Here is a 72,089-nt window from a genome sequence, read left to right as displayed (position 1 = left end):
CCACCAAGACAGGAAACTTTAACTGGATGAACCACAAAAATCCTGTGACCACAAGAACAAGACTGAGATTGGACTCTTGTAGTGAATGACTCATCTTCTGGCTCCCCAAAGCCTGTCCAATATCACAAAGCAAATGTCAGGAATGTGATGTTATGCTCCCCATTTACCATGATTAGTACAGTTCCATCAGCATATATCCATGCTTGATTAGCAACCATCATCACCTTAAATACTCACTTCCTTCACCACCATCTGCATCCTTAAATGCATGACAGCAACATGTAAAAGCTCTTTCCATGGAACATTCCTAACCAGTGACTTCCACCACTTAAAAGGGCAAGGGCAGCGCAAACACCACCACCCACAAGTTCCACTCCTCGTCGCACGCTATCTTTTATTTCTCTGTTCTTTCATGGTCACTGGGATAAAATCCCAGAATCTTCCAGCCAATAATATTTTGGACTTACTTTCCTCACAGCGATGACAACTGAAGTGCAATTAAGCATAAACGATATGACCAACCTATGATTGTAGAATTGAAAAAAACAGAAGTTGGTGAACTTCCAGATAACAAAATTAATTGACATTTGGAAAATTGTTGGGTCCCACTAACTTGATTAAGGTTTTTTAATGAAATAATGGAGAGCTATTGTGACGGAAATGTAAATTAAGTTTGTTTTATATTGATATTCATAAAGTATTATCAAAATTCAAACTCATGGGAGGGACTATGGAAGCATGGAACAAGGAACACGCATGGACTAAGGAACACATAATGAGTTAAGCAAAAGTATATAAAATAGTGACGATTGATTGCTTTTAATACTGGAGAGACAAGTACCAACAGTGTTACTAGGGTCAGTATTAAAACAACTAGTATCTTTTATATATGTAGTGAAGAGCAGTATTTGGACATACAGGGCGTAATTTACAGACACCACCAGACTTGGGGAACTTGTAAATAATAACGTTATTAGTGACTTATTTCAGGAACACATGGACAATGTAAAAGAACTCTGACTTTGTTATTAAGCCTGCCGTTAAGGGTGGTGCTATGGTTGTCTGGCGTACTGACTTCTACATTGCAGAGGCTCAGCATCAACTCTCTCAGATACGTCTTCCTATCTTCCCCTGGACCATGAACCTACCATGACACATAGGCCATTGTATCAACTACAGTAACTCACTTCATTTCATCCGGTGACCTCCTCCCCACTGCCTCCAAGCTGATAGGCCCCCTGCCCTGCACAGCTCGCTTCTACCTTCTTCCAAAATTCCACAAACAGGACTGTCCAGGCAGATCCATTGTTTCAGCCTGCTCCTGCCCCACAGAACTCAAGTCTTCCTACCTTGTCTCAGTCTTCTCTCCCCTGGTCCAGTCCCTGCCCACTTACATCTATGATTCCTCTGACGCTTTATGCTTGTTTCAAAATTTCCAGTTTGCAGGCTCCAGTCGCCTCCTCTTTACCATGGACGTGCAATCCCTTTACACATCCATCCCGTACCAGGATGTTGTCAGAGCTCTCCGCTTCTTCCTGGAGCAAAGGCCTGAACCGTCCCCACCCAGCACCACCCTCCTCCACTTGGCCGAGCTCGTTCTCACCCTTAACAACTTCTCTTTTAACTCCTTTCATTTTCTTCAGGTCAAAGGGGTGGCCATGGGCATCCGCATGGGCCCCAGTCATGACTGTCTCTTCATGGGTATGTAGAACATTCCTTGTTCCAGTCCTATTCCAGCCCCCACCCACAACTCTTTCCACAATGTATTGATGATATCATTGGCGCTGCTTCCCTTTCTCATCCAGAATTGGAAAAGTTCATCGATTTCGCTTCCAATTTCTACCCTGCCCTCACTTTCATCTGGTCTATCTCTGACTCCTCCCTTCCCTTCCTCAACATCTCTGTTTCTTTTTCTGGGGATAAACTGGCCATTAATATCCACTATAATTCCACGGACTCCACACCTACCCGGACTATACATCCTCGCACTCTGCTTCCTATAAAGACTCCATCCCATTCTCTCAGTTCCTCCGCCTCCATCGCAAATGTTCAGATGAGCCTAACTTCGACAAGGGAGCCTCTGAAATGTCAACCTTCTTCCTCAACTGAAGCTTCCCCAGCACCATTGTCGACAGGGCCCTCAACCAGGTGCAACCCATCTCCAGCACTTCTGCCTTCACCCCTTCTCTTTCCTCCCGCAACAGCGATAGGGTTCCCCTTGTCCTTATCTACCAGCCCACCAGCATGCTTATCTGGAAGATCATCAGACGCCATTTCCACCACCTCCAATGAGATGCCACCACCAGACACATATTCCCCTCCCCTCCCTTGTCCATCTTCCACAGGGACTGTTCCCTCCAGGAATCCCTGGTCCAATCTTCTTTCATCCCCAACAACCCCACACAGTTCCATGGCATCTTCCCCTGCAATTGGTGAAGGTGTAACACCTGCCCATTTACCTCCCCAGTATCCAAGGGCCCAAACATACCTCCCAGAATCTAGACTACTTCATTTGCTGGTGACAGTTTGGTCTCTTCTACATTGGGGAAACAAAACGTAGACTGGGTGACCGCTTCGCAGAATATCTACCTTCTGCTCGCAAAAAAGACTCTAAACTTCCTGTTGTCTGCCACTTTAACACCCTGTTCTCTGGCCAACATCTCTGTCTCAGGCTTGCTGCAGGGTTCCAGCAAAGCTCAGTGCAAGCTGGAAGAACACCTCATTGGGGACTCTGCAGCCCTCTGGACTTAATATCGAGTTCAATAATTTTAGGGCTTGAACTCTCTCATGTCCTAGCTCCCCACCCCACACACCAGGCCTTGTTATCACATAGCGTGCCATTACACACTACCTATTGCTAGTCACTAACAATCCCCACTAACAGCTATTCACCCTCCTAGCCAGATCGTTATCAACTCCTTTGTCTATTGCACTGCTCTTCTCTCTCTTTGGGCTCCATCCTTTATCCTATCATTTACTCCCTACACCAACCCCCTCCATATTTTCTGCATATAAACTAATGTTTTCCTACCTACCATCAGTTCTGAGGAAGGGTCACCAGACCCAAAACATTACCTCTGATTTTTTTCTTCATAGATGGTGCCAGATCTGTTGAGCTTTTCCAGCAACTTCTGTTTTTTGTAAAAGAACACTTTGTTATGTTTGGAATGTGGATCGAAAATGAGAATGAAAGGACATTGCTTTTAACAGGAGGAGATTGTACAAAAAAAAATTTGCATCTTGGGAAAACCAGTGAACCTAATTAATGCATATGAAACAATATTACTTGATGGGGACATTGCTGCCAGACAAATCGGCATTATTAATTATGGGTTTAGAAGAGCTCAGAAAAGCAATACCTCTGATTTTTCAGGTTACAGTTTAACACAGATTCTGTGAGGGGATTGAAGCAAAGAGACTGCCAGAGGTTGGCTGCATAAGTTATTCACTGCCTTTTCTCTGTAGAGTTGCTTTCCAATTTTTTGCTGAACAAACAGAAGAGCGACCTTATAGATGCTGAAAGAATCAATTATAAAACCCAAAGACATCAAGAAGGCAGCCAGTGAACTACAGACTGATCATTACTGTGCATGTAACATTGAGGCATTATTCAAGAATTTAAAGGATTGAGAAAGCAACCACTTAATTTGTGATTTGGACTGGTAATACAGAACAGTGTTAACTATGCTAGAATATGCAAAGTTATTTGTTCATTGTCACTGAAGAATGTGTTGCTGTTTTCTTCCACCCCAGATAACGCCTAGAAATAGGCTAATAGGGATTTATGACAGTGTTATTAATCCTTCTTATTTGTGACAACTCGTGGAATAGTGACACTTGATTCCCAGCACATTACTCCAGAGGGTTGCAACAACAAACACATGAAGTAGGCAGATATCTCACGAGTTCAACTCATCTTCAGTTGGGTGCAATGGTAGTTTATTTAAGATTTGTTCTATAGTTCTATAGTTCCCCTACCTTAAAATCCATCTGTAGTAAATAGACTTTAGTGCTTAGCAAATAACACAATAGGAAACGGAACTACACATCTAATCTAATCAACATGTGCCACACTCAAAACAACAAATGCCGGAGATCACAACAGGTCAGGCAGCATCCATGAGAGAAAACAAGCTAACGTTTCAAGTCTAGATGATTCTTCATCACAGCTGAAGTGAAGTGTGGAGAGGACAGCATTTATGCAATAGTGGTGGGGGGGGGGGGGGGGGGCGCAGTTGGAGTGCTGGGAAAGAAAGGATGTTGATAGCTCAGATTAATTGATTGGAATGTCAGAATGGCAGAATAATGGTGTGTCACACTTAATTCCCTCTAGTTTGGACCATTTAATAATGACGAAGGTCCTGAGTTCTTTGCGCTGAAGTTTTCACCTTCCACACACAATATCTGCTAAATACATTCATTACTTACAAATAGTATTGCTATGTTTCTGAGCAAGTTCGCTCTTTCTTTCAGATACTATATTAAAATCATTGCAAAAAAATGGGAAGTAATATATTTTGGGAGAAAGAAAAAGGAGAAGCAATACAAATTCAATTGGATATAATAAGTCTGTTATCAAACTTTTTATGAAACTCTTTAATGTTAATGTTGATCTCTCTCTGCACCTTCTCGGCAGCTTTAACATTGTATCCTGCAATCTCTTCTGTTACCTGATACAGTTGTATAGAATGGTCTGCCTATAAAGCATGTAAGACAACACTTTTCACTGTACCTCAGTACACGTGAGAATAATAAATCAAATCAAACCAAATCAGAATAGTGTTACAGAGTGCATTCAGGGGGCTGTCAGACTGAACATACCTGGAACCATAGGCCAACAAATCTTTGGATGTTGCAGCAGAGTTTGTGTAAGTATTACAAAAGTAAATAGAATTTTTGGCTTTATTAATGGAGAAGTAGGGTACAAAAGCAAGCAGGTTATGTTAGAGCTTTGTAAAACTTTGGTTATGCCTCAGTTGGAATATTGGCCCAAATCTTCTCAGGCCAGCAATGCCATCAGAATGCTGCTAATGCACTTACTTTCTTACCCTACATCTCCACTCTGCATTTCTGGGCCTGGGTTCCAATAGGGTAGCCTGTAGTATGGGATTGTTGAGGGGAAGCCAAGCCATGGCTTTCTTTTTAAAGCATTATCCAAGAAGGGTTTAAATAAGTTGGTCAGGAAGTAGGTGCCAGATAGATGATGATAGTGTAGAAGAGGGGTGTGAATTCATGTGGCAAGTTCTGGGAGAGGGTTCAAGTTAAGGGCTGTTGTGAACAGTTTTATAATTACGCAGTGTGAGGACTACATATATTTTATTTGAAGATATAAACTGAAAAATAGAGGTGTGGATTATTCGGGTTTTCTTAACAACCAAAGGAGAAGTGAAACTTTAAGGTTTTACAGTAGATTTGTAGCTTGAGTTGTGGATGGTGTAGTTTGTTGGTTTACCAAGCTGGTTCGTTGTTCCGCAGGCATTTCATTACTCTGCTGGATAACATCATCAGTGCAGCCTCCGTTGAAGCGCTGTTGTGTTTTCCCGCCTGTAATTTAAACTCTGGTGTCCATTGAGCTGGATTACCTCACTTCTGGTTTTCCTTCACAATGGAGTGTATACGGGGTCTAGCTCTATGTGTTTATTGATGGCTTTCTTAGTGCAGTACCAGGCTTCTAGGAATTCCTGTGCTTGTCTCTGCTTTGCCTGTCCCAGGATCCTGATGTTGTCCCAATCGAACTGGTGGTTTTCCTTATCCATGTGGATAGAGATGAGTGAGTATTGGTCGTGTCTTTTTGTTGCCAGTTGATGTTCGTGTACCCTTGTGGTTAATTTCCTTCCTGTTTGTCCAACGTAATGTTTGTCGCAGTCTTTGCAGGGAATCTTGCAAAATGATATTGGTCCTGTCCATAGTGGGTAGTGGGTCTTTGGTTTGAGTGAGCAGTCGGCATAGGGTTGATGTGGGTTTGTGTGCTACTCTGATGCCCAGTGGTCATAGGAGTGTTGTGGTCAGTTCAGATGTGTTCCTGATGTAAGGTAGCGTGATGAGTGTGTTGGGACATGTAGTATCTTCCTGATGTCATTCTTGTGATAGACAACTTCTAACCCAGTTTTTCAGATATCCCTTGTCTTTAATACTTGGAAGAGGTATTCTTCTTCTTTTTGGCGAGGTTCTGTGCTGCTGCAGTGTGTTGTTGCTCATTTAAATAATGTTCTCACACAACTTCATTTGTGTGTGTTAGGGTGGTTGCTGTTGAAATTCAGTACTTGGTCAGAGTGCGTGGCTTTCCTGTGTTAGGAATCTTTGTTAGGAATTCCCCACTGGTTCTGCGGTCCACCATGATGTCCCGGAATGGGAGCTGTTTGTTCTTCTCCTCTTCTCTGATGAATTTGATCTCAGTAAGGGTGTTGTTTATTAGTTTGTGTGTCTCCTCTAGTTTGGTCTATTTAATAATGACGAAGGTGTCGAAATGAAACTGTAATGGTGTTTACTTACTGATTACACAACAGCATAAATTTTGGATATGCTGGACTCAACATCTTTACGAGACATGCTGACACCAGGGGCATTTGGGTCTGAAAAGAACTGGGCCAGCAACAGCTTTTGGACTGGTTTTAAAATTGAAGTTTGTCACAAACCTGGGTTGCACTCAGACCTCCAAAAGCCTGTAAGCAATACAAATCTCTCTCTCCCTCTATCAGTGGAAGAAACACAGCACCAAAGGGCTGTGAAAAAAAGAACATAGAAGATACATAGAACATAGAACTGTACAGCACAGGAACGGGCCCTTCAGCGGTATGATGTTGTGCTGAACATGATGCCAAATTAAACTAATCCTTCTGCCTGCCTTTGATCCATATCCCTCCATTCTTTGCATATTCATGTGTTTATCTAGAAGTCCCTTAAATGCCGCTATTGTATCTGCCTCCACCACTATCCCTGGCAGACTCCTACCCCTCACACCTCCTTCTAGCTTTCCTCCTCTCACCTTAAACGCATGCTCCCAAAATTTAGACATTTCAACTCTGGGAAAAAGATTCTGACCAGCAACCCCATCTATGCATCTCATAATTTTATCGACTTCTATCAAGTCTCCCCTCAGCCTCCATCACTTCTGAGAAACAACCCAAGTTTTCTGGCCTCTGCTTATAGCTCAGACCCTGTAATCCAGGCAGCATCAGGGATCCTCTCCAAAGCCTCCACACCCTTCCTGTAATGTGGCAACCAGAATTGAATGCAGTATTCTAAGTGCAGCCTAACCAAAGATTTATGAAGCTGCAACATGACATCCTGACTCTTGTATTCAATTCCCTGACCAATAGATGCAAGCATTCCCATATGCCATCTTCACCACTCTACTTGCACAGCCACTTTCAGTTAGCTATCAACTTGAGCTATTGGTGGCACGGTGGCTCAGTGGTTAGACTGCTGCCTCACAGTGCCAGGGACCCGGGTTCAATTCCACCCTTGGGTGACTGTCTCTGTGGAGTTTGCATGTTTCCTCCAGGTGCTCCGGTTTCCTCCCACAGTCCAAAGACGTACATGTTGGGTGGATTGGCCACGCTAAATTGCCCATAGTGTTCAGGGATGTGTAGATTAGGTGGGTTGTATGGGGGTGAGTCTAGGTGGGATGCCTTGAGGTTTGGTGTGGACTTGTTGGGCTGAAGGGCATGTTTCCACACTGTAGGGATGCTATGAACCCCAAGATCCCTCTGTACATCAATGCTGTTCAGGGTCCTGCCATTAACTGTATATTTTTCCTTAACATTTGATCTCCCAAAGTGCAGCACCTCACACTTAGCTAGATTAAACGCCATCTGTCATTTCTCTGCCTTTATCTGCAACTGATCTATAACCCACTGTATCCTTTGACAACCTTCCACACTATCCAAAACTCCATTGATGATTGTATCATCTCAAACTTACTAACCGACCCATCAACATTTTCATCCAAGTTATTTATATAAATCAGAAACAGCAGAGATCCCAGTATGGGTCCCATTGGAACACCACTAGTCACGGACCTCCAGCCTGAAAACAACCTTCCACCAACACCCTCTCCTCTGTCTTCTATGGACAAACCAATTCTAAATCTACACGACCAAATCACCACTGATCCAATCTTCTGGATGAAGCTCCCATAAGGGATATTGTTGAAAGCCTCACTAAAATCCATGAAAGGAACATCCACTGCTCTACCCTCTTCGATCACCTTCGTCACCTCCTTGAACAATTTAATCAAGTTAGTAAGACATGACCTGCCTTGCATAAAGCCTTGCTGACTGTCCCATGAATTCTCTCCTTATGAAGTTACAACACAAGCTAAATCCCACTGGTTGCTGATTTGAGAAGTGCCACAGTCTAATACAATCTGATTATCATCAAAGACCAAAAGAACTGTACACTTGTGTTTTGGACTCTTGACCCACAGAATTTGTTCGTTTTTGCCTATGTCTTCCATTCACAATAATTGTTCAAAACAGTCTGTCTTGTTTATTCTATTTGTGAATGATTATGCACTTGTTTGGACTTAAAGGGGGATATAGTTTAAGTTTGCACATTAGTAATTAATAGTCTATTTTGTCACTTGTTAACAGATGTTTGGGGAGTACCACAGGGATCATGACTTGCACCCCAGCTATTCTCAAACATATAAATGATTTAGTTGAGGGAACAAAATGTCATATCTCCAAGTTTACAGATGATACAAAGCTGTATGGCAAGGCAAACTGTGAGGAGGATACAGAGATGCTTCAGTGTGATCTGGATATGCTGACAATGAGCAGAAGTATGGCAGATAAAGTACAAACATGGATAAATGTGATAAATGTGAGGTTATCCACTTTGATAGAAAGAACAGGAAGGCAGCTTATTTTCTGAATGGTGATAGATTGGCAACGAGGCCTGGGTATCCTTGTACATGAGTCACTGAAAGTAATGCAGGTGCAGCAGTTAGTGAAGAAGGTGAGTGGTATGTTGGCCTTCATAGTGAAAGGATTTGAACACCGGAGCTGAGATGTCTTGCTGCAATTGTACGCGCCCTTGGTGAGACCACACTTGGAGTATTGCGTGCAGTTTTGATCTCGTTATTTTGAGGAAGGATGTTCTGGCTATGGATGGAGTGCAACAAAGGTTAACCAGATTAATTCCTGGGATGGCAGGACTTAATGTATAAAGAGAGACTGGATTGGTTAGGATTATATTCACTGGCATTTAGAAGAATGAAGGGGGAATCTCACTGACCCTATAAAATTCTGACAGGACTAGACAGGGTAAATGAAAGAAGGATGTTCCTGATGACTGGGGAGTCCAGAACTAGGGATCACAGTTTAAGGATACAGGGTAGACCATTATGAACTGAAACAAAGAGAAATTTCTTCACCCTGTGTAGTAAACCTGTGGAATTCTCTGCCACAGAAAGCAGTTGAGTCCAAAATATTGAATGTTTTCAAGAAGGAGATAGAAATAGTTTTAGGGCTAAAGGAATCAAGGGTATGGGGAGAAAGTGGGAATAGGGTCATGAGTTGTAGGAGACCTACAGTAATTTGTTTACCTTAAATAGTAGTATGTAAATTCACCCTATTTAATGAGATTAAATTGATCATTTACATATTGCAGGACTTGATTTCTAGTGTGCTGTTCCCATCAGGCTCATAACACCAGGTGTTAGAGCAGGATTTAATCTCTCTAACATTTATTGAGTAACTATTCAGGTAAGAATAGTCAGAAATATCAAGAGTCTCTAACTCAGAACTGGAATTTTTTTCAGAGGGTTCCATATGTCAGTATTTATCCATCAGAATTTAAACTTCCCAGGCAATTTCTGCATAGTAGATGTGCCAGGACATTCAAGCAGTCCCATAGCACATCTTTCATGGCACATTGTTGCAATGAGTACCTTCCAATTGGAAGATCTGGACCTCTGGGGGATGTTCAGTTGTGGACAATGTTTTGAACCAATGTCATAGTCTTTGATAGAGTGGAAAAGATTGATACCAGGGATAATGCATTTCAGTTACACTCGAAGACTAGAGATACTGGAGTTATCCTCCTTAGAGCAAAGAGACACAAGGATGGAGTTCAAAAATCATTGTATGTTAACTAAGGAGAAATAGTTTCCAATGACAGGAGGGCCGCCAATCTTAGGACAGTGCTTCACAAAGTGATGTTATTTAAAACGATCACAGATGCAAACAAAACTAACCAACAATAAGGCAGCAAAGTAACATTCAGTATGCAATTCTTAAATCTATATTATAGATTATATATCATATAAGTATGAAACATAATCTTTTTAAAGTACTTCATAAAAAGGCTTTTAATTTATGTATTCATCAGCATTTCATCTGAACTACTGTAGCTCATGGACATTGATGGATTTTGATTTTTATGGATTCTTTAATAAGTAATTGTGAGTAGAGAGAGCTTTACATGATAGCTGGCTCTTGCTAGACCACCATGTGCAAAAGTGTGTGACATTAACTAGGCTTTAATCAAAACACACTTTATTTTATAACACATTAAAATAAAAAGAAAACAAATTGCATAACTTTACTCTATTGAAATACCTAACAAGATAATGTATTAGTTAATCACTAATCATCAACTGTTCCATCATAGACAACATCCCAAAAACACATCCTTTCGCAAAAAGCAAAAAACAGTTGCACAGTTGTTATTCTCATGAGATAACAAGGTGTAGAGCTGGATGAACACAGCAGGCCAAACATCATCAGAGGAGCAGGAAAGCTGACGTTTCGGGCCTAGACCCTTCTTCAGAAATCTTTGTTATCTCAGATTCTCCAGCATCTGCAGTTCCTACTATCTCTGTTATTCTCATGTGCTGCTTTTCTCCTGTCCAGAAGAAAGAAACAATCTGCCCCCTTTGATTTTTAAGAGGAAACCTCTCACCTAAGACTTCACTCTAACAGTTTGAAGCAGGCAGCAGAAACCTTCTCAACTCACTGAAAGCAAAACTAAAAGCCTTCTTGGGTCTGTGGGAGCCCTGATCCCATCTTCCCATGATTCTTTTGTCTAATCGAAAAAAAAACTACCTGAGAGAACTCAAGGGCTGTTTACCAACTACCTGTCTGAAAGAGTGATTTCAGCATCACTGTGACAATACCCCTCTGCACGACAAACAGCACAGAGCACCTCTTAAAGGCACAGTCTTGTCACATGGAAAAGGCACACCAAAAGCTGCAGAGGCTTAATTTGATGATATATAATTAACAATTTCCAATAATAAATTCATAAATACTGCAAGTGCTCCCATTCATTAATTTTAGTGAAAAAGTTTTTTTAAGGGGTATTTTTTAATAACTACCCTATCAGTTACAGTTATTTTCTAGTGCAATGAAATACTGGAATTCTGTTTTCTTAGTTACAAAACGTATGTAAGCGTTCACCTTGACACTGTTATTACCGTCATAGAGAGTTGAGCCTAACTTGTATGGTACTGCAAGGTTACAGGCCAACTTGATCCATTATTGTAATAGAAGTCCAAGCACTACTGTTATAGCAATCAGAAAACCTGGCAGGTAAAATGATTATCATTTTCAAATTCACATTTTTGAGTGCCATTTCATTTAATGGTACAATTGTTACTCTGAAATTTCAAGTCCTCTACTTCAATCATTAAATCTTGTAAAGTACATTGTTAGTTTCATCTCCCTTCACTTATTGGAATAATGCCACTGTAGTGTCTCAGCACCAGCAGTTTGATCAACATAGTGATGTACATTTTATCCAAATGTCATTTGTGAATGTGCGCAATTGGTTATTTTACAAGTAAACAGTGTACTATCATAAGTGATCATTATCTTGTTTCTTGTGTTCCTTAAATAAAGCATTCTGACTAACCAAATGAAAGTTTGACAAAATTAGTGAGTTACAGGGTGATCTGCACAAGAGGGACTGGTGGCACGTAAACTGGAGAGGAACCAATATCCTCGCAGGGAGGTTCGGATTTGCTACTTGGGTGGGTTTAAATTAGAGCAGCAGGTCAGGAAGTAGAAGAATTGAAGGAAAGGTAGATGTTAGGACCAGTAAATCAGAAAGAAAGGACAGGCGGAGACAGGTAAATGAACCCAATGGTACTAATGGGCTGAAGCATGTTTATTTCAAAGCAAGTAGTATTATAGTAAGACAGATGAGGTTAGAGCCTGGATCAATACATGGGACTATGATGTTGTGGCCATTACAGAGACTTGTTTGAGAGAGGGATAGGAGTGGTTGCTCAACATTCCAGGGTTTTGTTGTCTTAGATGAGATAGAGAGGAAGGTAAGAGAGGTGGAGGAGTTGCATCACTAATCAGATGTTACATCTGCACTCAGAGAGGACATACTAGAGACTCATTCACCGAGGCAATATGGGAAGAACTCAAAAATAAGATGGGTGCAATCACCCAGAGGATTATACTGTAGACCCCCAACTGCCACTTGAGGCATTGAGGAACGAATATGTAGGCAAATTATGGAAAAATGCAATAAAAACAGATTTGTCATAGTGGGTGACTTTAATTTCCCCAATATTGTCTGGGACTATCTTAGAGCAAGAGGCTTAGTCAGTGCAGAATTTGTTAGGTGCATCCAAGAGGGTTTCTTGAAAGAGTATGTGGATAGTACAACTAGAGGAGGGACCATACTGGACCTTGCATTGGCTAATGAGCCTGGCCAGGTGACTGATCTTTCAGAGGGAGAGCATTTTGGAAACAGTGATCACAACTACTTAAGTTATAAGATAGCTATGAAAACGATAAGTCAGGACCTTATGGGAAGCTACTAATTGGGGGAAGGCAAATTATGTCTGTATTAGGCAGGAGCGAGGGACTATTAATTGGGAGAAGCTTTATCAGACAAGTCCACATGTGACGTGTGGGAGTTTTTTTTAAAAGACCTGCTGATGAGAACTCAAGACAAGCATGTTCCAGTAAGGAGGAAGGACAAGGATGGCAAGGTAAGCGACCCGTGGATAATGAGGGAGGTTGTGAATTTAGTCAAAAGGAAAAAGGAAGCATATGTAAGGTTTAGGAAGCTAAAATCAGACAGGAAAGCAGGAAAGAATTTAAGCAGGGAGTTAGAAGAGCAAGAAGGGGACCATGAAATGACCTTGGCACCTTAACCTTAACCTAGGGTTAACGAGAATCCCAAGGCATTCTATACATACATTAAAAACATGAGGATAACTAGGGAGAAGTTATGAGGCATATCAAGAGTGAAGGAGGGAACTTGTGCTTGGAGGCAGAGGACGTGGGTGGGATCCTAAATGAGTAGTTTTCATCTGTATTCACCCAGAAGGATATGGTGGATAGTTAGATTTGTGTGGAGATGCTAATATGCTAGGGCATTTTGAAATCAAGAAGGAAGTGGTGTTAGATCTCTTGAAGAGCATTAAGGTGGATATGGCCTAATGGAATCTACCTCAGGTTGTTGAGAGGCAAGAGAGCAGATTGCTGGAGCCTTGACCAAGATCTTCGTATCCTCACTGGAGAGGTCCCAGAGGACTGGCGAGTAGCTAATGTTGTTCTTCTGTTCAAGAAGGAAAAAGGGATAATCCAGGAAACCACAGACCAGTGAGTCTCACATCAGTGGTTGAGAAGCTATTGGAGAGAATTCTTAGGAATAGCAATTATGCACAGCTGAAAATGCAGGACCTAATTAGGGACTGTTAACATGGCTTTGTGCAGGGTGGGTCGTGTCTTACTAACTTGACTGAAATTTTCAAGGAGGTGATGGAAGTGGTCGATGAGGTAGAGCAGTGGATGCTGTTTACATGGATTTGTGACATGAAACGTCACAGCCAGCTGGAATATTGGATCGACTTGAGTGTAGTGTTCAATTGGATATCAATAAGTTGAGTGTGGTTACTTCCAGTCCATAAGAGTGTATAGTACTCAGCCAGAAGCTATACAAGGCCATCACTGACATCCAAAGCAATGGTACTGATGTAAAAACCGAAAGAACTGCAGATACTGTAAATCAGGAACAAAAACAAAGTTGCTGGAAAAGCTCAGCAGGTCTGGCAGCATCTGTAAAAGAAAAAACAGAGTTAATGTTTCGGGTCCAGTGACCCTTCCGCAGAACTGATACTGATGTACCTTGCTTCTATTTGCTAGTTTCTGAAACAGGTTGACCCTTGTCCTCATCTTGAAGGAAATCTTCAGGTAGTTGTGTAAGGATAGTGCGTGATCCAGATTCACTGCTTAATAGGTCAGTGTGGCATCATGGTCTGCAGTATTATTGGAGAAATCCACTTTTAGACTATGCTTCATATTCCTATTGCCAAGAGGGAATGAAGGAGAGTAACACTGGACTGAAAACGGTAACTCTGTTTTTCTCTCCACAGATGCTGCCAGACCTGCTGAGCTTCTCCAGTAATTTCTCTTTTAAATTTATGAAGTAACAACTTGCATACCACAGCCACTTACCTTTCTAGCTGCTTCTTCAATAACAGACCACTTCTCTCCTGTGTTAGTTTTAAAACTCTTACTGAGTATGTGCATTTCTGGCAAAGCCAGCTTTAATAAAATTGAGATGCCTTCTTGAACTGTTGTCATTCAACTCAATCTACCTTAATAAATCTCTTTTGATTTTACTTTCTTAATCCACAGTTGATCATAGAAATGGATTCTAGTCATGCTTTTAGTCTTGGGTCTTGGATCTGACTGCCTATTGGTCAATGAAAAAGCACATCGAAGCTCCCAGAGACTGCTTTCCTTGTTTTTTCCCCAATGGTCAACATCCCATTTGGTTGTGCTGGACCATCTGGAGAGCTCTTTCTCCAGATACCTCCAAATTCATAATCTTATGAACAATGGCACTGATGCATTTTGTAGATATGGCACTGTACGTAATACTGGACTTCACTGCCCAGCCTGCGATCTGTCCTAGTTCCTTTTGAATTGTTTTTCACTGTCTTTATGTAAGTGTGATCCTTATCCAGCATTGATTTCAGAATGAGTCCGTGGGATGAAAAGGCTGGAGAGATTCATTACTTACTCCTGATCCAATGTTGCTAAGTTCTATATATCATAATCACTAAGCCTGGATCATACAGTCTAACTTCAAGGAAATCTCTGCTCCCCATTATTAAATTTCAATTTGACCTCTGAATCCTCTGGCACCTTGCACAAACAAGCATCTGATAATAATTGTTGTTCCTAACTCTTTTCTTGTATGAAACCACATAGCACTAAAATCTGTTGGAGTTCTGCAGAATTCCTACTGCAATTCTGGTGAGAGACCCGAAAAATCTGTGTATAGCTGAAAACAGTCATGTTTCCACGTTTTTGTGCATTCTTCTGGAGGCAACAAGCCAGTAGAAACACCAAAATTTCAAGACCACAATCTTTGACTCCCTGTCAGGACATATTTGTGATCAGACACTACCTTAGACATTAAAAATACGTCTGATGTTTAGTTAATAGCATCCTCTTCACTATGAGATTAAATATAAACTTTAGAGGCTATTTTTAATGATTATATAGTAATTTTCAAGCTAAGAAATTATCTCGATTAGTTTGTCATCATAGTAATCACGGCATAAAAACTGAATAATACACATGCCAAAGAAACAATCCAAACCAATTCCAGGTTAGATATTAGCAATAGGTCAATAGAGTCATTTTCACCGTTGAGTTGGAAAATTCAAATCCAGGCTGCAGACACTTGAGCACTTAGTTCAGGCTGTCAACTTAAGTGTTCAACAGCACAGGTTCAATTTAGGGGCAGCACGGTGGCTCAGTTGTTAGCACTGCTGCCTAACAGCGCCAGGAGCCTGGGCTCGATTCCACCCTCGGGCGACTGTCTGAGTGGAGTTTGCACACTCTCCCAGTGTCTGTGTGGGTTTCCTCTGGGTGCTCCGGTTTCCTTCCACAGTCCAAAGATGTGCAGGCTAGGTGGATTGGCCATGCCCATAGTGTTCAGGGATGAGTAGATTAGATGGATTATAGGGTGGGAAGCTCCGAGGGTTGGTGTGGATTTGTTCGGCCGAAGGGCCTGGTTCCACACTGTGGGGATTCTATGATCCATCTTGGCATCCTCCTAAAGTCACCAGCATCACAGATGCCAGTCTTCAACCAGTTCATTCAATAGTATTGAAGACTTGTGCTCCAGAACAAGCTGCACTCCTAGGCATGCTATTCCAGTACGTCTACAACACTGACATCATTCTAACAATGTGGAAATTGCCCAGAAAAAGCAGGATAAATCCAACCTTGACAATTATCATCCCATCAGTCTACTCTCAATTATCAGTAAACATTGGGAAGGGGTCATTGACAATGCTATCAAATGACAGCCTGCAAATAAATAATCTGGAGGGTTTGAGCTATAAGGAGAGGCTGGGACTTTTTTCATTGGCGTGTGGGAAGTTGAGATGTGACCTTACAGAGAGTTATAAATTAATGAGGAGCATAATGTGAATAGCAAAGGTCTTTTCCTTAGGGTAGGGAAATTCAAAACTAGAGGGCACAATTTTAAGATAAGAGGAGAAAGGGACCTGAGGTGCAATTTCTTCATGACAGAGGGTGGTTTGGATGTGGAATGAACTGCCAGAGGAAGTGATAAATGTAGGTACAGTTACAACATTTAAAAGACATGTGGACAAGAATGGGAAAGAATGGGCCAAACGCAGGCAAATGGGACTAGTTTAGTTTGGGAAACTTGGTCAGCATGGATGAGTTGGGCCAAAGGGTCTGTTTCTGCGCTGTTTGACTCTATGATGCTCATTTCAGGTTCTGGCTGGGCCTTTCAGTTCCTGACATCATTGTAGCTTCAGTTGAAACATGGACAAAAGACATCACCCTTCTAAAATTGAATGAGGTGAGATCTAGACTTGAAGTACAGAAACTTGCAAAAAGGTAGTGAAAGGGTGAGAATTCTAGCTTCTGAGAGAAACAGCAACTTCCTTGCTTTGTGGAATACTTGATTTCTCTCAAATTGAATATGCCACCAATTGGACAACTTTTGAACTGTATGAAGAACTTGGCTAAGAACAACCAAATAAAACAGCTTTGAGAACACCTCCAGAGTTGACTAAGGGCGAACAAAGAGAAAAAGATATACACGCAGAACAACAAGTGCTAACCTGAAAGCATGAAAGTACCAAAACTACAGAACTACTGAAGAAGGAGGAGCTGTGCTCTCCTGTGCAAGAAAACACCAATTATCCAACTACACTAGACATGATAACTGCTGGATCCAACTTCAACTCTGGACCCAAATAAACTGCAACATCAAGGGACTCTTGCACTGACCCCAATGGTTTGCCATAGAAACTTACTGGGACTTCTTTCATCTCATCAGTATTTGCTTCAATGATATCGATAATTTCATTTTAATAATTTTGCTTTAATTGTTAAGGAACTTTCAAGAATAACTTGTAACAAAATATTTTTAAACTGTCTTAAACTTGACTGGCAATTTGTCTTAACTTCAACAATACAAATTAAAAGGGGTCTACATAAGCTCTGACATTGGATACTGACCATGTGGTGGTGATATCCAGTGACTGTGCCACTTTCAGAAAGTAGCTATTTCTCAATCAAAGAAAAAGACTCATGGTGCCTTCCCACTGTCTCAAGATGTTGCCTAAAGTACTTTACAACAATGAAATATGTTTATTGAGGTGCAGGAATCATTGACAGCCAATTAACGTTATAGAGCACTTATCAAACTGGCTCACCTTACATTTTTATGTGAACTTCCACCATATCAACTATGAACTTATTTTCACATTTTCTCAATTGTTTACCCTGTTCTAATGCTCTTGTGTTAAACTGCCTAAATACTTGCTGCCATACTTTCATGGTGGTCCATACTCTGCTGGCCCATAAACGTCCTTTCACAATTCAACTGAGGTCTGCTTTTCAAACGAAACTTTGAACAACACATACTGTTATTTCCAAGCACAATAATATGTGCTTTATTATTGTTGTACAAAGAACAAAGAAAATTACAGCACAGGAACAGGCCCTTCGGCCCTCCAAGCCTGCGCCAATCCAGATCCTCTATCTAAACCTGTCGCCTATTTTCCAAGGATCTGTATCCCTCTGCTCCCTGCCCATTCATGTATCTGTCTAGATACATCTTAAATAATGCTATCGTGCCCGCCTCTACCACCTCCACTGGCAATGCGTTCCAGGCACCCACCACCCTCTGCGTAAAAAACTTTCCACACATATCTCCATTCAACTTTTCCCCTCTCACCTTGAAATCATGACCCCGAGTAATTGAGTCCCCCACTCTGGGAAAAAGCTTCTTGCTATCCACCCTGTCTATACCTCTCATGATTTTGTAGACCTCAATCAGGTCCCCCCTCAACTTCCGTCTTTTTAATGTAAATAATCCTAATCTACTCAACCTCCCTACATAGCTAGCGCCATCCATACCAGGCAACCTCCTGGTGAACCTCCTCTGCACCCTTTCCAAAGCATCCACATCCTTTTGGTAATGTGGCGACTAGAACTGTACACAGTATTCCAAATGTGGTCAAACCAAAGTCCTATACAATTGTAACATGACCTGCCACTCTTGTACTCAATACCCCATCCGATGAATGAAAGCATGCCGTATACCTTCTTGACCACTCTATCCACCTGCGTTGCCACCTTCAGGGTACAATGGACCTGAACACCCAGATCTCTCTGTGCATCAATTTTCCCCAAGGCTTTTCCATTTACCGTATAGTTCGCTCTTGAATTGGATCTTCCAAAATGCATCACCTCGCATTTGCCTGGATTGAACTCCATCTGCCATTTTTCCGCCCAACTCTCCAATCTGTCTATAGTCTGCTGCATTCTCCGACAGTCCCCTTCACTATCTGCTACTCCACCAATCTTAGTGTCATCTGCAAACTTGCTAATCAGACCATCTAAACCTTCCTCCAGATCATTGTGAAAAAGATTCTTTCCTAATGGATCAGTAGAAAATTTCTTCCAAACAAAGCTCATCAACTATCAAAGAATCTTTGAATCAAGATTTATTGAATTAAATTCTGTTCAGATTCAGTTCAAGATTCACTTTGTAAGTTTATACGATAAAAATTAAATATAGTCAGTGATTCAAAAGACATATACAAAACTTTCTTTCAGGAAAGAAACTAGTTCATGATTTGTGGGATCTTTCAAGCATTTTCAGACCAAGTCTTCCAAGCATCAGGAAGCTGTGGGAGGAACAAACAAGAATTATTACTGATTAGGAAAATATGCAAAACTTATTGAAACATGCAATTCAACAAATCTAAAGACATTACAGGGAGATGAGCACCAGCATACAAACATAAATAACAGGGATAAAGTACAGGGATAGTGTACATGAAGTGAGAGGGTCAGACAGTACTGGAGAAGCGAGTAGTGCAATGTTAGGTATAAGCAGCTTAAGAAAGGCTACAAAGAAAAATTAGAGTCCAGATTTGTAAAGGCACTATGACAAATAAAGTTATTGAGGGATAAACTCAATATTGTACAGCAGAAATATGATGGAGTGGCAAGAAAGAAAATGTGTCTTAAAAGTGGTGAGGACCGGCTGTTTGATATAAAGAATATAAAGGATTCAGAAAAAATAGAGAAAGGAAAAATGGAAGTGGAGTAATAGTACTGATTGGTGAAGACAGTATGATTATCAGAAGTGATAATATCCTAGACGGAGTAAGGACAGAATCCATTTGTCTACACTTGAGAAAAAAAAGGCTACGATCATTTTTTTTTAAACTCCATTCATGGGATATGGGTATCAGCTGCTTGGCCAGCATTTATTGCCCATCCCAAATGCACTTGAGAAGATGGTGTTGAGCTACCTTCTTGAACAGCTGCAGTCCAATTCATGTAGATACACTCACAAGGCTGTTGGGGAGGGAGCTTCAGCATTTTGACCCAGCAATACTTAAGGGACAGCAAAATAGTTCCATGTCAGGATGGGTGGCCTGGAGGGGAACGTGCGGGTGACAGAGTTCCATTTTTCTACTGCCTTTGTCATTTTAGATGGTTGTGGTCATGGGGTTGGAAGAAGAAATCTAAGGAGCTTTGGTATATTTCTGCAGGGCATCCTGTAGATGATACATATTAATGCTACTGAGCAGCAGTTGAGGAGGAAGTGAATATTTGTAGATGTAGTGCCAATCAAGTGCTTTGTCCCGTATGATAGAACATAGTACAGTACAGCACAGCACAGGAATGGGCCCTTTGGCCCAAGGTGTTGCACCAAACAAACAGCAGAGGTCCCTGTGGAAAACTACTAGTCGTGCACCTCCAGCCAGAAAAACACCCTTCCACCACCACCTTCTACCTTCTATGGGAAAGACAGTTCTGAATCCAAGCAGCTAAGTCACTGTGGATCCCATGTATTTTAATTTCCTGGATGAGCCTACCATGAAAGACCTTGTCAAAAGCCTTAACGAAATCCATTAGACAACATTCACTGCTCTACCCTCATCGACCACCTTTGTCACCTCCTCAAAAAATTCAATCAAGTTAGAAAGACATGACCTGCCCCGCACAAAGCCATACTGATTGTCCCTAATTAGGCCGTGCTTTCCCAAAGGCTTGTAAATCCAAACCCTAATAATTCTCTCCAGTAGCTTCCCAACCACCGATCTGAGACTCACTGGTCTATAGTTTCCTGGATTAACTCGATTTCCCTTCTTGAACAGAGGAACATTAGCTACTCACCAGTCCTCCGGGACCTCTCCAGTGGCTAGCAAGGATACAAAGATCTTGGTCAAGACCCCAGCAATCTCCTCCCCTGCCTCTCTCAATAACCTGGGGTAGATACCATCAGGCCCTGGGGACTTATTCACCTTAATGCTCTTCGAGAGATCTAATACCACTTCCTTCTTGTTCTCAAAATGCCCTAGCATACTGGCATGCTCCACACTAATTTCACTATCCTCCATATCCTTCTCCTGGGTGAATACTGATGCAAAGTATTCATTTAGGATCTCGCCCACATCCTCTGCCTCCAAGCACAAGTTCCTTCCTTTATCCTTGAATAGTCCTACCTTCTTCTAGTTGTCCTCTTGTTTTTAATGTATGGATAGAATGCCTCAGGATTCTCTTTAACCCTACTTGCCAAGGTCATTTCATGACCCCTTCTTGCTCTCCTAACTCCATGCTCGAGTTCTTTCCGGCTTTATATTCCTCACGGGCCCTATCCAATTTTAGCTTCCTAAACCTTACATTTGCTTCTTCGTTCCTTTTGACTAAATTTACAACCTCCCTTGACATCCTTGCCCTTCCTCCTTACTGAAACTTGCCAGTCCTGAACCCTGATCAGTAGTCTTTAGACAACTCCCACATGTCAGATATAGACTTGCCCAATAACAGCTCCTTGCAATTAACACTCCCTAGCTCCTGCCTAATACTGAAGTAATTTGTCCTCCCCGCAAGGTCCTGGCTTATCCTTATCCATAGCCATCTTAAAACATAAGGAGTTGCGATCACTGTTTACAAAATGCTCTCCTACTGAAAGGTCAGTAACCTGGCCAGACTCATTAGCCAATACAAAGTCCAGTATAACCCCTCGTCTAGTTGGACTACTCACGTACTGTTTCAAGAAACCCTCTTCTTGCTTCTTGCTCTAAGGGAGTCCCAGTCAATATTAAGGAAGTTAAAGTCACCCTCCATTATAACTCTTTCCTTAATCTACCTACATATTTGTTCCTTGATGTCTTGGTGGCTGCTGGAGGTGGGGTGGGGTGGGGGGCACCGAATAGAAGTGATATCAAACTTCAGTGTTGTTAGAGCTGCATTCATCTACCTTCCCATCACGCTCCTGACTTATGCCTTACATATGGTGGACAGGTTTTGGGGAGCTAGTAAGTGAGTTACTCACTGCAATTTTCATAGCCTTTGACCTGCTCCTGCAGACACTACATTTATATGGCTAGTCCATTTCAGTTTCTGGTCAATACTAACCCCCAGGACATTGATAGTGGGGGATTCAGAAACAAAAAATACCACTGAATGTCAAATAAGTCAGTTAGATTCTCGCTTGTTGGAGGTGGTCATTGCCTGGTACTTGTGTGGCACAAATTTTACCCAGATCTGGCTGGATTTGAACAAGGACTCTTTTAGTATCTGAGGAGTTATGGATGGTGTTGAAAATTGAGCAATTATCAGCAAGCATTCCTACTTCTGACCTTATGATGTAGGGAAAGTCATTGATGAAGCAGTTGAAGATGGTTAGACCAAAGATAACTACCCCAGCCAAGGACACTATCCAGAGCCTGATAATCTACAGCCCAGCAAGTGACTTTGGAAATACTGGACAGATTCATGGTCATTTTCCAAACTACTATAAACACTGGTGAAATTCCAACAGACTGGAGGGTTACAAATGTAACCTCATTATTTAAAAAGAGAGGGAGAGAAAAAAAGACAAGTTACAGACCAGTTAGCCTAATATCAATAGTGGGGAAATGCCAAAAGACACTTGGAAAGCATTAAGAGGATTGGACAAAGCCAGCATGGCTTTATGAAAGGCAAATCACACTTAACAAATCTACTTTTTTTTTTAAAAAAGGTGTAATTAGTAGGTAAGGGAGAGCCAGTAGATGTAGTGCATTTGGATTTTAAGAAGGTTTTTGATAAGTTCCCAAATTAGGGGCGGAACGGTGGCTCAGTGGTTAGCACTGCTGCCTCAAGCGCCAGGAGCCTGGGTTCGACTCCACCCTCGGGAGTGAAGTTTGCGCATTCTCCCCATCTCTGCGTGGGTTTCCTCCAGGTGCTCCGGTTTCCTCCCACAGTCCAAAGATGTGTAGGCAAGGTGGATTGGCCATGCTAAATTGTCCATAGGAATCAGGAATGTGTGGAATAGGGGGATGGGTCTGGGTGGGATGCTCTGAAGGTTGGTGTGGACTTGTTGGGCTGAAGGGCCTGTTTCCACATAGTAGGAATTCTATGATTCTAAAGAATGGCACAGAGGATAATATATTTGCATGGATTAAGAATTGGTTGAAGGACAGGTAACAGAGTGGGAATGAATAGATCTTTTTCCGGGAGGCAGGGACTGCTGGGGCACTGCAAGGATCAGTGCTTCACCCGTAGCTCTTCAAAATATATCCATAAATAATCAGCATGAGAGAACCAAATGCGACATTTCTAAGTTTGTTGCAGCCGCAAAACTGGTGGGATTGTGAGCTGTGAAGAGGATGTACCAAGGCTTCAAAGTGGTTTATACAAGTTGAATGAGTAGGCAAACATGTGGCAGATGCAATACAACATGGCTAAATGTGAAGTTATACACTTTGCTGTGAAAATCAGAAAGACAGTATTATTTAAATGGTGATAAATTAGGAAATGAGGATGTACAAAGGGATCTGGGGTCCTTACACATAAGTCAAGTGCAGCAAGTACTTGGGAAGGTAACTGGTATGTTGGTCTTCATTACAAAAAGATTTGAGTTCAGAGGCAGGGATGTTTTAATGGTATTACTCTCTTAGTAGAGGATTGCATATAAAAGTTTTGGTCTTACTACCTAAAAAATGATATACCTGCTATACAGGGAGTGCAACAGAGGTTCACTAAGCTGATACCATGCATGGTACGATTTTTTATTCGGAGAGATTGTTTCACCTAGGCCTGTATTCACTAGAGTTTAGAAGAATGAGGAGGGATCTGATTGAAATGTACAAAATTCTAACACGGTTTGGCAGATTAGATGCAGGAAGGATATTTTCCCTCGTTGAGGAGTCTCAAACTAGGCATCACAGTCTCAGGATCAATACAGTGCCGAGCTGGAGGAACACAGCAGGTCAGCCAGCATCAGAGGAGAAGAAAGTCGACGTTTCAGGTCGGGACCTTCATCCTGACCTGAAACGTCAACTTTCCTGCTCCTCTGATGCAGCATGACCTGCTGTGTTCCTCTGGCTCCACTCTGTATTGACTCTGACTTCCCAGCATCTGCAGTTCTTGCTATCTCCTAATCACAGTCTCAGGATATGGGATAGGCCATTTAAGACCGAGATGAGCAACCTACTGAATTCTCTACCATAGAAGGCTGAGGAGGCCAAAGTACTGAATTCATTCAAGCAAGAGGTAGATAAATTGTTAATTATTAAAGATATCAAGGGATATGGGGAGAAAGCAGGGATGTTATTGAGAATCAGCCATGATCATACTGAATGATGGAGCAGGTGTGAAGGGCTGAATGGCCTCCTCCTGCTCACAGTTTCTGTTAACTCCCGCAGAGATGTTGTGGACCTCAGATGTCTAACCTTCAACAACTATCTTCTATTGTGCCAGACGTGACTTCAACCAACACAGAGAGGTTTCCCTCTTATTACCACGGACTCTAGTTTTGCTAGGGCTCCTCGATGCTACATTCAGTCCGATGTGGCCTTGATGTCAAGGACAGTCACTTTCACTCACTTCTGGAGTTCAGTTCCTTTGTCTATGTATAACAAAGGTGCATTTGAGGTTAGGAGCTGAGTGGTCCTGGCAGAACCCAAACTGAGTGCCACTGAGCAGGTTAACTCCAAACAAGTGGTGCTTGATAGCACGACTGATAGCTTGATAGCCCCTTCACTGATGATCAAAAGCAGCCTGATGAGGCAGTAGTTGGCTAGTTTGGTTTTGTTCTGTGTAGAAGCCATACCTGGACAACATTCAACATTATTGGGTAAATGCCTCTGTTATAGCTGGACTGAAGCAGCTTGGCTAGGCAAAGTTCTGGAGCACAAGTCTTCTGTACTGTTGCCAGAATGTTACTGAGGCCCATAGCCTTTGCAACACCAATGCCTGCAGCCATTTCCTGATATCACATGGACTGTATTGCATTAGTTAGTATCTATGATGCTAAGGACCTCTCCAGAGGAGGCTAAGATGGACAATCTATTCAGTGCCTCTGGCTGAAGATTGTTGAATGTTGCAGCCTTATCTTTTGCACTGACGTGCTATTCTCCACTGTTGTAGGACATAGGGATATTTGTGGATCCTCCTCCTCCAGTGGGTTGTTTTGTTATCCTCTACCACTCACGGCTGAATGTGGCACATCTGCAGAGCTCAAATCTGACTCGCTGGTTGTGAAATCACTTAACCCTATCTATTACTTGCTGCTTATCCTCATGCCTGGTGCTACTCCTGGCATGTCCTCTTGCGCTCTTCATCAAAAAAGGGTGGACGACATCATCTGATCGTAATGGCAGAGTTGGCAGCTATGCCAGGCCAAAGGCCAGCGAGTGTGTTTTAGCAAAATTCTGCTGCTGATGGCACACAGCATTTCATGGATGCCCAGTGTGAACTCCATTTAGCACAATGTAATGGAGGGTATCCATTATGTGAAGACAAGACTTAGAGCAGCACAGTAGCTCAGTGGTTAGCACTACTGCCTCACAGCAACACAGACCCGGATTCGATTCCAACCTCAGGCAACCCTCTGTGTGGAGTTTGCACATTCTTCCCGTGTCTGTATGGGGTTCCTCCTGGTGCTCCAGTTTCCTCCCACAGTCCAAAGACGTGCAGTTTAGATGGGTTAGCCACGTGAAACGCAGGGTCAAGGTGGGATCCTCTTTGAGGATCGGTGTGAACCCAATAGGCCGAGTAACCTGCTTCCACACTGTAGGGATTCTATGACTCTACGATTCATCTCCACAAGATCATCCCTCTTGTTGGTTCCTTCACCACCTTGCCACAGGTATCATGTGCAAAAGCTGCAGTGAGCATCCACAGAGAAGAGACACAATATTGAAACGGGGTACTGCAGTGGGAAGTGAGAATGCAAGACGCCTAGAGGAAATTGGCCCAGATGGGAGGAGGGAGGAGAGAGGGGAAGAGAAAGAGAAGGCAGGATGACGTAGAGGACCTGCAATTGTGCACATGCATGTTTCCAGATCAACACACATGCGCAGTTGCCCACATTTGCCCAGGTCAGCAGAAATTGGCCATTTTTAATAGGAGTATAATTAAGTTGTGGAATATGTAACAAGGAAAGGCCAATAAGAGTTTTACCACAAGACAACGATCAGTCTCTTGAAATAAAAGTGATTCACGTTTATGGTGAGAAGTCACTAAAGTTCATCTGTCTAAAAGGGCAGAATTTTGGAATTATCTATTAATCAAAGATATTTCCGCTAATATTAAAATAAAGTTTTCAGCAATATAAACTTCTTTGTTGGGTATACATGAGGAGCTATATCATTACCTTGCTCCTGCGACTAATCCTGCTGGCATGAATTTTCCTGAATTGTAGAATCTCATTCCCATTATTCCAGTCAGTGCTCCTGAAGCAACTTTAAAGTACAAAGACACAAACATTACTCAGCAGAAAGTTTAACATCAGTGTAGATAAGATTTGAAAAGCAATGATCAGAGGGAAAAAAAAAATCAACAAGTATTTGGAAAGATTTTAGTTAATTAAAGAAGAGCAGCACAGATTTATAAAAGGCACACCATGCTTGATTAATTTAACTGAATTACCTAGACAAAGTTTTACAGGAATAAATTCTTTGAAGAATAGGCAGGAATGTGCAGTTAAAGCCACAATCAAATCAGTCTTGATCTTAACAAATAGTGGAGTAGGCTTGAGGGCCAAATGACCTATTCTTACTCATAATTCTTGTGTGGCATTCTAAAATTAGTTGTGGATGATCAGAGATTGCATTGTATTGCAGCTAATGGTCTCAATCTTATAACTGCAACCTGTTCACACTGCCTGACTGAAACCCCCATTGTTTCCCAGAAGCAAGCTCTCATCATTTCTCATGGGTTTAGTTAATGCACAGCAGTAGTAAATGCTTGCATTGCCAATGTATTATATGCAAGTGTTGCATGCACTATCCCACTTTTGTGCTAAGTTGCATTGAATTAAATCTGAACCTTGAGTCAAGAGGTTTTTGAGCTCATATTCCAGCATATCTTTGGAAAAATAAGATCCATTATTTCATCCAGTGATCCAGTTTGCACATTCTCCCTGTGAATGTGGTTTTCCTCCTGATGCTCAAGTTTCTTGCCACAGTCCAAAGATATGCAGGTAAGGTAGATTAGCCATGCTCAAATTGTCCATAATGTTCCAGCTGAACTAGCCATGGGAAATGCAGGGTTACAGGAATAGGGTGGAGGGTTGTGACAGTCTGAGTGGGATGCTCTTCGGAAGGTTGGTGTGGACTTGATGGGCCAAATGGCCTGCTTCCACACTGTAGAGATTCTATGATTCGAAGTAAGAAGCCTGATGTAGAGAAAGCAATAAGTGTTCTCTATGTGGATTTTAAGATAATATTTGGCAAAGCACCATATGAAACACTGGTTAACAATGGGGACTTATGAAACAGAAGGTCAGTGCCACTTCTGAAGAGTCACTGGATCCAAAATGTTAACTCTGCTTTCTCTCTACAGATGCTGAAATACCTGCTGAATTTTTCCAGCAATTTCTGTTTGTGTTTCTGATTTCCAACATCCTCAGTTCATTGTTTTTTTTTTATGTTCAGTGCCAGGTTGGATAAATAGAGAAGTCTTAAAACCAGAAAACAGCAAGTCATGGTAAACGAAAACCGAAAGAACTGCGGATGCTGTAAATCAGGAACAAAAACAAAGTTGCTGGAAAAGCTCAGCAGGTCTGGCAGCATCTGTGAAGGAAAAAACAGAGTTAACGTTTCGGGTCCAGTGACCCTTCCTCAGAACTGAGGAAAGGTCACCGGACTCGAAATGTTAACTCTGTTTTTTCCTTCACAGATGCTGCCAAGTCATGGTAAATGGTTATTTTTCAGACTGATTGATGGTAAACAATGGTGTTTGTTGCGAAGTTGGATACAGTACTCTGACAAGGGAATCACTGGTTCTCACAGACTCCTCTATGTCTTAGAGAAAGCACCATCTAAATAACCATGCTACCCATGGCACAACTAGTTAACCTTCCTGACAGAAGAATTGATGGAGAAGGCACAGAACATTCCGAAAGACACATAACCTGTTTGTAATTTCAAGGGACTAAATTCTACTTTTTTTTTTTAAGAACGTGGGACTTATATTTATTGAAACATCATACGATTAGAATCTTGTTTTATTTGGGAATAGTTAGTAGTTAGAAGGAATTTATTCTGCTTCTTTATAGTTTAACTAATTTGTTCAGGGTTAGAATTAGACAAATAAATTGTTACTTGTTGATTGTAAAGTGAGAGTCAGGGATTTATTTTATTTAACCACTAGAGGTTGCTGAAAGGCAGGTTATGCCACTTTTCACATTCCTTTTTACAGATAATAGGCCGAGGTGCTCCTCTTTGGATGTTTTGGTTTTGCTTCTCAGAGGAGGGTCAACCTCTGCTTTATAACATGTTCTCAGAAATTTGTGCTAGAATCACTGCTACTTTGACGTATGTGCATAGTTAAAATATTTGTAGTACAGACGTTTAAATTTTTAAAATTTTCCAAAGATATCAGACAGGGAGGTGTATATAGACTTAATGACACAGTTCTATAGATTGTGCATGAATAGAGACCTGGGGTGTATATGCAACATTCTTTGAAGGTGGTAAAGTATATTCAGAGTGGTGAAAAAAGCAGAAGGGCTTAAAGAGTAGATATACTGCATACAAAAAGCAGGGAAGTCCGGCTGAACTTCTATAAAGCTCTGGCTAACCCACAACTAGAGTATTGCATCCAATTCGGTTTTATTCATTAACGGGATGTGGGCATCGCTGGCTAGGCAGCATTTATTGCCCATCCCTAATTGCCCAGAGAGCAGTTCAGAGTCAACCACATTGCTGTGGGTCTGGAGTCACATGTAGGCCAGATCAGGTAAGGATGGCAGTTTCCTTCCCTAAAGGACATTAGTGAACCAGATGGGTTTTTCCTGACAATCGACAACGCATTCATGGTCATCACTGAGTGGCTCAGTGGTTAGCACTGCTGCCTCACAGCACCAGGGACCCGGGTTTGATTCCACCCTCAGGCTGTGTGGAGTTTGCATGTTCTCCCCGTGTCAGCGTGGGTTTGCTCCGGTTTCCTTCCACAGTCCAAAGATGTGCAGGCTAGGTGGATTGGCCATGCTAAATTGCCCACAGTGTTCAGGGATGTGTAGATTAGGTGGGTTATGAGGGATGAGTCTGGGTGGGATGCGCTTGTTGGGCCGAAGGGCCTGTTTCCACACTGTAGGGATTCTATGATTAGATTCTTAATTCCAGATATTTTTATTGAATTCAAATTCCACCATCTGCCATGGTGGGATTCGAGCCCAGGTCCCTGGAACATTATCTGGGTCTCTGGATTAACAGTCCAGTGACAATACCACGAGGCCATTGCCTCCTCGAGGCACAGATTGGATCGGATTGCACAGAACTCTGTACTTAAGCCTCTCTTTTTCAAATTATTCAGTTCAGTTTTTTTATATAATTTTTTGAGAGACATAGATTTTGCTGGCTATAGTCCAGTCTTAATTGCCTTTGAGAATTTCGTGATCAACTATCTTCCTTAACACCAGCACTGCAAATTGCACTGGTACACTGACAGTGATGTCAGGAAAGGAGTTCCAGGGTTTTGATCCAGTGAGAGTGGAGGAACAGTGGTATACTTCCAAATTAGGATGGTTTGTGGTGTTATAAAGTGGAGGTCGACCCCCCACCCCACTTTGATAACTAAAACCGGAACACCCAGAGAGGCCACCTCACCCTATAATCTGTTAAAAGAGTTCCCAATCTGTTATAAAGGAGTGGTTAAATAAAAATAAACCCCTGACACTCTCTTTATAAATCAACAAGTAACAATTTATTTATCTAACTCTAACAATGAACAGACTAACTAAACTATTAAAAAACTGAATAAATCCCTTCTAACTACTAACTATTCCCGAATAAAACACGATTATAATGGTATGCTGTTCCAATAAATATAAGTCCCACTTATATAAAATTAAAAAAATAGAATTTAGTTTCTTGATTACGTCTTCTAGAATGTTCTGTGTCTTCTCTGACGAATTCTCCTGTCAGGAACGCCTTCTCTGTTGAATTCTTTTGTCAGGAACATTAACTATTTGTGCCGTAGGTACCTTTAATACGGATGGAGCTTACTCTAAGGCTTAGAGAATTCTGAGAGAGCTAGTTATTCTTTCTTTTAGAGTCGAGTGTGGCTCTTTTGGCAGATGACAGTTGGCTCTCCCCCGATTTTCCAAACGCTGTCATTTTTTATACCATTGATGACCTATTAATTTCTTACAACAGGATTGGTCCTATGTTGACAAAACCATCAGATTTAAATTTAACTGGTTTTTGGCAGCTAAAGGCCTGGTTTAAATTAATTAGCTAAATTGAAAAACCTGTTGTCTTGGTAAAAATGGCTGCTCTTCCTGCTAACAGCGTAGCCTTTTGATACAGATGTTTCAATTCAGATGCTTTGTGCACCTGAAAACCCACAGACATCCTTTTTGAATCTCTAAGCATAGAAAAAGCACAGCTTTTAAAGGGACCACACACTGCTTTCCCCATAGCAGTTTATAAACACCAGCAGTTTACAAATACCAAATTCTAACATCCTGCCTTCCAATCCACAAGTACTCTACTGAACATCGCAACAGTGGCTTGGGGGTAAATCTGCAGTAGTGTTCTGTTTTCATGCATCTGTTGCCCTTGTCATTTTAGGCAGTTTAGGTGGCAAGTTTGGACATTGTTGTTGAAGGAGCCTTGTTGATGCAATGTTCATCGGTGCTGCTGTTCCTACCTGTAAGCCAGAAAGTCCAGGCTCAAGCGTAACCTTCCTCAGAAATGAACAGGTTGATTAAAAATATCCACAAAGTTACAGCTGCAATACTGACACTGTAGGATTTAGTAAAGGAAACTTGGCAAAGTGAAAATTTCCACATACTGCAATTTTTAACTTTTTGGATTTCTTATATTTTTTAAATTCTTAAATATGAAGTTTATATCTATTTTGTCGTTAATTTCCATGAATCTCAAGTTGCTGAAACTAACATGTCTAATTTAAGATCTATCCACCAATGAGAAAACAGAAATAAAAACAGGCTTTTCCAAATTCCAGGTCTGCCAAATTAAAACGAAACAAGTCAAGCAGTAAGACCCTATGAATGTAGGTTGTACATTCTTGGTTTGCACCAACATTTCATGGGGCATTGATACACATCTCAATGCACAAAGATCTGGCCACCTTGCTGTGGAACACTCCTGTAGTTGGACCATACTATATCACCTTCTCCTTTCAGAAAGAAGGTTTATGCAGAGAAACACTTCAACCACATGTCCATCAGGCAGTGATCAGCACATAACATCCCTGAACTCCTGTAGGAAAAGGACAGATTTAATTCTGTTGGATGACTCCCTAGACAGTCTGTCAGAAGCATGAGGCATGAATAACTTATCACCAGAACTTTCTAACAAGCATCAAGGCATGGCTTGAGTCATAGTCATAATGTTATAGAGATCTAAAGCACAGAGAAAGGCCCTTTGGCCCATCACATCTGTGCCAGTCAAAAACAACTACCTAACTATTCTAATCCTATCTTCCAACATTTGGTCCATAGCCTTGAATCACAATTGCATACGTTAATATGTCTGAAAATGTTAAGAGGGATTTTGCCTTCACCACCCTTAAAGGCAGTGAGCTCCAAGTTCCCACCACGCCCCGGATGAAGACATTTTTCCTTACATCTCAGAATCCCTACAGTGTGGAAACAGGCCCTTTGGCCCAACAAGTCCACCCTGACCCACACAGCATCCCAGCCAGACCCATCCCACATAACCCATCTAATCTACACATCCCTGAATACTACAGGCAATTTAGCATGGCCAATCCACCTAGCCTGCACATCTTTGGACTGTGGGAGGAAACTGGAGCACCCGTAGGAAACCCACGCTGACAGGGGGAGAACGTGCAAGCTCCACAAAGATAGTCGCCCTGGGTCCCTGGCGCTATGAGACAGCAGTGCTAACCACTGTGCCACCGTGCCGCCCTAAACTTCTGCCCCTTACTTTAAAGCTAGGCCTCCTTGTCAATGATCCTTCAATCAAGGGGAAAAGTTTCTGAAGAAGGGTCACTAGACTCGAAATGTTAACCCTGCTTTCTCTTCACAGACCTGCTGAGTTTTCCCAACAATTCCTTTTGTTATTTCTGATTTCCAGCATCCACAGATTTTCTTTCTATTTTTGGTAACATTTTCTTCTTGTCTACACTAGCTATGCCCCTCTCAATTTTATACATCTGAATCATGTCCCCTCTCAATCTCCTCTGCTTTAAGAAAATCAACCCAGTCTGTCCAATTTCTCTTCATAAAACACTCACCAGCCCAGGCAACATCCTGGTAAATCTCCTCTGCATCCTCTCCAGTGCTATCACATCCCTGCTATAATGCAGATTCCAGAACTGCACACAATATTTTAGCTGCGGCCTAACCAATGTTTTATACAGTTCCAGCATTAACTCCCTGCTCCTAAAGTCCATGCCTTAGCTAGTAGAGGCAAGTATACCATATGTCTTCTTAACCACTTTATCCTCCTTACCTAACTTAAGGGACTGATGCACAATCCCTCTGATCCTCAGTGCTTCTCAGGGTCCTACCATTCATAATGTATTCCCTTACCAGTTACATCAAATTAGTGAAAGACGCTCTTTGGTCTGCCTGAAATCTGTTGGCCTTTCAGTGCAAAGAGTTGTCCTCGACTGCGTGTTGCATACATGTGCATTCCAAGGTCCGGGACTACATGCTGAGGGATGCACTAAAGCTTGCAGCTGCTGCCACCAAAATGCTGTGGAGAAGGTCAGTGTCTAAATTCTTTTTGGCATGCTGTACCAAGGGGCTGTCCACTTATTGGACCCGTTGGGTTGTGTACTTAAATATATATGTATAGTTCTTGTCAAATTCTGTAGCTGTTCCAATTTTGCATTTGGAATGAGGTACTAAGAGTATAAATGCTCAATTGCAAAATGTGATATTTTATTACATTTTCTGTTACATCCAATTTGAACTGAGTTATAACCCACTTATAGATATTTTACAAATAAAGTACATTTTTGCAAAAAATACTGCACAAAGACAGAAGCAAGTTATTCTTTTAAACTTGCATATTATAGCTGCACACACCATCCCTACAAAACAGTAGAAAGGACAACAAACAATATACAAACAAACTCATTAGAAATGTGATCAGATTACTCACTTAAAGACAACCATATGTTCTTGGGGTCTTGAGTAATCTGATAAGCACCAAACCCAGCTGCACTCCCAAATAGTAGGCCAGCTGCTAGAGAAGGCACACTACCTGAATGCAAAAGGAACTTGTATTAATCATAAGCAATCATCAAGGAAATGGAAGAATTCTCTGCAAAACATTATAGCTTGTGCTATAAAACAATGGTAAATGTGTTTCCAAAAAATCCGTACTTCGGAAGTACTTTGGTATACCTTGAAAAGGTGCACAATGAAAATGCAAATGCTTTTATTTATTTTTTAAGTAAGGCTAACAGAGAAGTTGAAACGCAACAACTCAATTTCTTTGATGTTTATTTCACAGCCTCATTGAACCATGCCACAAAATAAAAGTCAATGATGAGAGTAATGCCTCCCTGTAATCTCAGGCCACCAGCAATCCTATGAACTTGCTGATCCCATCACAGTTCTACAGCAGCAGCTGTACCAATGGGATAGGACACATGTCCTGCTGGTAAGGGTAAACAGGCAAAGGCTGTAAACTCGTAAACGGATGGAGAAAGGGGAAGGATCTACAAAAATGAAAGCAGCCTAGATGTAAATCAAATAAGGTAGGAGAATGTAGAAACGTATACAGTAAAAGACATACATACGAATTAGGATCAGGAGTAGCCACTTGAGCCTGCTCTGCTATTTAGTAATGTTCTGCATGTAGTCTCACATCCACATTCCTACCTACCACCAATGACATTCAACTCCTTTGTTAATCAAAGTGAGTGAATGGGGAGGGGGGGTGGGGAAGAGATGGTACATGCAGCCAGGTGAACCAGGTGGGGAGCGACGTTGGAGTGGAAGGCGAGAGTCCATGTTGCCAGGTATGTGGAGGGGAAGACAAGGCTCTCACCGTCCATTGCAGGCATTGGCCCCTTAAAGACTGCAGTTCCGATGGTGAAATAGCCACCGAGTCCAAGGGGCACAAGTGAATGTGAAAGTCTGCTAGCATGTGCATGAGGGTGAGAGAGAAACACTGTATGTGTGAGAGTGAAATGGAGAGTTTGAGAGCCAAAAGAACTGTGGATGCTGTAACTCAGAAACAAAAGACAGAAGTTGGTGGAAAAACTCAGCAGGTCTGGCAGCATGTGCAAAGAGAAATCAGAGTTAACCTTTTGGATCCAGTGACCCTTCCTCAGAACTGATAGTAGCTAGGAAAATGTCGGTTTATATGCAGAAGGTGGGGGGAGTAAGAAGCAAACAATAGGTGGGGATAAAGCCCAAAAAGACAGGAGAACAGTTGGACAGACAAAGAAGTGGATAACGATCTGTCTAGGAGGGTGAATAGCTGTAATGGAGACTGTTAATGGTGGACAATAAGTCGTGTGTAATGGCACGCTATGTAGTAACAAGGCCTGGTGTGTAGGGTTGGGGGCTAGGTCATGGGAGAGCTCAGGCCCAAAAATTACTGAACTCGATATTGTGTCTGGAGGGCTGCAAGTTCACCAAGCAGAAAATGATGTGTTGTTCTCCCAGCATGCTGTTCTCCCAAATTTCGTCAGAGAGATGAGCATAACTTCTCTTCAAGGTGGGCATGTCTAGAAGGGTTTTGTTGGAAAGTTTCAGAGTGTTTGAGAAGGGGATAAGCATTCAAGAGGGAGTGAGAAACAGGTAGGCTGTACGCATGAGGCAGCGAGAGACAGACACACACACAGAGGGGGAGAGAGGGGGAGAGAGGGGGGGAGAGAGAGAGAGAGAGAGAGAGAGAGAGAGAGAGAGAGAGAGAGAGAGAGAGAGAGAGAGAGAGAGAGAGAAAGAGAGAGGGGGGGGCAGGTAGGACTTGGAGAGACAGAGGAGGAATAAACGTACGGGGAAGAGGATAGAGCAAGAAGGGGTAAGCACCTGTGTGTGAAGGAGTGAGGGTAATTAGGAGTGAACAAGCAAGAAAGTGACTGTGAACCCCAAAACTGGCAATGAGTTGGACACTCACATACACTCTAACCTCTTCCTATTCTGTCCCCCAAAGCCACACTTTTGGCTGGAACAGAAGTAACATCATTCGCTTCTATCCCACACTCTTGTATGAGTACCAAGGCCAGCTTGGAGTGTACACCAGCGAAGACAAGGTCAATGTGAAGTAAACTCAGTTCCTCAGTCGACCTTGATTCCCTTTACTGGCAACCCGACTTGGGGCTTAGTCTGTCTCTGTCTTTCATTCACTCATTCTTCTTTTTAAGCAAAAAGGCAAACATGGTTTTATTAGTTAGCTCTAGTATTTAGCACTTTTACACAGTCTTCTTTACTAGTTATTCATTTTTAAAAGAAAAATCAATTTATTGCTTTCAGGTTTTTTTGCTGAGTCAACTGTTTGTTTGCTTCATACCACTACTTCTCTTCTGAAATCCATGTTTAATTTTGTGCCAAACCTTAGATTTCCAAAATTTGGCCATCAACCCTTTGAGTGAGAAAAAAAATGAAATGTGGTCCCTCACACAGAAGTTCAACCAACTATAGAAAGAATCTCCAAAATGAAACCTATCTTTGAGAAAACAAATCTTGCACATTGTGTGAAACCGAACCAGCTTGAAATAAACATTGACAATCAAGTATATGGCTTGCTTACCATATTGATTTATTTCCTTTTAGTTATTGTTACCAATCACACGTAACTGGGATTGAAGAAACAGACATCTATTTGTTATCTAGGTACATCTGTCTCAGCTCTGTTATCTTCAGTTTAACAATTCACTGATAATGCGCAACATTGCAAATTCTTATGCTGTGATGAGTAATTACAGTTCTGAAATCAATGGATAACAAAGTAACATTTACACACACTCTTGTAAAATCTCTTCCTAGAAATCTAAAAAGCTGCTCTTAAACGATTGCTGCAAAAAGAAAAGCACAAGAATTTGTTCAACTTTCAAAGTGCTCATGTTTGGATCTCAAACCTTACTTTGCAGTAACCATTCTCGTAGTATATATGCTACAGAATATAACCAAAAATAGGTTGCATTTACAAGTTACTAATCCTGTACAAACTATATAGCTCCACAATTTTGTTAAAGTTTAATGTACAACCTATAGATTTGAAGTTTAAGAAACAATTTTAAGTAACTTTTTGCACAAAGTGTTTTGAATGTAAACATTAAAGTTTCTTTGAAGTGTGGATCTTGGTAATAGAGCTTAAAATGTGCCAACTTCTCATTAGAAGATAAAAAGTAAAAAAAAATACTGCTGGGGTGAAGTAATATTCAATGAGTCCACATTCTAAAAAGGTTTTACCACCGTTAATGAAAGTAAAGGGGTTGATTTGTGCTAACAGGACACATTTTGAATTTTCTGCAAGAACACAGGGTGGATGTCAAAGACAACCCTAGGACTGAATCACAGGCACCAACAGTCTTTCTATTATATCAATGGCTGCCTGTGGTTTTATTTTAATTGAAAAAATGGTGGAAAAAAATTGTAGCTGCTGCATTATTTCATACAACTCAAACCACAGCCTTCACAGACAACAAAATGCCTCTGAGGCTTAGTTAAATGGGGACCCTGATAAGCAGCTCAGATGAAAATCATCAGAGTTGAAATTTCCAACTTTTATAGGAAATAGAAAGGGAAAACTCGATCCACCTTAGATGAGGCCTTTTAAATAATCATAATTACATATTAGACACACACATGCAAAGATAGTAGTTTAATGTATTAAACACTGGAAAATTTTAATTAGATTTCTTTAGGCGATTCGTTTCGATAAACTTGAAGAAACTTTTTCTCTGTCAACAGGAAGATCTGAACAACAAGGTATAAACAAGACAACCTTGTAAGAGTATCATGAGACAAATAACATAGCAAGGCAGGGGAAGAAACAATTTTGAAACAGGGTCACTATGACCTCGAGAGAATAAATAATCACCACTTCGCAAGTCGGTAAGAGGGAAGCTGCACTCGAAATTGTTAGCTTTGTTACAGAATTAGGTGTAACTATGAATAACTTTACAAGTAACTTTAGGTTGGAGCTGATATTACAAACATTTTAACAATTGGTAGAAATTAACATCATTTCTAATCGTCTGTACTAAGGTCAGCAAGGAATATGAATTGCATAACTGAATTTGAAAAATCATTTGTTTTGTTAAAAGCAAGTATACAATGTAGCTGGCAAATGTCTAGGAAGGGCCATAACAATCGATGTTAGAATATGGTCAATAAGGTGTATTGTAAGAACTCAGAGACAGATGATGGGGTTCTGGCAAACATCACAAGGTGTTGGGAGGACCTAAGGTTGACCATGAACTTGTCCATTGTTGTGTATTCACAGGATTGGAACACTGTGTAGGTCAGAGGGGATGTGGCAAGCACTGATGTCAATGTTGCATGTAACCATTGTAATGTGCTATGTACAAATATTCTGTACTTTATTGGGAAAGGTAGAATGACCTAGAGGCTCTTCCTCTCCACATGGTAGGGAGCTCTGAAAATAGATTGATTTGTGTGACTGAACATGGGACTTAAAGACTCTTCTTTAAAATCCCTCTCTATCAAGGAGTATTACAGATATGGACTATTGCATTCAGTAGAAGGATATTGTTAAACTTGAAAGGGCTCAGAGAAGATCTATGAGGACGTTGCCAATGTTGGAGGGTTTGAGCTATAGGGACTGGCTGAATAGGCTGGGGCTACATTCCCTGGGGTGTTGGAGGCTGAGGAGTGACCTTATAGAGGTTTATAAAATCATAAGGGGCATGGATAGGGTAAAAAGGCAAGGTCTTTTCTGAGGGATGGGAGAGTCTAAAACTAGAGGGATTAGGTTTAACGTGACAGGGGAAAGATATAAGAGGGATTTAAGGGGTAACTTTTTCAAACAGAGGGTGGTGCATGTATGGAATGGGTTGCCAGAGGAAGTGGTGGACGCTGCTACAATTACTAGATTTAAAAGGCATCTGGCTGAATAGGAAGGGTTGAGAGAGATATGGGCCAAATGATGGCAAATGGGACTAGATTTATATAGGATATCCGGTCAGCATGGACGAGTTGGACCAAAGGGTCTGTTTCTGTGCTGTATACTCTGAGTTAAAGCAGATGAGTTTAAAGCCTGAATTAGTACAATGAACTATGATGTGGTAGCCATGACAGAAACTTGGTTGAGAGAAGGGCAGGATGAGAAGCTCAACGTTCCAGGGTTTAAATGTTTCAGGCATGATATAAAGGGATGTAAAAGGTATAGGGATTTGCAGTACTGATTGAAGAGAATGTCACAGCTCTATTAGGAGAGGAATCTTGGGAGAGCTCATCCTACAAGACAAATGGTACAAGTTTTGAATAAGAAAGGTGCAATCACTATGTGGGGTTATACTATAGCCTCCTAGTAGCCAGCAGGAAATACAGGAACAGATATGTAACCAGATCATGCAAAGATTTAAAAACAACAGGGTTGTTGTAGGAGATATCAAGGTGTTGAGCTGGATGAACACAGCAGGCCAAGCAGCATCAGAGGAGCAGGAAAGCTGACATTTCGGGTCTGGACCCATCTTCAGAAAAGGGTTGTTGTAGGGGTGCATTTTAACTTCCCCAATATTGACTGGGACTCCCTTAGTGTCGGGGGTTTTGATGGGGAAGAATTGATTAGGTGCATCTAGGAGGGTTTATTGAAACAAGATGTACATAATCCAACTAGGGAAAGGGCTGTACTATTAGATCTTGTATTAGGGAATAAGCCTGAGCAGTTCAGTGAGGGATCATTTTGGAAACATGATCATAATTCACTAAGTTTTAAGATAGTCATGCTCAAGAACAAGTACGGTCAGCTTTGTGCTGAACCTCAGAATACGAGGGAGACATTAAATGGATATAAATATCAATGAGTTTAACGGCAGTAGGGGTATACTTAAGAGGGAAATCAGGAGGGCAAAAAGGGACAGGAGATGGCTTTGGCAAGTAGGGTTAAGGAGCATCTAAAAGGGATTTTATAAATGTATTAAGGACAAAAACGTAACTAGGGAGAGAATATGGACCCTTAAAGATCAGCAAGGCCGCTTATGTGTGGAACTGCAGAAGACAGGGGAGATACTAAATAAGTATTTTGCATCAGTGTTTACTGTGGAGAAGGATATGGAAGATACAGAACATGGGGAAATAAATACTGACATCTTGAAAAATGTCCATGTTACAGAGGTGCTGCTGTGTGGTCTGAAGGTGGCCTGCCTGAGAGACATTTATTCCTTAAGGCATCAGGTTTTCATCTGCCTGGCCCAGGAGGTGGTCCTGAAGGTGCATTTACAGTGGAGCACGAGGGTGATGCTTACCAGGTGTTCTGGTTGGCTGAGGGTGTGCGGTGTCATCTATAAGGAGGGGTCCACCTCCAGAGAAACTGCCCTACCTCCAAGGCTGCTACCAACATCCGATTGCCCGTAGCTGGCACTGTCACCCCTCCCTCGCGACAACCCCGCAGTCCCTGGAGGAGAGAGCTGCCTCATCCCAGGATGCCAGCGGAGTGAGAGGAGAGCACCTGAAGGGGAAGAAACCTTGGAAGATAACCAAGCATTTCGGAGAGGCCTGCCAGGAAGATTCTCCAGGTGGCCTTGAGACTTTTGGCCGCCAGACTCAGGCAAAGCCCCTTCTGGAAGATAGCGACCCTGGGCTCATCAAGAAAGTGTGGCATTCAGAGCCCGGCCTGGAGCCTGTCGATGATAAATGTGTGAATGAACAAGTGGTGCCCCTAGTTTCCCCTAGCATACCCCAAAAACTGTTAAGGAAAAGAAGAAAGGGAGAAAGGTTGAATGCGAGGGAGGGCAGTAAGACCATGGAGCGATAGAGGTGCTTTGTCACCCTCAATCATCTTCCCAAGGGCAAGTTCCGCAGAGCTGGATAGGCTGACCATGGAGTTCTTCAGGACATTCTGAGGGGTGACAATGTGCGGGTCTTGGAGAAATGTATTGCGACCAAAGACATGCCCCTTTCTTGGCGCAAGGTAATTATCACTGATGCCCAAGGGGGTCTCTGTTTGTTAAAGAATCGGTGTCCAGTCTCCCTCCTCAGCAAGTGCCAGGGTACTTTCGACTCACCTTGGAACCGTGCTGGATCACATGATCCACCAGACCACTCCCACACCGTCGAGTGCCACAGCATCCACAACAACATCAATCTGGTCTGTGATGTGATCTATTATTCCCAGAGGGCTGGCCTGTCAAGCGCCTTTCTCTCCCTTGGTCAGGAAAAGGTGTTCAACGCAATGGATCATCAGTATTTGCTCGGGACTCTGTGAGCTTTTGAGTTCGGGATGCACTTTGTCGCTCAGATCCGTCTTCTGCAAGCTGCCGCACAGTGCCTAGTGAAAGTCAACGGGTCCCTGACAGCGCCCCTTCACTTTGGAAGAGCAGTATGTCAGGGCTATCCTGTCCAGCCATATTTGCTCTCTCTGCATGGAAGCATTCCTGCATCTCTTGTGTATGCTGCTGTCAGGTTTGGATCTGTGCGGGTTGAGGCTGGAGGTAGCTCTATCGGCATTCGCCGACGACGTGCTCCTCATGTTCACAGACCCGCAGAGAATGCACGAGTGCCAGGAGGTCTACTCTATGGCATCGTCCGCGAGGAGCAAGTGCTCGGGACTTCTGGTCGGTCCATGGCAGATGGACCTCTTGCTGGAAGAGGTCCAGTGCTTCACGTGGGCACCACTCACCTCTGCTACCTAGGAGTCCACCTTTGCTTTGAAGGATCCTGGCTGGCAAATTGGCACAAGTTGGAAAGCAAGGTGAGGGCTCGTCTAGCACGCTGGACAGAACAGCTCCAAGTATTGTCCTCCAGGGCTTGAGTGCTGGTCATAACACAGTTGGTGGCCACAATGTTGTGGTACTGGCTGGTCACTTTAGTCCCTCCCCCGGGCTTTATCACCACCATCCAGAAAAAGCCCTCACACCCAGGTAGTAACTTTCCTCCTTCAGGCCCTGCAGCAATACCTTTACATCAAGACTCCTCCAAGATGGTGTGCCCTGATGACATATTTCTTCCGTGAGGCGCACAGCCTCTGTTATGACACACAGTTCCTGTTGATGCAGTGGTCCCGGGTTCTTCCAGGAATTGCCTGTCTTCTTTCTGGAGCTGATCACAGTATGGGATACGGTTGGCCCGTGCCAGAGCTCTCCCTCTATGGGAGTGGTGGCTCTCATCGGGAGCCACTGCTTAGAACAGGTCCCTCCTTGGGAACTGTTTGCACTGGTGAGGGAGGAGAAAACTCGGGATGCAAGGTTGACCAGAGTTAGGACATGCTGGATGGCAGAGGAGCAGGCTGGATTACGCCTGTACAGTTGGCCGTGAGGGCACCGGTCCACCTCCAGTTTGCAATCCGAGCCATCCAGAGTCTGACAGACAAGACACTTGGCCCTGACATCTCGCTTGTACTTGAGGCAGCTCGGCGTACGGTTGGCTTCTGGAAGAACTGACTCCTTTCCATCTGGAACTCGACAGGGGCCCTGCACCACGGACACCGTGCCCCACAGTCTGAGTCGTCTCCCGGTGCCCTTTCAGACTGCATGAAGGTTTTATCTATACAGACTGAAGTTGCACACTCTCCACCGCCCCACCTTCACCCATCTGCACAGAGAGTCGTTCATGTGTGGAAAGAACTTCCAAAGGAAGTGGTGGATGCAGGTAAAGTTGCAATGTTTAAAAGACATTTGGATAAGTACATGAATAAAAAGTGTTTGGAGGAATATGAGCCACGTGCAGGCAGGTGGGATTAATTTAGTTTTGGACCATGGTTGGCAATGATCGGTTGAGCCGAAGGGTCTGTTTCCATGCTGTATGACTATGATAAGACTGGCCCCCAGGTGAAAGTGCTAAATTGGGGGAAGACTGTTAAAACAGTATTAGGTGGGAATTGGAAAAATTGGATCATGGGCAGATGTTTGAAGGTAAACCCACATCTGACATGTGGGAGTCTTTTAAAAGCTGGTTGACCAGAGTTCAGAATCAGCATTTTTCTGTGAGTATGAAAGATAAGGATGGCAAATTTCGGGGACTTTGGGTGATGAGAGATGTTGTAAGTTTAGTTAAAAGGAGAAAGGAAGCATTTGTTAGTTTAGGAAACTGAAATCAAACAAGGCCCTTGAGGATAAAGGAAACAGAAAAGAACGTAGAATCATAGAATCCATATAGTGTGGAAGTAGGCCATTCAGCCCGTCGAGCCCACACTGACCCTACGAAGAGTATCCCATCCAGACCCACCCTCTACCTACCCTTGCATTTCCCACCCTAGACAATATGGGGAATTTATCATGGACAATTCACTTAACCTGCACATCTTTGAACAAAGAACAAAGAAAATTATAGCACAAGCCTGCGCCGATCCAGATCCTCTATCTAAACCTGTTGCCTATTTTCCAAGGATCTGTATCCCTCTGCTCCCTGCCTGTTCATGTATCTGTCTAGATACATCTTAAATTCCAGACATCCACCACCCTCTGGTAAAAATGCTTTTCCTCACATCCTCTCTAATCCTTCTGCTTGAATCCTGGTGACCCCTGGTTTTTGAACTCTCAGCCCAGGGAAACAGATTCCTCCTTTCTACCCTATCTTTACCCCTTACAATTTTGTATACCTCAATCAAGTTGTCTCTCAGCCTTCTCTGTTTCAAAGTAAACAATCCCAGCCTATCCAATCTATCCTCAGTGACAATTCCCCACTATGGCAACATACCAGTAAATCTTCTCTGCGCTCTCTCCAAAGGAATTACATCCTTCCTGTCATGTGGTGACCAGAACTGCATACAATATTCCACTTGCAGCCTCACTAGTGTTTTATACAGTTTCATCATTACATCCCTACTTTGGTATTCTATACGTCTGCCAATAAGGCAAAGTATTCCAAATGCTTTCTTTACAACCTTGTCCATCTATACTGCTACCTTTAGGGACCTCCGCACTTGCATACCAAAATCTCTCACTTCATTTACCACTCTCAGTGTATGCATGTTTATTGTGTATTCCTTTTCACTGCTTGACCTCCCTAAATGCATTACCTCATACTTGTCAGAGTTGAACCCTATTTACAGCTATCTTCTACATTATCCACAGCATGGCCAATTTTTGTGTTGACCAAGCCATAGGACATGCTGACATTTGACAAGATGCCTCTGAAACATTGCTACTATCATCTCCTCCTACAGCGCATTCTAGGCACTTACCACTCTCTGTGTAAAAAATACTTGTCTTTCACATTTCCTTTAAACTTCCCCCTTTTACCTTAAACCCACGTCCCTTAGTAATTGACATTGCTTTACTGGGAAAAAGACTCCGACTATCCATTCTATCCATGCCTCTCAATTTTGTAAATTGCTTTCAGGCTGCCCCTCAGCCTCCAAAATTCAAACAAACCAAGTTTGTCCAATCTCTCCTCACAGCTAATACCCTCCCAACCAAGCAGCATCTTGGTAAACCTTTTATGTACCCTCTCCACATTCACATCCTTTTGGTCGTGTGGCAACCAGAACTGTATGCAATATTCCAAATACGGCCTAAGTAAAGTTCGATACAGCTGCAACATGGCTTCCCAATTTTTATACTCTGTGCCCTGACTCTTGATGGCAAGCATGTCATATATCTTCTTTACCACCTTATTCAAGTGTCAACATGTGTCGGCACTTTCAGGGAACTGTGGACCTGGACACTTGGATCCCTTTTAAGCTAATGCCATTTACCATATACTTCGATTCTGCATTAGACCTTCCAAAATGCATTACCTCACATTTGTCCGGATTAAATTCTGTCTGCCATTTCTTCGTTCAAGTCTCCAGCATATCTAAATCCCAGTGTAACCACCAACAATCCTGCTTACGATCTGCAGCTTCCCAATCTGCGTCATCCACAAATTTACTAATCAGACTACCTACAATCTCCTCAAAATCATTTATATATTATAAGAAAAAGAGGGGTCCCAGCACTGATCCCTGTGGAACACCACTGATCACAGATCTCCAGTCAGAAAAAACACTGCTATTTTCTGTCTTCTATGACCAAGCCAGTTCTGTATTCATTTTACCATCTCACCGTAGATCCTATGTGACTTCACCCTCTGAATCAGCCTGCCATGAGAAACCTGGTCAAAGGCTTGCTCAAGTCCACATAGATAACAACTACTACACTGTCCTCGTCAATCATCTTTGAAACTTCCTCAAAAACTCAATAAAGTTTGTGAGACACGATCTTCCCTGCACAAACCCATGCTACCACTAGTGTAGACTCACTGGCTTGTAATTTCCCAGATTGTTCCTTTGTTTAAGAAGGGCAACAGGAATAATGTTGGCTACTGTCTATTCCTCTGGGATTCCTCCTGACACTAAAGTGTAGACAAAGATTTCACACAAGGCTCCAGTAATTTCCTCATCTGCGTCCCTCGGCATTCTGGGATCGATCTCATCAGGTCCTGGGGACTTGTCTAAACATCCAACTCTATCTCCTTTTTGTATTGGCATGACCTAGAATATCAACAACTCCTGTCCAGACTCTCCATCCATCATGTCCTTCTCCTCTGTGAATACTGATGCAAAGTATTTGTTCAGGACCTCACCCACGTCCTCCAGCTCTATGCATAAACACACCCTTTTGTCCGTCCCCTAACCACTCTCTTGCTCCTTATAAACATATAAAGGGCCTTGGCATTTTCCTTAATCTTGTTTGCAAAGGAAATTTCTTGGCCTTTTTTAGCCTAATTTTTTGCTTAATTTCTTTCTTTATATTCTTCAAGGGATCTGTCTTGTCTTCAGTTTTTGAAACCTTATGCATGTCTCCTTTTTCTTTTTAACTAATCTCACAATTTATCGTCATTTAAGATTCCTGAATCTTGCCATCCTTATCCTTCATTTTCACAGGACTATGCTGGTCCTGAGCTAGCCTTTAAAGGATTCCCACTTCTCAGATGTAGATTTACCCTCAAACAGCCACTTCCAATCTACATTTACCAGTTCTACCTAATAATGTCATAATTAGCCTTCCCCCAATTTAGTACCCGAGGGCTACTCTTATCCATAAAATATACTTATCCTCTTGTAGGATCAGGCTATTCTCCTCACTATTTACCATGCCCCAATTTTTGCATCATGTCAACTTACATTTTTTTTCCTCTTTATTCATTCATGGGATGAGGGCATCGCGGACTAGGCAGAATTTATTGCCCATCCCTAGTTGCCCAGAGAGCAGTTAAGAGCCAACCACATTGCTATGGGTCTGGAATCACATGCAGGCCAGACCAGGTGAGGATGGCAGATTTCCTTCCCTGAAGGACATTAGTGAATCAGATGGGTTTTTCCAACAATTGGCAAAGGATTCAGGGTTATCATTAGATTCTTAACTCCAGATATTTGTTGAATTCAAATTCCACCATCTGGCGGGATTCGAACCCAGGTTCCCAGGATGTTATCTGGGTCTCTGGATTAATAGTCCAGTGATAATACAACTAGGCCATTGCCTCCTCTACTGATCAGCCCTCCTATATTCAAGTCTAAATCATTTATATAAACCACAAACAGCAAGGGGCCCAACAATGATCCCTGTAGCACCCAATGTTCACAGACTTCCAGTTGGAGAAACACCCTGGAACCATTACCTTCTGTTTCCTGCCATTCAGCTACTTGGTGATCCAATTTGGCCAATTTCCTTGGATCCCATGGGTTCTTACCTCTGCAATCAGTCTCCTATTTGGGACCTTATCAAAAGCCTTGCTAAAGTCAAAGCAGTCAAAGTAGACTACATCAAAAGGACTGCCCCCATCTACGCACCTGGTTTCTGCTTTGAAAAAATTCAATCAAGTTTGTCAGACATGACTTCCTTTTAACAAAGCCATGCTGACTGTTCTTCATTAATTGCTGCCTCCCCAAACACAGATTAATTCAATCCCTTAGAATTGCTTCCAATAGTTTCGTCACCACTGAGGTTAGACTGACTAGCTTCTAGTTTCCCGGTTTATCCCTTGCTTCCATCTTAAATAATGGTATCACAATAGCTGTCCTCCATACCTCACCTGTGGCCAGAGACAAATTAAACATTTTTGCAAGCACCCACTGGGATACATTTCATTCCACCCCTTAGATAAATTTCATCCCACTCTGGAAATTTATCGACTTTTAAGCCTGCCAGATCACTCAGAACGTCGTCGCAGTGTCTACTAATTTCTTTAACTGTATTACAGACTGCCTCCCTGATTTCTATATCATGTCATCTCTCTCTCTCGCTGCTACTGAACAATGACACAGTATTTGTTTTGGGTCCTACCTACATCCCTTGGCTCAATGCACAGATTACCACTGTAGTCCTTAATATGCTCTACTCTTTCTCTCATTACCTTTTTACCCTTAATGCACCTGCAAAACATCAAAGGATTTTCCTTTATTTTACCTGCCGGTATCCTTTCATGTGACCTTTTAGCTCTCATAATCTTCTATTTAAGTCTTTTACTTGCAAATCCCATACTCCTCTATGGCTTCTCCTGTTTTGAGTCCTTGGTATCTGTCATAAGTCTCCCTTTATCTTGTAATCTAATGCTGTATGTCCCTTAGTGGTCAGGGTTCACAGGATTTGATGGTCTGAGCCTTTTTCTGTATTGGAACATGTTGGCCTTGTATTCTCTATATTACTTTCTTGGCTACATCCCACTGTTTTGAGACAGATGTACTTGAAAGTATCCACTCCCAGTCCACCTTGGCCAAATCATATCTGATCTTATTAAAGTCAGCCTTCCTCCAATAGAGAACTTTCATTTCAGCCTATTCTTGTTCTTTTCCATAACAATTTTGAAAATATTGAAAAATAATCATGGAAGACTTCAACTATCTCAAAATAAACTGTCTTAACCAATACATAAGAAATACAATCAGAAAGAAATCACTATTATATCTAATATTGAGACATGAAACAGCAGATCACAGAGGAAAGCATAGGGCTTCAAAACAACCATCATCTTCACAGAATTATTACAACACAGAAGGCCAGTTGACCTCATATCTGTGCTTGGCCCTCCGAAGTGCCTTTATAATCAATTACTTAAATGAAGAAAGTGAATATACTTTCAGCAAGTTTACAGATAATAACAAATGGAAAGGCAAGCAGTGAGGATGACACACTGAGTCTGCAGAAGGATATAGATGGGTTAAGAGAGTGGGCAAAATCTTTGCTGATGGAATATAACGAGGGAAAATCTGAGGTTATGCAGTTTAGCAGGAAGAATGGTGGAGCTGAATATCTAGAGGAGCAATACCTTTCTGTGTCAGCATTTATTTAGGGGCGACATGATGGCTCAGTGGTTAGCACTGCTGCCTCACAGCAGTGACTTGGGTTCAATTCCACCCTTGGATGACTGTACGTTCTCCCGTGTCTGCAATGGGTTACCTCCCACAGTCAGATTCAGTGAATTGACCATGCTAAATTGCCCATACTGTGCAGGGATGTGCAGGCTAGGTGGGTTAGCCATGGGAAATGCAAGGTTACAAGGGATGGGGTTAGTAGCGTGTCTGGGTGGGATGCTCTTCTGAGGGACAGCGTGGACTTGATGGGCTGAATGGCGTGCTTCCATACAATAGTGATTCTATGAATATTACGTAAATTCAGAAAGACTGCAGAAAGCTACAGAACAAAAGGATTTGGGAGTTCTTGTGCACATAAAGCTAGGATCCAAGTTGAATGGGTAATAGGGAAGGCAAATGAAATAGAAAAGGAGGAAGGTTTTGCTAAAACCAGGTCAGAAATCACATGACACCAGGTTATAGTCCAACAGGTTTACTTGACAACACAAGCCTGTTGAACCTGGTGTTGTGTCATTTCTGACCTTGTCCACCCCAGTCCAACAACAGCACCTACACATCATTGACAAAACTATACAAGGCTCTAGTCAGACTGTGAAGAGTCTGACTAGAGCCTTGTATAGTTTTGGGTCCTTTATCTCAGGAAAGATCTAATTGGGATTGGTTTGCACATTTAAAATGGATGATAGGAAGGATGTTGTTAAACTTGAAAGGGTGCAGAAAAGGTTTACAAGGATGTTACCGGGTCTGCAGGGTTTGAGTTATAGGGAGAGGCTGAATAGTCTGGGACCTTTTTTCCCCCCTTGAGTGTCAGAGGCTAAGGGGTGACTTTATAGAGTTTCGTAAAATCATGAGGACAAGGATAGGGTGAACAGCCAAGGTCTTTTCCCTAGGGTGGGTGCATCTAAAACTAGATAGCATAGTTTTAAGTCGAGAGGGGAAACATTTAAAAATGACCTGAGGGGTAACATTTTCACACAGATGTGGTGCATGAATGGAAATGAGCTACCAAAGGAAGTGGTGGAGGCATATACAATTACAACATGTAAAATATATCTGGATGGATATATGAATAGGAAGGGTTTAGGGGGATATGAGTGAAATGCTGGCAATTGGGACTATGTCCCAAAGGGACTGTTTCCACGTTGAATGGTTCAACGACTAATAGGAATTTCTTCTCTCAGAGGACAGTGAATCTGGGAATTCTTTACCACGAAGGGCTCTGAAGCTGGATCGTTAAGTTTATTCAAGGCCAAGACAGATAGATTTTTAATCGCAAGGAAATCAAGGGTTATGGCGAAAAGGCAGGAAAGTGGAACTGAGGATTATCAGATCAACCATGATCTCAGTGAATGACGGAGCAGACTGGATGGTCTGACTGGCCTATACCGCATGGTGTTTATCACTAATTCGGACAACTTTACTGTCACTAATGGAGTTAAGCCTGACTACTTACAACTTCCGGGTTTTGTTATTTTAATCAACTTGTTCCGATACATCATGACACGCCTCCAGGTCAAATGGGATTTGAACCAGACTCTCTTGCTTCGAGGTAGGAACATTACCCCAGCGCCGCAAAACAAACTGCCATTATTCATGAAAGTCAGTGAGGATACAATCACCACTCTTCTGGCTTTATTCCTGTATTTGGTGAGTTCGGACGATACCTCTGTTATTTCGATCTCCGCGCTCGCATCATTGACCCCCCTCCTTTCTGAAAACATTGAAACATATTAATATTTAATCTATGCTCTCTGTCTCCACATGAATTCCCTTCAAGTCCTTAACAGATCCAACCTTTTACCGATCGTTGCACGTTATTTGTTTTACATTTACATGAAATATTTCTTGCCAATCTCTTCTGCTAACATCTCACTCAGGGAAACATCATAATGTGGGAGGAGAGGAAAAACCCCGAGAAATTCTCAAACATAGCGACTTCATAAAAATGCATCGATATCATTACAGGGCCAAGCCCTGTTACACATTTGGTCATTAGCTCTTACCCGCTTTAACATAACCGACCAGACCTCCTGAAGCCACCAAAGCCGCATATCCAAAACCAATCCAGTCCACCGCCATCTTGCACTGCCTTCCTCAATCTTCTGGCATCTGCGCACAACTGCCAGTCACAGCGGGAGACAGTGTGGGTTCAGTTCGCTAAGGATTCTGGGGAGAGTCCGCTTCCATTCACCCTGAGGAACTCCGAGTAATGTTGGTGCAAGGAGAAAAGGAATAATGTACAGTACACAAAGATCACAAATTTACAAAGATAGTCTGTCTCCGCCATTTGATTATCCTTAGTTTAGATTGTTAGTTGTCCTTTTCCACCAACATCCTGAATCCACGATACAATGATCACTATCCCCTAAATGTTCCCACTGAAACTTGATCTACTTGACCCACTTCGTTCTCAAGAACTGGGTTGAACAAGTGCTTCCTTCCTTGTTGGATTGAACAAATATTACAACAGGAAATTCTCCTGTACACAATCTAGGAATGCTTGCCCCTCACTGCCCTTTACACTACAACTATCCCAGTCTACATTCAGTAATTAAGGTCCCCCATTATAATTACACAGTGATATTTGCACCTATCTGTAATTTTCTTGAAGATTTGTCCCTCTAGATCCGTCCTACTACTTCTATAGATTACACTGAGCAATTTAATTGCACACTTTTTGCTCTGTCCATTCTGTCCCTGAACTCCCTGGAACATGTTTTTTTCAGCACTCCAATGCTCTTCTTAACCCATCTATTCTTCTTGTTTCCTATCTTTTCTGAACACAATGTAACTTGGACTATTTAACATGAAGTCTTGCCTTTCCTTGAGCCAGTTATCCATTATTGCCATTGTAATGATCGAAACGAATTTGACCAGATGGATCACGTTGAGTATGAGATCCCTGATTGGGGCTGTTAACCTTTGCCAATCAGCAAACCCTGGCTGACAGATATAAACAGGAGATTCAGAGAGTCTAGTCACTTTAGGGACCGGCTCTGAGCTAGCTGGTCAGAGTCTATGTACTGTGCATGTGTAAATAAGGGGTGACTTGGTGACGGGATACCAGCAATTATTTCAGTGACGACAAGTGGAAGATAAAGTGAGGGTGATCGAAGATGCCAGCTCCCACGTCTGTACGAAAGTGGAGGTCTTTCCTTAGATTGGTGAATTATTATGGAAAGTTTATACATAAGCTGGCCTCAATTTTGGCACCCTTGCACCTGCTATTGAAAAAGGGTTAGCCTTGGAAATGGTCTTGTAGCCAAGAAGTAGCCTTTAGGGAAGTGAAAAAACAGCTATTGGCATCTAAGATGTTGGCACACTTTGATACCAAGCAAGATGCTTCCTAATGACATGCGATGCTTCCTCGTACAGTATTGGGGTAGTGTTGGCTCACCGGTGGCTCAGCAAAGAAGAACACCCAATAGTGTTTGATTTCCAGACTTTGGCTGATACCGAACGCAATATGCCCAGAAAGAGAATGAAAGTTTGGCTGTCATCTTTGGTGTGATACTGGCTGAACTCGGCCAGGGTCATCCAGGGTTTCCAAAATGGGAATGTTGGCAAGAACTTATGAGTGGTGGCCAGATTAGTTGCCGACATAGCTACATTGGTGGGCAGTGCACAGAGTGCCAATAAGGACCAGAAGTACAGCCAGCAGCTCTCCCACATTCACGGGAATGGCCGGGTAAACCCTGGACTTGGTTACACGTTGACTATGCCGGTTTCTTTGCGGGCTTAATGTTCTTGGTCATTGTGCGTGCCCATTCAAAGTGGCTGGATGTGCACAGAGTTCATTCACCAAACTTGGGAATGATTAGTGAAAAGCTGCACACGTCATTCACAAAACACCAACTCCTACTATCTCTAACTCCTAGAAGTATCAGTTATGGACAATTGGGCATCATTCACCAGCAGGGATTTTGAGTATTTCCTAAAGTCAAATGGCATTCAGCATGTTCAGACAACTCCATGCCATCCATTGTTCAATGGTTTGGTGTCAGTGATAATCCGTAGGGTGAGGAGACTATCTGAGCCTCTTTCCAGCCGGGACTCCCTGTTTGGTGCTGTTAACCTGGACCAATCAGGGATCTTATACTCAACGAGATCCATCTGGCCGACCTCATTCCAATCACTACAAATATTGAAGGAAGTCTTAAAGAAACATCCTACAGCTTCACTCAATATTAAACTGTCCTGGATCCTGTTTGATTATAGCAACCCCCTCATATAACTACAGGGACAGCTCCAGCAGAGTTGCTGATGGGGAGAAGATTCTGCACCAGGTTAAACTGGATATCTCCGGACCTAGGTGGAGGGTGAAACAGCATCAGGACTCCCAATGCTGGCCACATGCCTCCTCCAAATGAGAGAGACGGAGAGTTTACTTCAGAGGACGAAGTTTGGTGTCGAAACAATGGAAATGGCCCTGCAAGGGTATGAGGTGCGGCTGAAGCGATGTCAGGTCCATGACATACAAAGTATGTTAGGACGGTAAGGTGGGCCTAAACAAACATGTGGATCATGTGAAAGCTCCTACCTTGCAAACAGGGCAGGAGCAAAACATAGCTGGCCTCTCAGAGTAGCAAGAAAGGCTGTCAGAAACCGGGGGTTCTCCCATCCATCTAGCATCGAAAAAATCTGAGTCTAAGATGGATGCAGCCTTGATGCCATTAATGCTTGAAGAGAAGGAGGAATTTCTCCTTAGATGCTCTGGGCGCAAGAGGTCGGCTACAGTCGGGTACACACTGCCTATGTCCGAGTCAGAGTTGGAGGGAGCCAGAAATAGACCGAAGACATCCCGGGTGAACCTTCAAGGAAAAGAACAGGCCTATAATCCCTTGATTTAAAGGGGAAAGGGATGTAGTGATTTGGAATGAGGTCGGCCAGGTGGATCTCGTTGAGTATAAGATCCCTGATTGGTCCAGGTTAACAGCACCAATCAGGGAGTCCCGGCTGGAAAGAGTCTCAGATAGTCTCCTCACCCTACGGATTATCACTGAGCTAGCTGGTCAGAGCCCATATACTCTGCTCGTGTAACTAAAGGGTGACTTGGTGACAGGATACCAGCCTCTGTGCAGCTATGTCAGCCACAAAATCATAATTCTAGATATGCAACTCTAATTGAGACTTTGTTACTTTCTCCTTTTTACTCCAACTCCACCTCATAATGTACTATTGTCTATTCTAGTGCACCTTGGTTTTACTCTTTAATATTGTCTCCTTGTTTCCAAAGCTCTGCTGAGTTGGTTTAAACCTTTCTCAACTGCATTAATAAAATGCCTCAGAGTTCAAAACAAGGAACTCAGTTTTGTCTATGTTCAGGTGCAAAACATCAGGCTTGTAAAGATGCCATCTCTCCCAGAGCCAGGTCCAATATCCTATGAATCTTAATCCCTCCTTCTGGTACTATCTTTCCAGCCGTACATTCATCTGACTCATCCTGCTAATTCTGTTCTCACTTACATGTGGCACTGACAGTAGCCCAGACATTATTACTTTTGATTGTTAATTTTCTAGCAAGCTTTCAAAATTCTGTTTGCAGGACCACATCTCCCTTACTATCTATATCATTAGTACTAGTATGGACCACAATCACATCCTCGCCCAGAAGAATATCCTGCAGCTGTTCTATGACATCCATGACCCTAACACCAGGGAGTCATATCCAAAGCTACAAAAGCATCTGTATGCTTCCCTAATTAAAGAACCCCTATTCCTACTACCATTCTACTCTTCTTCCTTCCCTCCTGTGTGTGGTGCCAGGTGTTTATCGTTTGCTTCATGTTTTCAAGGAACCATCGCTCTAGTTGGTATCCAGAATGGAAAACCAATTAGTGAGGAGGAACTCTGTAGGCTCCTGCATTACCTGTCAGTTTGTCTTGAACTACTTTTCTTGAACTGTTCCTGGATGGAATTAGATGTCATTTGGATACTGCCCTGATCTATGAATCCACTCAGTCAGAGCATGAGACTAGGGTACAAATAGCACTACAGTCTCAATAGCTAAAGATTCTCATGAGTCAGGACTTGATTCTTTGGACATATTGTGGACACATCTGATCTCAGAATTAATCCATAGAAGACAAGAAGACAACCCCCTCATCTCTGTGATTAATCTCACGAACCTCTTCTGAACTGCCTCCAGTGCAACTACTTTCCTCTTCAAGTAAGGGGACCAAAATTGTATGCCATGCTCCAGATGCTGTCTTACTAATACCTTGTACAGTTGCAACAATGCTTCCCTACTTCCATATTCTAGTCCTTCAGCAATAAATGCTAAAAATCTATTTGCGTTCCTTATTACCTGCTGTACCTCCACATTGGTTTTCTGCAATTCATGCATGAAGATTCCAAATCCCTCTGCACCAAAGCACTCTGAAGTTTTTGTCTATTTAGATAATAAGCAGCCTTTCTATTCCTCCAACCAAAATGGATAACCTCAAGCTTATCTGTGTTAAACTTCATTTGTCAAATTTTGGCACATTCACCTAACCGATCCACATATATTTGTAAGTTTCTATTTCTTCAGTGCAACTTTCCCACCTATTTTCGTATAATCTGCAAATTTGGCTGCAGTACTTTCCACCTCTGCATCCATGGCATTAACATAGATTGTAAATTGTTAGGGCCTGAGGACTGAACTTTGTGAAAGACCCATTTATCATTACTCTCAGCTTAAATAAATTATCCCTAACCCCATGTGATCTTTGAATTAACTTTTTGTGTGGCACGTTATTACATGTTTTCTGCAAGTTCAGATATACTATGTGGAGGGTGGCATCTGAAGGTAGTTTAGATGACTAAAGTGGCGCATGACAGCAAATGCTGTCATGCCTGTGTGAGTCATGCTAACTGTGTTAGAGATATACAATAAGTGAATACACTGTAAAGAAAATGTCTATTTATCATAGTAGGGACAGATAACTGTAAGAATATTGTATAAACAAGCTCTGCATGCAATTAGCTGTTGTATCTATTGCAATACTGTATAAAGAGCCACATCTACTCACCGTAAGCAGCTTAAGCTCAAAGATATACTTTGAAGTGCTTTCAATAAAGACAACCTTTAAAATTTCTACCTGGTCTCCGTCTCAATCCTGTTCTCCAGTCTCAGAAAGAACTCAACATACTATATCTGCAGGATCTAAATTATCGATTTTGTCTGTTACACATTCAAAGAACTCTAGCAAATTAGTCAAATACAGTTTATCTTTTATAAACCCATGCTGACTCTGATGGATTGTGTTTTGACTTTCTAAATGTTCTGAGATTAGTTCCATAGCAATGAATTCTAACAATTTCCCAACAAAACATGAAACTAACTGGTCAATAGTTTCCTACTTTCTGCCTCCCTCTCATTTCTCCAATCCTCTGGAACCTTTCCTGTATCCAAGGAACTTTGGAATATTATGACCAAAAGATCCACTATCTTTGCTGCCACTTCTTTTAAGACCCTAGGATACAGATCATCAGGGGACTTGTCTGCCTTCAATCCCAATAGTTTGCTCGGTACTTTCTTTTCTAGTGATAATGGTTATTTTAAGTTCCATCTTTTCTGTAACCTTTGCATTACCTGTTTCTATTGGGGCGGTACTAGCATCTTTTGCTGCGAAAACTGTAGCAAAACACTGATTTTGTGACTGCCATTTCTGTGTTCCCCACTATTAACTCTCCCGTCACATTTTCCAAAGGACCAACATTCGTTTTAGCTGCAAACACAGAAATTGCTGGCCAAATTCAACAAGTCTGGCAGCATCTGTGGGAAGAAAGCAGAGTTAATGTTTTGAGTAGGGTGACTCTTCATCTGAACTAAATTCAGCAAGTATAGAAACTGGTATTTATGCTGAAGATGAGCTTGGAGGAGGGTTGGGGAAGGGAGAGGTGAGCAGATAGGCGGAGATGGAGCCAAGAGAGAGGGAGAGAGAAAGAAAAGAAAGGGGTAATTAAATGAGGGTTTATAGCTGGCAGGCCGAGTCAGAAGAGAAGCTGAATATGTAATAATGAGAGCTGGGGTGAAATAACTCCACAAAGGTCAGTATCTTGTCACCAAGTTACCTTTTATTTACACATGCACGGTACAAAACCCTGACCCATCTAGCTCAGTGCTGGTTCCTAGAGTGAACAGAACCCCTGACAATCCTGTTTATACCAGGCTAACAGCCCCAATCAGGGAGTTCTTATTCTGTGAGGTCCACCTGGCTGACCTTGTTCCAATCACTACATCCCTCCCCCTCGAAGTCCTGGGATGTAGGCCTATTCTTTTTCCTGTAGCTCCTCTTGGGGCTTTTTTGCATCAGGTCCAGTTCCTTTTACTCTGCTACGGATACAGGTGGCGTTTAATGGATAATATCCCGCCTCTTGCACCCAGAGCATCTCGGCTGGAATTCGTCTTCTTCTTCTTCAGGCAGGAATGGAGTTGAGGCTGTGACATCTGCCATGTCTATTTTGTCCTTAGAGGTTTCTTTGTTAGGCGGAGGGGAGAACCCATGGGTTCTGACAGCCTTGCTGGATGTTCTGAGGGGCTAGGTATATTTTACCCCTGCCTCATTTGCAAGGTTGTTACTTTCATGTGGTCCACATGCTTTTTCAGGACTACCTCTCCTACCCAAAGGTCGTATTTCATGGGACCTGACCTCGCGTTGTCCATGCTGTCTCTGTAGTTGCGTGAGGGGTGAATAATCAAGCAAGAACTGTGACAGTTTGGTATTGAGTGAAATTGTAGGCTGTCTCTTTAAGTATTGTCTTTAATATTTGCACTACTCTTTCTGCCAGACTTTTAGATGATGGATGGTATGGAGCTGTCCGTGTATGCCAAACACCATTCAACTTTAGGAAAAGCTCACATTCCCTTCTGGTAAATGATGGCCCAATGCCTGTGACCAACACCTCTGGGATTATGTGTGTTGCAAAAATGGTCACAGCTTTTCTATCAGCATCCCTATGTTTAATGAATGAACTCCATGCACATCCAACCACTTTGAATGGGCGTCCACAATGACTAAAAATGCATAGCCCCATGAAAGGACCAGCATAGTCGATGTGTAACCGAGTCCAGGGTTTACGCAGCCATTTCCACGAATGTGGGGGAGCTGCTGGTGGTAACTTTTGAACTTGTTGACATTATGGGCACTGCTCCATCAATGTGGCTATGTCAGCATCCAATCCTGGCCACCAGACATAACCTTTTGCCAACATCTTCATTTTGGAAATCCCTGGATGACTGCAGTGGAGTTCAGTCAGTACCTAGCTGCAACCTTTGCTTGGGACTATTACTCTTGCTCCACATAATAATAAGCCACACTCTATGGTGATCTGGTCTCTCTGGGTCTGGAAAGGCCCTTTTGTTGTCCCCATCACCATCAGCTGTTTTAGTTTTACCAGGATAGTATATTTTAGTGTCTACAGTCTCATATTGTCAAAGGTGACCGGAAGAGTGTCCAGAAAGTTTAAAACCAGAATGGACACTTCTAGGAGCAGTCACCACTGGTGGTGTATCTGTCAGTGGGAGGCAGCTTAAGGCACCTGCATTTGCCGCTTGATCTCCCAGATGGCCTTTCAACTTGTAATTATACACATTCAGAATAAGGATCCACTGCCCAATTTGACCTGAAGCTATCGGCTGCACGGTCCTGTAAGCTTTAAGTAGTCCTAGTAGGGGTTTGTGGTCCTTTACTATTGAAAAATTTACATCTGTAAAGATATTGTCGGAAGTTCTTCACACCAAAGATGACCGCAAAACCTTCCTTCTTTATCTGGGCATATGTTCGTTCACCAAAGTGTGGGAAGCATACGCTATTGGGCATCCCTCTCCACAAGACCACCGGTGAGCCAACACTGCTCCAACACCGTATGAGGAGGCATCGCATGTCAGCACCACATGTTGCTTGAGATCGTGGTGTGCCAACACCTTAGAAAACAATAGCTGTGTTTTCACTTCCCTAAAGGCTACATCTTGGCTACAAGTTCATTTCCAAGGCTGGCCCCTTTTCAATAGCAGATGTAAGGGTGCCAGGATACAGGCCAGATTACGTATGAATTTTCCTTTATAATTCACCAACCCAAGAAAAGACCTAAGCTCCGGTACAGACATGAGAGCTGGGGCACCTTTGATTGACCTCACTTTATCTTACAACAGGTGCAACCCAGTCTTCTTGACTCTGTAGCCCAAGTAGATCACTTGGCGCGGCGGGGTGCCTGGAACACATATTTTTCCCTCAGAAGGTGTACACCAGCTTTGGAGAAATATTTCAGCACTATGTCCAAGTTCTCTAAATGCTCTTTATTGGTCTTCCTGGTTATTAGCATGCCATCCAGTTAAATGACGACCTGAGGTAGACCATGTAAAATGTTCTCCATCATCTGTTGGAAAATGGTACAGGCGGATGATAACCCAAAAGGCAGTCTCGTATATTGGTACAAACCCTTATGGGTTTTAATTGTGGCATACTTCTGGTAATCCTCATCTAATCACAATTGCAGGTACACATGGCTCATGTCCAGCTTCATGAAGGACAGCACCCAGTGCATTGAGTACAGGAATTGGGAGGTCATGTTGAGGCACTGGTTAGGCCATACTGCATCTAATTCTGGTCTCCCTGCTATAGGAGGGATGTTGTAAAATTTGAAAAGGTTCAGAAAAGACCTACAAGAATGTTGGTAGGGCTGGAGGGTTTGAGCTACAGGGAGAGGCTAAATAGGCTGGGGCTATTTTCCCTGGAGCTGAGGGATGACCTTATAGAAGTTTAAAAAGTCATGAGGGGCATAGATTCGGTGAATAGTCAAAGTTTTTTCCCCAGGGAGTCCAAAACTAGAATGCATAGATTTAAAGTGAGAGGGGAAAGATTTAAAAGGGACCTAAGGGGCAACCTTTTCACGCAGAGTGTGGTGCATGTATGGAATGAGCTACCAGAGGAAGTGGTGGAGGCTGGTACAATTATAAAATTTAAAAGGCATGTGGGTGCATGAATAGGAAGGGTTTAAAGGGATATGGGCCAAGTACTGGCAAATGGGACTAGATTAATTTAGGATATCTGGTCGTCATGAACAAGTTGGACTGAAGGGTCTGTTTCCTTGCTGTATTAACCTATGGCTCTATGCTTCTCTTAAGAGACCAGAATAAAAGTTGTACTCTCAAACTGTAGGGTTTCCCCAGTACAGGTTCTCAGCCTGGCTGAGGTCTTACGCAGACATAAGGGTTGGAATTCAGAGCGAATTTTGGTAAGGACTGGTTCTACAATTACTGATACAGCCACGCCAGTATTAACCTCTATTCTAACTGGGTGACCATTTAACCAGATGTTTATTTTGATTGGTTCTGATTTAAACGTTGCTAAACAATTTAACTGTTCCAAACAAGTTGTGGGCAGACTTTCCAGGGTGTCCATTTTCCTGGATATTGGTCTATGAGTTCCCTTACTCAATTCAGGCCCAGTGGGACTCTTTTGCTGTCTCAAGTCTATATACTGGTAGCAAATACAATGCTCTGCCGGCCCAGATCCTCCTTGATGTACTTTTATTGCAAACCCACAGTATTTCCTTGTTTATGACGTGCCCCACTGCAGGTCTACTGAATGGGGACCTAAGGATTACTCTTACCAGAAATATCTTTCCCTTGCTATTTCTTACCATTTCTAACCAGGCTAATTCTATGTCTTGATCTCCAGTACTGATATAATTTCTCGCTGATCTTTTCCATTACTAAAAAGCCACACTGCCTCATTTTTCTCCCTGTCTATCCTTCTTAAATACTCAGTACACTTAAATATTCAATTCCTAAACTTGGTCACCCTGCAGTCACATCTCAGTAATCACCACAAAATCATACCCATTTGGCTTTGGTAGTGTTGTTAACACATTAATTTTATTCTGAATGCTTCATGATACAAAGCCTGTAAGTTTGTTGTAAGATCAAATTACCTTAGTCTTGTATGTTTTCTTGGTGTAATTTGATGGTTGTACATTCTGCTCCTCCCTTTTATTTTTTAGTGACAGCCTCTTTACTAACCTGCACGTCTGCCTTCTCCTTTAAATTTAATTTTCCAATTTTCCATGCAACTGAACTCTCACCCCCATTATTTAGTTTAAACCCTTTTCTACAGCCCTGGTTATGTGATTTGACAAGATGTCAGCCCCAGCATGATTCAGGTGCAGCCCATCCCATTGGAACAGCTCCTTCCCCAGTGTCAATGCCCCAAGAATTCAAACCCATTTCTCTCACACCAATCTTGGAGCTACCTCTTCAATCTTACTAACCCTATGCCAACTAACATATGGCTCAGCTAGTGAGATAACAAGGTGTAGAGCTGGATGAACACAGCAGGCCAAGCAGCATCAGAGGAGCAGGAAAGCTGACGTTTCGTGTCTGGACCCTTCTTCAGAAATGGGGGAGGGGAAGGGGATTCTGAGATAAATAGAGAGAGAGGGGGAGGCAGATGGAAGGTGAATAAAGGAGCAGATAGGTGGAGAGGAGACGGACAGGTCAAGGAGGCGGGGATGGAGACAGTAAAGGTGAGTGTGGTGGGGAGTTAGGATGGGGGTTGGTCAGTCAAGGGAAGATGGACAGGTCAAGGAGGCGGGGATGAGGCTGGTAGGTAGGAGGTGGGGGTGGGGGTTGAGGTGAGAGGAGCGGATAGGTGGGAGAAAAGACAGACAGGTCAAGAAGGTGGGGACGAGCTGGGCTGGTTTTGGGATGAGGTCGGGGTTGGGGATGAGCTGGACTGGTTTTGGGATGAGGTCGGGGGTGGGGAGATTTTGAAGCTTGTGAAGTCCACATTGATACCATTGGGCTGCAGGGTTCCCAAGCAAAATATGAGGTGCTGTTCCTGCAACCTTTGGGTGGCATCGTTGTGGCACCAGAGGAGGCCTAGGATGGACATGTCGTCCAAGGAGTGGGAGGGGGAGTTGAAGTGGTTCGTGACTGAGAGGTGCAGTCATTTGTCGAGAACCAAGCGTAGGTGCTCAGTAGGTAATCTGGAGATTTGAGCCTCCATCTGCTAGTGCATTTGCAAAACTTTTCAGAGGTATTGATAACACAGTCTTTTTTTTTCTGAAGAAGGGTTCTAACCCGAAACACCAGCTTTCCTGCTCCTCTGATGCTGCCTGGCCTGCTGTGTTCCTCCAGCTCCACACAGTGTTATCTCTGATTCCAGCTTTGGCAGTTCTTACTATCTCTTTTCAGAGGTATTGCTGTTGATATTTTCAATGGATTGCCTGATGGCAATTTTCCTGCACATGACATGGTATGTTTTTGGCATTAGATGCCATCACTCATTGGTCCTGCTACATTCATTATTCATGCCTCCAATGCATACAAGCTGTCTGCTAACACTGCTGTCCTGTTGACCGTGAGTTTGTTAGTATTGAAGTCTTTGACATCAAACACTCTGTTCCTTGGATGGCCAAAGGCTATGCTGGCACACTGCAAGTGTTGTTCAGTTTCATCATCAATGTCTGCTCTTCCTGAGAGGAGTCTCCCAAGGTATGACAATTGATTCAGTGGCTTGCCATTGATCTTGATAGTCACGGGGTAATTTTTATGCAGCAGTATCAAGCTGGGAGAAGACCTTTGTCTTCTGAATGTTTAGCCTAAGGCACCTTCTCTCAAATGTCTCTGTGAATGCACTATTTTATTAGCATTCTTTCTGCCAATGTCCTCACCAATCAGAAGCGTCTTGCCAACCAACCATTGCCTGAATGACTTTAGCAATGCATTTTTAAAAGAGTTTTTGTTGTGAGTAAATCACTTTGAGTTACTTTTAATTTGACTACTTATTAAGAAGTGTCACTGACAATCAAGTACTGGAACAATGATTTGAACTTTATTGCATGTAGCAGCCAAAATAAGACTGTTCAAGTAATAAAGTTAAGCCTCACCATTCTACTTGGTGATACCTGATTAATGGTAGAATTTAGCTATGATTCCAATCAACAGTGTGTGTCTCTGATCTCCAGGGTTTGATCCTTGTGCTGTGTTTTTCTTCAAAGTTCTGCTGTTGAATTGTTATGATGTTGGATTCTTATACAGATTTTCGTCTTTCAGGTCATTATTGACGATCCTTTAGATTCTTTCATCAAAAATATTGCAAGTCTGCAGCTTGTCTTCCTATCAAAAGTGTTTGTTGTTACATTTGACATTGACTGTCTGTTTGAAGATTTCCTGCAGTTAACTCCTTAAATTCTTCTGCAGGGCAGTCAGTTAACTTTATGGCACAAAACAGATAGTTATCAATCTGATGTCAAAACAGTTTTGTTCTTGTAGCTTCAACTCCATCTTTTCCCAGACATGGCTAATTGCTTTCAATCCCTGTATAAGTTTGTTCTTGTCCCTTAATAGTTTATTCCAGACAGTTATTGCTGACTTCTTTATGTGTAATAGTTTATCTTTGTTGATTCTTTCAATCCACGAGCAGTTATTAAAGCTCTGAAGTTTATAATATCACAGTCCCTCCTCTTCATTTTTAATATGATGAACAAACACCCTAGTATAATCAGTCATTTTCCACCATTTCGGTTCATATCCAAGTTGAGTTGCTACACCATGCATAATTTAAAAATCTATAACTTCATTATGCAGTGCAGACAAATGCAAACCAATAATCAATAAATGAGTCAGAGATTAATATCAGTAATAAATCACAAAGCAACAATAGAGTAATAAAAATGCACAAAATAAAAATAGTAATAAACATGATTCACCCATTGCAGCTTTAAGATAATCATGTCTTAACAGAACTCCAACAAGATGTGAAATAATACAAACCCACAAGGCCAGTTGTATATTACTTCTGCAATTCCAGATGTTATCCCACCAAAAATGTTTCTTAATGTTTTTTTAATACCCGTCTTGATTCTTTGACTATTCCATTGAACCTTAACATGTAACCTGTGGGCCTTTCTCAAAATACTTTTTATTTCTTCCAAATGTTCCCTTTGCAGGGCAATATAGAGCTCATATTTTTGCCAATAAGACATAACTATTTCTCTAGTTGAGTCAATCATATCAAAAGTCACAGATTTTCTCCTACTGATGTTAACCAGTTCCATTGTTTCAATGCACATGGCATTTGAGGGTTAATGCAAAATGTTGAATCAGTGATGGGACAAGACTGGTTATGATAATGGTATTCTTTTAAAGATGTTGTGATACAGTATTCTCCTTTACTCCCAAATCCAACTCTGCTTATGTTGTCTCCAGTGGTAGTTGAATTTTCAAGAGAACAGTTAACTGTTTCATTCCTGTTGGACTCAAAACCACATGTGGCTTGTCCAGCTGTATAAGTGGGAGAGGCACAAACAATAGTTTTATCAGTCTGTTGGCATTCCTTAAGTGCCGTCCCTACAAGTCACCCCCCATGATTTTACTGCATAAGGTAGAGCCTTCTTAACTCTCATCCAAATGTATTTTGGATCACTCCAATATTTTCCATTGTTCATTAGTCCCTAATATAATTAATCTCCTTAACTCACAGATAGAGATTTGATTTAAAGTCTCTGTCTCATCAGCTAATTTCCTTCACTTAGTGCTGTCAACCCATGTAGGAACTTCTTCCTTTTTCATTTGATTTATGTTTTCACTGTACTCATCTAACACTCTATATAACTGCGATATATACTATACAAATTTACATTTATATGATGTTGACCACTCTTTCCTCATTCCTTTATTAAGTTGTTAGTTACATGAGCATGTGATTCTAAGATGTTAACAATATGAAATTCATGCCTCCTATACTCTTATCAAAATCTAACTAAGGGGAGGTGATGGCCTAGTGGTTTTATCACTGGACTGTTAATCCAGAGACCCAGATAACATTCTGAGGACTTAGGTTTGAATCCCACCAAGGCAGATGTTGGAATTTGAATTCAATAAAATATCTGGAATTAAGAATCTAATGATGACCATGAACCCACTGTCAATTGTTGGGGGAAAAACCCATCTAGTTTGGGAAGGAAACTGCTATCCTTACCTGGCCTTGCCTACATCTGATTCCAGACCCACAGCAATGTGGTTGACTCTGAAGTTCAGCCCTCTGGGCAATTAGGGATGGGAAATAAATGCTGCCTAGTGACACCCTCATCCCGTTAATGAATTTTAGAAAAATATATAAATGACATCAAAAGTAGACCCAGTAGCGATCTCTATGGCCACACTTCACAGGCTTCCAGTCTGAAAAACTACCCTCCACAACCACCCTCTCTCATCTATAGTCAAGCCAATTTTGCAACTAATTGGCAAGCTCACCCTGAATCCCATGTGATCTAACTTTACTAATTAGTCTACTATGCAGAACCTTGTCAAAGGCTTTACTGAAGTCCGTATAAATAACTGCTCTGCCTTCATCAATCTTTTTGGGTACGTTCTCAAAAAACTCAATAAAGTTTGAGAGACATGATTTCCCTTGCACAAAACCATGCTGACTATCCTCAATCAGTCCTCGCTTCTCCAAATGCATGTAAATCCTATCCAAATCACCTTCGACAACTTACCCACCACAGATGTCAGGCTTACAGGTCTATAGATCTGAAGCTTCTCCTTAAAGCCTTTCTTAAATAAAGGCAAAACATTAGCCACCTGCCAGTCCTGTGGCACCTTACCTGTGGCTATAGATGATACAAATATTTCTGTCAGGGGCCCTACAACTTCTTCCCTAACTTCTCACAATGTCCTGGGATACATTTGATCAGGTCCCAGAAATTTATCCACCTTTATGTTTTCTAAAACCTCCAGCAATTCCTCTTCAGTAATATGAACGGTTCTCAAAATATTAATATTTATTTCCCTGAATTCTCTCGCCTCCATTTCTTTCATTATAGTAAACTGATGTGAAATATCCATTTAGCATCTCTCCCATTTCCTGAGGTTCGATATACAGCCAACCTTGTTGATCTTTAAGGGGCCCTATTCTGTCCTGGTTGCTGTTTTGTCTTAATGTACTTGTAGAATCTGCTTAACCTTATCAGACAAGGCTATTTCATATCTCTTCCTTGCCTTCCTGATTTCCCTCTTAAGAATGCCCCTATACTCTTTATACTGAAGAGATTCATTTGATCCCAGTTTTGACTAGAACTTCAATATCTTTATTCATCCCTTGTTCCCTACTCTTATCGGCCTTACCCTTCACCCTTACATGAATATAATGCCTCTGAACTCTCATCAACACACTTTTGAAAGCCTCCCCCTGGTCACTTGTCCCTTAGCCTGCGAGCAGGTTATTCCAAGAGATAGCAAGAACTGCAGACGCTGAAGTCAGAGATAACATAGTATAGAACTGGAGGAACACAGCAGGCCAGGCAGCATCAGAGGAGCAAGAATGTTGACATTTCGGGTTGGGACCCTTCTTCAGAAATAGGGAGGAGCAAGGGAGCTGGGAAATAAATAGAGAGAGGAGGGGTGAGGCTGGGGGAGGTAGGTGGGATGGTGATAGGTGAGTGCAAGTAGGGAGTGGTGGGGATTGGTTAGTGAGGTGGGAGGGGTGGATAGATGGGAGAGAAGATGGACAGGTTGTGTCAGGTCAAGGAAACTGGGATGAGAGGGAGGGTTGGACATGGGCTGAAACCGGGCGTGGGGAGATTTTTAAACTGGTGAATTCCATGTTCAGGCTATTGGGCTGTAGGCTACCGAGGCGGAATATGAAGTGTTGCTCCTCCGTTTGTGGGTGGTATCATTGTGCCACTGGAGGAGGCCCATGATGGACATGTCACCCAGGGAGTGGGAGGGGGAGTTAAAATGGTTGGTGACCGGAAGGTGTTATTGTTTGTCACATACAGAGCACAGATGCTCTACAAAATGGTATCCGAGTCTACGCTTGGTCTCACCGATGTAGAGGAGGCCACACTGGGAGCAACAAATACAGTAGACCAAGTTGACAATGTGCAGGTGAACCCCTGCCTGATATGGAAGATTTGTTTTGTGCCTTGAATGGAGGTGAGGGGGGCAAGTGTAGGGGTGTAGCACTTCCTGCGGTTGCAGGGAAAGGTGCCAGGTATGCTGGGGTTAGTGGGGAGTGTGGAGCAGACAAGGGAGTCATGGAGAGAGCAGTCCTTTTTTGTGGAGGAAGAGGTGGGGGATAGTGCCAGTGTAACAGCAAAAGAGGGACTGTTCCGTGTATCGTACGGAGGCAGGCATAGCTTGGGCTCATGCGGGTGCCCATGGCTACCCCATTAGTCTGTAGGATGTGGGAGGAGTTAAAGGAGAAGTTGTTAATGGTAAGGACGAGTTCAGTTAAGCAGATGAGGGTGTCGTTTTGACAACTGTATCGGCTCTGCCTTGTGCCCCCGTGAGAAGCTTGAACAGTTCATCAACTTTACTAACACCTTTCATCCCAACCTCAGATTCACCAGTACTATCTCCCTCTCCTTCCTGGATCTCTCTGTCTCCATCTCTGGTGACTGCCTCAAAACTGACATCTATTTCAAGCCCACCGACTCCCACAGCTGCCTGGACTACACCTCCTCTCACTCACCTTTCTGCAAGAACGTGATCCCCTACTCCCAATTCTTCCGCCTCCACTATGTCTGATCCCAAGATGGGGCTATCCACTCCTGCACATCCTAGATGTCCTCCTAGTTCAAGGACCGTAACATCCTCCCTCCTGTGATCAAAAATGCCCTCAGCCACACCTCTTGCATTTCCCGCATTTCTGCCCTCACATCGCCTCCCCCTGCAACAAAAATAAAGACAGAATCCCACTTGTCCTCACATTTCACCCCACCAACCTCTGCATTTAATGTATCATTCTCTGCCACTTCCACCACCTAAAATCCAACCCCACAACCAAAGAAATAGTTCTCTCCCCAGCTCTATTTGCCTTTCATGGGGATCGCTGTGTCCACGACTCCCTCATCCACTCCACACTCACCACTAACCCCACCATCCCTGGCACCTTTCCTTGCAACCACAGGAAGTGCTACACCTGCCCCTGCACCTCCTCCCTCACCTCCATTCATGGCAAAAAACAAACCTTCCATATCAGACAGGGGTTCACCTGCACATCCGTCAACTTGGTCTACTGTATCTGCTGCTCCCTATGTGGCCTCCCCTACATCAGTGAGACCGAGTGTAGACTTGGAGATTGTTTTGTAGAGCATCTGTGCTCTGTACGTGACAGACGACAACACCTTCCAGTCACCAACCACTTTAACTCCCCCTCCTGCTCCCTGGGTGACATGTCCATCAATGACACCACCTGCAAACCGGAAGAGCACCACCTCCTATTCCACCTTGGGAGCCTACAGCCTGATGGCCTAAACATGGAATTCATCAATTTCAAAATGTCCCCACCCTGAATACTGATGGACAAAGACAAGAGTGGTCCTAAAGGAAGAGTGCTGAATTGGGGGAAGGCCAACTATAACAAAATTCGACAGGAGCTGGGGAATGTGGATTGGGAGCAGCTGTTTGAGGGTAAATCCACATTTGATATGTGGGAGGCTTTTAAAGAGAGGTTGATTAGAGTGCAGGACAGACATGTCCTTGTGAAAATGAGGGATAGAAAGGGCAAGATTAGGGAACCATGGATGACAGGTGAAATTGTGAGACTAGCAAAGAGGAAAAAGGAAGCATACATAAGGTCTAGGCGACTGAAAACAAACAAAGCTTTGGAAGAATATCGGGAAAGTAGGACCAATCTGAAACGAGGAATTAAGAGGGCTAAAAGGGGTCACGAAATATCTTTAGCAAACAGGGTTAAGGAAAATCCCAAAGCCTTTTATTCATACATAAGGAGCAAGAGGGTAACTAGAGAAAGGGTTGGCCCACTCAAGGACAAAGGAGGGAAGTTATGCGAGGAGTCAGAGAAAATGAGTGAGATTCTTAATGAGTACTTTGCGTCGGTATTCACTGAAGAGAGGGACATGATGGATGTTGAGGTTAGGGATAGATGTTTGATTACTCTAGGTCAAGTCAGCATAAGGAGGGGGGGGGGAAGTGTTGGGTATTCTAAAAGGCATAAGGGTGGACAAGTCCCCAGGTCCGGATGGGATCTATCCCAGGTTACTGAGGGAAGCGAGAGAGGAAATAGCTGGGGCCTTAACAGCTATCTTTGCAGCATCCTTGAGCATGGGTGAGGTCCCGGAGGACTGGAGAATTGCTAATGTTGTCCCCTTGTTTAAGAAGGGTAGCAAGGATAATCCAGGAAATTATAGACCGATGAGCCTGACGTTAGTGGTGGGAAAGCTACTGGAGAAGATACTGAGGGATAGGATCTATTTACATTTGGAAGAAAATGGGCTTTTTAGTGATAGGCAGCATGGTTTTGTGCAGGGAAGGTCATATCTTCCCAACTTGATAGAATTCTTTGAGGAAGTGACAAAGTTGATAGATGAGGGAAGGGCTGTGGATGTCATATACATGGACTTCAGTAAGCTTTTGATAAGGTTCCCCATGGTAGGTTGATGGAGAAAGCGAAGTTGCATGGGGTCCAGGGTGTACTAGCTAGATGGATAGAGAACTGGCTGGGCAACAGGAGACAGAGAGTTGTAGTGGAAGGGAGTTTCTCAAAATGGAGAACTGTGACCAGTAGTGTTCTACAGGGATCCATGTTGGGACCACTGTTGTTTGTGATATACATAAATGATCTGGAGGAACGTATAGATGGTCTGATTAGCAAGTTTTCAGATGACACTAAGACTGGTGGCGTAGCAGATAGTGAAGGGGACTGTCGGAGAATGCAGCAGAATATAGATAGATTGGAGAGTTGGGCGGAGAATGGCAGATGGAGTTTAATCCAGGCAAATGCGAGGTGATGCATTTTCGAAGATCCAATTCAAGAGCGAACTATACGGTAAACGGAAAAGCCCTGGGGAAAATTGATGCACAGAGAGATCTGGGTGTTCAGGTCCATTGTACCCTACAGGTGGATAGAGTGGTCAAGAAGGCATACGGCATGCTTTCATTCATCGGACGGGGTATTGAGTACAAGAGTTGGCAGGTCATGTTACAGTTGTATAGGTCTTTGGTTCGACCACATTTGGAATACTGCGTACAGTTCTGGTCGCCACATTACCAAAGGGATGTGGATGCTTTGGAGAGGATGTTGCCTGGTATGGAGGCCGCTAGCTATGAAGAGAGGTTGAGCAGATTAGGATTATTTACATTAGAAAGATGGAGGTTGAGGAGGGACCTGATTGAGGTCTACAAAATCATGAGAGGTATAGACAGGGTGGATAGCAAGAAGCTTTTTCCCCAGAGTTGGGGACTCAATTACGAGGGGTCACAATTTCAAGGTGAGAGTGGAAAAGTTTAAGGGAGATATGCGTGGAAAGTTTTTTTACGCAGAGGGTGGTGGGTGCCTGGAACGCGTTGCCAGCGGAGGTGGTAGAGATGGGCACGATAGTGTCATTTAAGATGTATCTAGACAGATACATGAATGGGCAGGGAGCAGAGGGATACAGATCCTTGGAAAATAGGCGACAGGTTTAGATAGAGGATCTGGATCGGCGCAGGCTTGGAGGGCCGAAGGGCCTGTTTCTGTGCTGTAATTTTCTTTGTTCTTTGTTCTACCCCCAGCTTTGTCCCATGTCCAAGCCTCCCTCTCATCCCCACCTCCTTGACCTTACAAAACCTGTCCATCTTCTCTCCTATCTACCCCTCCCATTCTGCTAACCAATCACCATCCTAACTACCTTCCCAGCCCCTCCCCTCTCTCTCTATTTATTTCCCAGTTCCCTTGATCCTCCCCATTTCTAAAGAAGGGTCCTGACCCAAAACGTCAACTTTCCTGCTCCTCTGATGCTGCCTGGCCTGCTGTGTTCCTCCAGCTTCATACTGTGTTATCTATAACAGTCTATTCCAATGAACATTTGAAAGTTCTAGTCTCATACCATTAAAATTTGCCTTACTCCAATTAAGAACACCTACTTTTATGGAAGACTTATCCTTTTCCATAACTATTTTAAAACTAATAGAATTATGACCACTTGTCCCGAAGTGTTCCCTTTCTAACACTTCAGTCACTTGCCCTGCCTTATTTCCCAAGAGAAGGTGAAGATTTGCACTTCTTTAGTAAGTACTTTTACATATTCATAAAGAAAATTTTCTTAACAGTTTTAACAAATTCCTCACTGTCCAAACCTTTAACACTGGTACTCCCAGTCAATGTTTGGAAAATTAAAATCTCCTATTATAACCCTATTATTCTTACATATGTCTGAGGCCTCTACATATTTGCCCCTCAATTTCCCTCTGACTATTGGGAGGGGGTTTTGTACAATCCCATTAAAGTGATCATCCCTTTCCTTTTTCTAACTTGTACTCATAGTTTCGCTGGACGATCCCTCAAAAATATCCTCTCTAATTACAGTAGTAATGTTTTACTTAATCAAAAATACCACTCTCCTTCCTTTCCTCACTTTCTATCCTTCCTATAGCATCTAAAGCCCAGAACATGGAGCTACCAGTCCTGTTCTTCCCTCAGCTAAGTTTCCGTAATAGGAATCGGAGGTAACGTTTCGGATCAAGTGACCGTTCCGAGGGTCACTCCACCCGAAATGTTATCTTTGATTCCTCAGCATAGGTGCTGCCAGAGCTGCTGAGCTTTTTCAGCAATTTCTATTTTCATCTCTGATTTACAGCATCCGCAGTTCTTTCTGTTTTTCGTTCTGTAATCGCTATGATGTCCCAATCCCATGTTCCCCATATGTGCCCTGAGTTCATCAGCCTTTTCTGCAAGAACCCTTGCATTGAAATAAATGCAGTTTAATTCTTCAGTTACCTTGTTCTCGGACTTGTTGTTTGCCTTTTCTAATTGAATTGCTCTTTTCTGATTCAGAACCATCCTCATCCATCTTTTTTATTTTTACTGCTACTTTAGGAACACTTCCTCCACCCCTCTACATTCTTTTTCAAATGTAAGTAAATTCTGTCCCTGTGAATCTTCTCCAACAATTTCCCTACCATTGATATAAAGTTTACCGGCATATAATTTCTTGGATTATCCCTGTTATCCTTCTTAAACAAAGGTACATCATTGGTTATTCTCCAGTCTTCAGGGACCTCGCCTGTCACTAAAGATGATACAAAAATCTCCGTCAAGGCCTCAGCAATCTGCTCCCTTGCCTCCCTCAGCATCCTGGAATAGATCCCATCAGGCCCTGGGGACTTATCTATGTTAACATTTTTCAAGACACCCAACACCTCTACTTTCTTAATATCAACATGTCCTAGAATACCAACATACCTTCCCTTTGGTGAATACCAATGCAAAGTACTCTTTAAGGACCTCACCCACTTTTTCTGGCTCCATACATAAATTCCCTCCTTTGTCCTTGAGTGTACCTATCCTTTCCCTAGCTCTTGCTTCTAATATACATACAACATGCCTTGGGATTCTTCTTAAGCCTAGTTGCCAAGGATATTTCATGGCCCCTTTTATTCCTCCTAATTTCCTGTGCAAGTTCTCTTCTGCTTTCTTTGTATTCTCAAAGGCCTCGTCTGATTTCAATTTCCTAAGCCTTACATTTACCTCCTTTTCCTTTCTGACTAAACTTTCATAATGACTTGTCGTCATCCAGGGTTCTCGAATCTTGCTATCCTTATTTTTTGTCCTCACAGGAACATACTTGTCCTGACCTCTGGTCAACTGGCTTTTAAAAGATTCCTACAAGTCAGATGTGGATTTACCTTCAAACAGCTCTCAAAATCAAATTTCTGAAGTTCCTGCCTAATGCTGTTGTAATTAGCCTTTCTCCTATTTAGCACTTTCACCCAAGGACCAGTCTCATCCTTATCTATAAAGATCTTAAAATTTACAGATTTATGATCACTGTTACCAAGTTACACTCCTTTGATCACCTGGCCAGGCTTATTCAGCAATACACGATCTTGGATACACCCTTACCGAGTTGGACTATCTACCTATTGTTTCAAGAATTCCTCCTGGACACACCAAACAAATTTTGACCCAGCCAAGGCCCTAGCATTTGGGGAGTCTCAGTAAATATTTCAGATGTTAAATTCACCTGCTACAACACAACTGTCGTTTCTACAGCTTTCCCTGATCTGCTTATATATCTGTTCCTCTGTCCCTGCTGTGCTATAGGGAGGCCTATAATATAACCCCATCGTAGTGATTGCATCTTTCTTATTGCCGAGTCCTATCCATATGATCTCACTGTATGAGCCCTCTAAGCCGTCTTCTCTTAGCACAGCTGTGACATACTGCCTAATCAACGATGTAACTCCACCACCCCTTTTATATCCCTATCATGCCTGAAAGATCTAAACACTGAAATATTGAGCTACTAATCCTACCCTTTTTTCAACCAAATTTCTGTAATGGCTACAACATTGCCATTCCACTAATTAGTCATAGAGCTGTACAGCATGGAAACAGGCCCTTCAGTCTAACTTGTACATGTTGACCAGATATCCTAAATTAATCTAGTCCCATTTGGCCCATATCTCTCTAAACCCTTCCTATTCATATACCCATCTAGATGCCTTTTAAATGTTGTATTGGTACCAGCATCCGTCACCTCCTCTGGCAGCTCATTCCATACACAGACCACCCCAGCGTGAAAGAATTGCCCTTAGGTCCCTTTAAATCATTCCCCTCTCACCTTAAACCTAAGCCCTGTAGTTTTGGACTCTGCTACCCCAAGGAAAAGATCTTGGTTATTCGCTCTATAGATGCCCCTCATGATTTTATAAACTTCTATTAGGTCACCCATCAGCCTCCAACACTCCAGGGAAAATAGCCCCAGCCTATTCAGCCTCTCCCTATAGCTGAAA

The 72,089-nt window shown here is 42.5% G+C and overlaps 1 protein-coding gene across 2 annotated transcripts; it reads right to left on the bottom strand.

The window, feature by feature from the left end:
* Positions 1 to 18,961: 18,961 nt before the first annotated feature.
* Positions 18,962 to 66,565, bottom strand: LOC125486866 (transmembrane protein 14C-like). Of its 2 annotated transcripts, XM_048616370.1 has the most exons (6): positions 66,555 to 66,565; positions 49,363 to 49,468; positions 48,813 to 49,070; positions 33,089 to 33,190; positions 26,137 to 26,224; positions 18,962 to 19,162 (listed from the first exon to the last, which is right to left on the bottom strand). In XM_048616370.1, the coding sequence occupies exons 2-6, from the start codon at positions 49,436 to 49,438 to the stop codon at positions 19,105 to 19,107; spliced, it is 582 nt and encodes a 193-aa protein (XP_048472327.1). In that variant the 5' UTR covers positions 49,439 to 49,468; positions 66,555 to 66,565; the 3' UTR covers positions 18,962 to 19,104. The 2 variants fall into 2 exon arrangements, with proteins under 2 accessions (XP_048472327.1, XP_048472332.1); XM_048616375.1 differs by lacking the exon at positions 48,813 to 49,070.
* Between the last annotated feature and the right edge of the window lie 5,524 nt (positions 66,566 to 72,089).

This window comes from Rhincodon typus, chromosome 2 (genome assembly GCF_021869965.1).
Source record: "Rhincodon typus isolate 14 chromosome 2, sRhiTyp1.1, whole genome shotgun sequence".
Lineage (NCBI taxonomy): Eukaryota > Metazoa > Chordata > Chondrichthyes > Orectolobiformes > Rhincodontidae > Rhincodon > Rhincodon typus.
This window is presented reverse-complemented; position numbering and strand designations above follow the sequence as displayed.

Excerpts from the sequence above, each read along its gene's own strand:
- LOC125486866 (XM_048616370.1), bottom strand. The coding sequence starts at position 49,438 with ATGGCGGTGGACTGGATTGGTTTTGGATATGCGGCTTTGGTGGCTTCA. Across the intron at positions 49,071-49,362 it reads GGTCGGTTATGTTAAAGCGG|AAAGGAGGGGGGTCAATGAT; the intron begins GTAAGAGCTAAT and ends CAATGTTTTCAG. Across the intron at positions 33,191-48,812 it reads AATAACAAAACCCGGAAGTT|GTAGTGTGCCTTCTCTAGCA; the intron begins GTAAGTAGTCAG and ends TTTTGCATTCAG.